Source organism: Salvia splendens, chromosome 16 (assembly GCF_004379255.2).
Source record: "Salvia splendens isolate huo1 chromosome 16, SspV2, whole genome shotgun sequence".
NCBI lineage: Eukaryota > Viridiplantae > Streptophyta > Magnoliopsida > Lamiales > Lamiaceae > Salvia > Salvia splendens.
In genome coordinates, this window is record NC_056047.1 from 10,568,648 (window position 1) to 10,640,546 (window position 71,899).

Sequence of the window (71,899 nt, forward strand, 5' to 3'; positions counted from 1 at the left end):
TATAACTAACTTTGGGAAATAGAGTTAGTTGGATTTTATTTCTTGATTGCATCTTGTATAAATAGCTCGATAGAGCTCAGTAGTGAAGTAGCAGAATTACACCATATACACACACACTCAGAGAGATTAATTCTCAAGATAGCGAGCGGTTGTGAGCGGTAGAGTGTGAGTGTGAGTTCGTTGTAATTGTAAAGAGTTCATCAATAAGATTCCGGTCATCTTCTCCGTGGACGTAGGTGGTTCATCACCGAACCACGTTATATCGTTTGCGTGCTTTATTTTCTCGATTACGTGTGTGAGATCAGCGACATCGCAACCCAACACAACAGGCCCAATTCTGCCACCTGCTTCTCTCTCCTTTCAGTGTTCTCATACCACCATATATGATGCAGTCACCTTTTTCCATGTAAACAGAAAGGGCTTTTATAGTTTGATCAACTGGCACACCTGCCTTGACAAGCATGATGATCACAAGGGGTTTTTGGATTGACTGCACGAAGGAGGCAGGATCATGAAAACCATAAACAAGGAGGTTTCCTTCCTGTTTAGCTCGTTCAACGGTTTCATCAACTTTTGAAGTCGTGCGATTATAAACAGAAATGGGGAATCCTTTATCTGCAATGTTGAGGTCAAGGTTTTGACCCATCACAGCCATACCAGCAAGGCCAATTCTTGTTGGTGTATGCATTTTCTCTCCTGTTTGAATACAAATAAAGATGCCACAGCTTATTTTTACTTGGGAAATCATACTAGGATTAGGTTAGCAGATCTTCTCAGAGCAAAGCAGAACACTAAGTAAGATCTTTATGGTGTAATTATTTAATCAAACTTTGAAACATTTAATCAGTTTACAGACCCTAAAAGACCTGAATTAGAGAATTCAACTAAGAAGCAGTTTACTATGTATAGCTGCATCATATCAGTTTACAATCTCTTGTGTATAGCAGCTTCAGAAATCAGGTAAAGAGAATAAATGTAACGAAAATGTTGAAACAACTGAATTCATTCCTCCAAACCAAAGCAATATGAATAAACATGATTTTTCTGAAAGAATAAAAAAAAGCATCCTTTTAAAAAATCCGATTTAAAAACAACGCTTTTTTTTCTAAACTGATCGGAAATGCTGCACTATGATTACTAGAAAAGGAGTAAGCACTATAGTGTAGGATAGTAACAGTTATATTTAAATTCAAACTGAAACCCCATATTCCAATTAAAGATAAATTCACAGCAGAATCAAACAAGATAAATATTGATAGCTTCGAAGTTAAAGAAAACAAATGTAAACTTTCCATTTCGAATATCAACTGACTTTACACAGTCGATAAGCTAAAAGAAGCATTAGCTGAGCAGAAAACAGTCGAGAAATGAAAGAATCAAATTATATGATCCAACTGTAAAAAACCAGTGTTGGCGAGATTTACCTCTCTTGAATCTGAAACTATATCCCAAAAACTCCAAAACTGGGAACTCAGAAAAAATTAATTTGCAGCCTCGTTTCTCTAAGTTATGATAGCCAAATTTCGAGATTAGAGGCAAAGAATCCAAAGATGGTGAAATTATGAGGCAGCAATAATAGGTGCACGTGCACCTAACTCAATCGGCCGAGACGAGTTGATAGTTTTGGGCTAAATTACAGACTGGGCTTTCCACTCTAGGTTTTTGGGATGGGCTAGTAATCTAGGCCTAGTCATAATATGATGGTAGGGGCCTTAAATTTATTTCTTCAATCAAAATATTTAGCATTTCACCTACCAATTGACAATTGAGACACTAAAATATTGTTCTTAATACTACTTAGGATTCAAGTTTAATGGGTTATGTCATATAATTGGATATTGCTCTAATTTATGTATTTATTATTATTCAAATTTCATTGTAATGTATTCAAGTCTTGATATATTAACTTTTTTGACTCAACAATTATGATAAAATCCTTGCAACAATTTACAACCACTGCAAAAACAAAAGGTGTTTTGCAAGCACCAAAATGCAAATAGCAATGCAAATATCATGCACATCAATAAACAATCTAACCCAAATTGTTTTTAACATTTTCATTTTTAGAATAATATAATAACCTTATCCAAATATAGTTTTAAATATATTTCCCTTGTTTGTTAGATAATCTATATACAATATGAATCATATAAATCGAATACTAATACTGAAAAGACAACACCTGCAATGAAGGCAATGCAAAATGCGAAAAAAAATAATAAAAAAAATGCATGTCGATGTCCGGACATTCATCCATCTTACCACTTTCTTGGCCAAATAATTTAATTATACACAATAATTTCATTTCATTCATTTACTTTATTATATGAAATCAATCAATCAATAAATTGTGATTTCATTAATTTTGTACTATTCCTTATTTCAACTAAGCATAAAATATCCAATATTTGTCATTATTTTTCAAGGTTAATTAATTTCTTACTTTGATTGCACTCCGCTCCCAGTATCTCCTAAATTGGCAGGTCTATTTATATGAAAAATTGCACCTTTTGAGTTTAATTTGTCGTTGCCAATGGAGTCCTTTTTATGTGCTTTTTTAGGCAGACCTGCCATCGTTTTTTATATAATTATTTCCCTCCATGTTTGATCAATTATCTTAATTAAAGCAAAGTTTGAAATGGACATGAATAATAAATCCGTGGTCCCTATACTTCTGAATGCACTATTCCAAAAGGGACCAATAATTAACACCGGCAGGTTTTGACAGTTTATGGCCTCATAATTCTCACTTCAAAATTTATTTTATTCAATTCTATATAAGGTTGTTCGGCTTAAAAAATTATATCTTGGAATTAATTTTAGATGGATAATCGTATTATAATTAGTCATATTCATCTCTCTTCAACTAAATTTATTCCATAACTTAATCATAGATGAATTATTATATATTAATAATTAGTAATGAAAACCGAACGTATCTATGTATACTAGCTAAATACTAATAAAGGCCAATTTGAGATTGTCATTATAGATAGTAAAAATTAAAAAGTACTCCCTCTGTCCCGCTTTAGAAGTCCCGGTTGATCAATTTCGGGCATTCCGCTTTAGGAGTCCCGGTTAGGATAAACTAATAAAAAATGTCTTCAAAGTAAGTAAAAAAGTGTTCAAGGTGGGTCCCAACATTCACTACAATATTTATTTATTACACACTCAAGCACTTTCTTAAAATATTTGTCCGACTCAACCGGAACTCCTAAAACTGGACGGGGGATGGAGTAAAAGACAGTCACTAACTTAATTTGTATGAATTGTATCCAGTATTTTTTTCAGAAATTCCGACAAAAGTGTTCAAAGTGGGTCCCAACATTCACTACAATATTTATTTATTACACACTAAAGCACTTTCTTAAAATATTTATCCGACTCAACCGGAACTCCTAAACTGGACGGGGGAGGGAGTAAAAGACAGTCACCAGCTTAATTTGTATGAATTGTATCCAGTATTTTTTTCAGAAATTCCGACAAAATTGTTCTTAGAACAAATACATTGAATCATGCTACGTGGTATCTATATGGGAGGGTGTACTAAATCAAAGTTGACCAAAATTTAAACGAAGTTAATTGGTGGATGATATTTGATTTCCAAAATATATACTCTCATTTCAAACAAACGTAAATTTATAAAGTAATGTGACGCAGTACGAAATTGAAAAGAAGCACTCAGAAACACCTGAACAGTACATTGTTTGTACGGTGACGTCTTATTGGTAAACACTCCTTGGCCTCAACATTCCAAAATAAAGAATAAAGTTATGAAAAGTTGATGCAATAATATATTTAGTGGTTTTTCTTTAAAAATAACACTTGCTTCTTATGGGCCACTATCTCCCCACCCCACCAACACTCCCATTTCCCTTGTTTTAATTCAATACTAATACTAATAATATTTTCCCTCTAATTACTAACAACTATGTGCGTAATTAGTAAACATCAATTGCTCGCAATAGCTATGTTGCATTATTTAAAAAAGTCAAGATTACATGAGTAGTAATACAAAAGTAATTAGTCAATGAAGCAAATTAGTGGAAGGAGTGAGGGAGTGGTTGGAAGAGTCGTCATTGTGTAGATGAGCACTGTTGCACGAGAGCTCATCAAGATCACTAAAAATGGAGTATGAATTGTCAACTTGAACATCCATGAGCTTTTTTTGAAGATCCTTGGTTTCCTCCTTGAGCCTGGCATTCTCTTCCACGACTCTATCGTGGCTCTCGGCCATGTCGTTGAGTTTCTGGATGAGGTTGTGGTTGTCGGTGCGGAGGCGGAGGACCTGCGACCACAGCTCGTCGAGGTGCCTCTGCTTGCGCATCCTCGACCTCCGGGCGGACTCCCGGTTGGATAGCATCCTCCTCTGCTTGCGCTCGTCGTGGAGGCTCAGCTCGGCCTCGTCGGAGGTGGAGTTGTTGCTGATGCATGGGGTGAGCTCTTGGAGCTGGTGGAGTATGGAGAGGTCCAGGGGTGGTGAGGTGAAGGTGGTTGGGAAGATGGAGGGGTGGGAAGAGGTGAATTGTTGGGGGATCATGGTTTTTGAGTTAGGTTTGAAGACAATTGCATGAGGAGTGAATGGATTCTTGTATGTGTATATATAGGGTGGTTTGGTTTGGTTTGGTTTGGTTTGGTTTGGTGTTGTGGATGGAATTTATTTTAGATTTGACATTACTTGTAGAATATTATATTCCAGTTACTTCCATGGAATTTATTTGTGTCTGCATGATTTTTGTGTTATTATAAATTGAAATGTAGTTTTAGATCTTTTCATAATTTAGATCACAATAGATGTCTTTCTAGACTTTTTGTTAGTTAAAGTCATTAAATTATTAGGAGTGTGTATTCAGTTGTTGATGCTCAAGTAGTGTCAACGGTGGTGTAAAAATTTAGTGGTTCAGACATATTGTCATGTGGTGTGTCTAGTCAATTATTATTGTAGAAAAAGAGAGAGAAAGGAAAAGAATATTTCTGAATTGTGATTGACCTGACACAACATATGACACAATATGTTCGAACCATTGAATTTTATTCTATGTGGATATATGTTCTGATTAGTTTCATAACGGTGGAAAATGTGTCCTTATATAATGGACTCGGACTGTGCTTAAGGTTAATATCATAATTAATGGAATGCTATCTCAATGTGTCACTACAAAAGAAAACACACCAAAATTTGTGTCACATCAATATGTTTAATTTCATCATGTGTCATATCACTTGTAATGTTACGTTGCTACCGTTTGAATCTGAATCTAAAACTCCCCCAAGAAAAAATAACCCCCTTTTCTTTAGAATCACACACATGCACACTCTAGCCTCTCTTAGTCAATTAAGTGGTCCGATTGAAAGAAAAATGTCTCACTAATTAATTGAGCAACATTTTGTTATTATATGGTTTTTGAATCATTTGGGGCTTATAATTGTAGAGTCTTTCCATTGAATTGTTTTATAAATGGTGATTAAAGTTTTTGTAATGGATGCAATTATTTAAGGTATACAATCTCACAAAAAATTATTGAACTCTCCGGTCATAGAGTTGATGCTGGTCAATCGTAAAGGAAAATCATTTTCTAAGTACATGAAAGTTAGATGTCAATTTTTATATAGTAATTTGATGACTCAAAGGGCACTAAACTTTATATGGATAAAAAGGACTAGCTAGAATTATAATTTGTGTATGGTCCGCTTCGCTTGCGTCTCATACCTAAATTAATGCTCCAATAATTTCGACTCATTAATGCATTCGAACTTTGGAAGTAAGGCGAAAAAGTGAAGACCTCAGAAAAAGAAGAAACAACCATAATCTACAATATACATTTTTCCAAATTTGAATGCGCATGTATATCCGGAATTTTGTTTCATTATGTAAAAGGTCGACTAATGTTACAAATTAGAAATTAAATTATTGTATCATGTGTTATGGGATTCTTGAAAAATCCAGTAAGGGCATTTCGGACTTTTGGGCATGTCAAAGGGCCTCAATCAAAGCTGTCTCTACTTTGTTCATGCTTCCACTTATTTATGTTTTTTTCTTGGCTGTCCCTTTGTGGGATATTAACGTTGGATGAATTATTTACTATTTACGCAAATGCATAGATTTTATCGATTATAGTTATAAGAATATTTGAAATATTTATCAATTAAAGGTGAATATGTAGCTGACTTCAATTATTCTAAGCAATTGAAAATCAAATGTGCAGTAGAAGCAGAAATCCCATCAATCAAGCTAGAATTATACTCTTTCATACTGTTTAGTCAGGCATGAAGAATATATTTGATGCTTCATAACACACGTTCAGATAAATAACTATACATAATATGCTTTCAAGATAACATGTGCAGTGAGTTGGTCCGAATCATATGTTAGTATTTATAATAAATTGTGTCACACACGATAGTAATATGTATAGTTATTTTTAGGAGGATGAAATATTGTAATGGTGTGGACAGAATATCCTAAACTGGGTAAAAAAGTCTTTGTTAATGTCTTTTCCTTGATGGAGGCGGTCGGAAGCAGAATATAGAGAGAAGGGTTATGTCTTGGGACTTTCTTCATCATTTTCAATCAGGATAAGCAACAAATTAGGAATGAAAAAGGAATCAGATCTACCTTGTTTTGTCACTTAAAATTACCCTTTTATATAGTTTTTATATAAGGGTTGTAAAATGTCGAGAATATTGAAGTACAATAAATAAATAAATAAATATATAAATGGACTTATGTTTCCAATTGTTACTTCACAATTCTTGGGATCGGAAAATGTAAAGCTGCTGCTATCCATTCGACGGCGGCCACTTTAGCTATGAATATTATTTTAAAAAAGCTATGAATATTATTTTTTTAAAAAGCTATGAATATGATAAATGAGATGAGATTGTAAGATAAAAAGAAAAATGCTGAAGCAGCTGTATCAAAAAAGACTGCCCAAATCCTAGAATAGTGTTGTAATATTCTATTACCACTGATTTCTATAAAAATAGTTATTTAATGAGTTTTCAGTTTTAGGTGATTCCCCACTATGAAACATTTTCTTAATATATGCATCTCCAAAAGATGAGATTAGAATTGGGATCGGACAAGTTCCATGATCATATCAATACCAATACTTATGTAACAAGAATGTTACTACTACTAATCTTTGACTATTCCCCCACCATATATGTTATCATTTTCGACAGTAACAAGATTTGTACTTTTTATATATATACAGAATACAAAAGCTAGCAGAATATTGATCAATATAGATAGATAAGTTTGATTGAAACTATACAAATTAATTTTACTCACTCATGTTCGGTTAGATGTGCCATGCATATCACTATTAGTCACCTTTCTTTAATACTCGTACTATAATTATCACTTGTTATAGTCGGAATAATTGTTAAAGTTTTCAACACATGAGTCTTAATGTTGCTTGATTCACTACTCTATACATTCGTGATAATCAAAAAATAAGACACTATTTTTTAATTCGCCTTTGGTCCTTTGCCATATGGTTAAACAATTAATCCCATGATGAAACTTAGAATTTTTTGTAGCATATCATATATGTGGTTTGTCTCCACTTTCTCCCCCACTATGATAGTCCCACCTTTTTTGAATATTTTAAAATAAAATCAATTCTCTGCTGAGGTAATCACTTTTTGATTGGTTCAAATTAGGATAAGCCTTCACTAATTCTGAAACTGAAACACAATTCATCGATAATCCGTATTAACCAAGTAATTATTCTCCAATGATTTGACATTTATTCTTTATTTCGTTGTCAAATTGCTATTTATTAATTTCCTTTAGTGTGTCTGATTTTGTAAAGGTGATCACACTGCTTTTTTTCCCCACAGGAATAATATAAAAGCAAATCTAAACCCCATTTCAGTCTTTCTTAAGTATGTTCTCCTCTTAATCCACTGTCATTGTGGATAATAAAATATACTACTAGTTAACTTAAACTAATAAAATAATAGACTTTAATCACTTGCTCATTCCTCAACGTTGATTTTATATCCTCCACCTAAACGCCACTTAAACACGATACTAATATTCCATGCGGGAAAAATAATGAGCCACAAGCTTAACTTGAGTTGATTATTATTAATTATTATAGTAATATTAATGGATACTGGCTAAATCTCTATACCAATTATGATTTGACACAATTTTGTAGAGTAAAATACGCGTCTAGCGTTAATTACCCTACGCATCAATATCACGGGTTAATTTTATTAAGTGCTAAGAGAGAAGAATTTATATTTTATAATCGGTTTATATATTAATTATACTCCTAATTAACGGAGATTGCTATAGTACTGTGCATGCAAATCAAATACAAGCATTTAGGTGACATGAGAAACAACATGCTTAATTACAGCCACAAATCTTCTACCTACCTTCACTTTCCTCCAATTTCTATTTTTTTTCTTTATCTAATCATAACTACTTTTGAAAAGAAGAGAATAACCACACTATACAATATACATTCATACTCAACATTTTTCATTATATATGTATTAGGCCATTAGCAATGGGGCGCCCTATGGCGTGCCACGTCATCAGTTTTATCCTCCTACCCCCCACCTGCAATGGGGCGCCCTAAGGCGCGCCCTATATGTTATTAATTTAAATGTTATATTATTGTTTTGTTAATTAATGTAAATATTTTAAAAAATGTAATGCAAACTAAATTAAAAAACACAACGATTAACTAAAAACCGGCGAAGATTGCATTCATTAAACAAAAGTTACACGTTTTGAGTTGGCTAAAATCTACGCAATTCCCAACTTCCAGCGCAGCTCATCGATCAACCCCCGGAGATATTCGGCTTCGGCAGGGTCCGTACACTTCTTGAGCATTTTGTGCGTCTGCAACAACGTCCTCGCCATCGAGGTTGTTGCCAACTTCTCGTACGTGGCAGTCGACGGGTGCGGGGTCGGGAACGGGACCTCGATCGGCGATGGGTCGGTGGCGGTCGAGGATGATGTCGCCACCGCCTTCCCCTTGGCCTTCGCAGCCTTGACGCCTATGGGACGCAGGGAGGACATCGGTGTGCCGGAACTCTCAATGTCCTCGTACGGCCGGTTGAGGTCCACCGGACGAGTTCCGCTTTCACCGCTCGTATAACCACCAGCTTCGGTGTTCTTCGTCCTCTTTGACGCCCCGGTGTGCAGAATCCCGTCTTGGAACTTCTGCTTGTCCCTCAAGAGCGCCCAGATGGCCTCGTGCCTGAACTCGCCGTACAGGGACTGGTACGACAACAGCGCTTTGGAGCGCACGTCGCTCAAGCTCTCGCCGCTACCCTGGGCCCTCGCGCACTTCTCGTACTCCGACGAGAACAGGTTGATTTGCTTCTTCAACTGGTCCCAGTGCTTGCGTAGCTGCTCCCGTTGCCGCTTGTATGCGCTCGGCGGCTTCGCCGCATTGTAGCGCTCAGCGATGCGCTCCCAGTACGCCTGCTGCCTCTGATTGTTCGCGAATATCGGGTCCTCCGATATGTCTACCCAACACCTCGCCAATATGAGGGATTCATCCGGCTGGTAGTTCGTACGGCCGGGGGCGTACTCTTCACAATTTCCCGGAGGTGGCAACTTCTGCGCGCGGTGTCGGGCACACTTCTTTTTGGCGGGGGCAGAAGGGGCGGCGGCGGTGGCGGCCTCGGTGGCGGCGCGGCGGGAGGGGGCGACGGGGCGGTTTGGAGACGGCTCCATGTCATCCAAACCGTACGATTCCGTGCTGAATTCGGGATCGTACTGCGTGTTGTCGTCGAACGGTCGATATTCATCCGGTTCTGTACCCGGCCAACGAGCCTCCCCAAACATCGGACTCTTGGGACTTGAATCCATTTCGTAGTAATAATAAAAATTCGAGTTTCGAGAGTGAAATCGTGAAGTGAAACGTTAGAAATGAAGGTGGGGTAGGGGTATTTATACAAAAAATCGAAAACGCGTGCCATTGTCCGCGACCATCGTCCGCCGATCCCGCAATGGGACGCCCGATGGCGCGGACGATGGCCTATCGTCCGCGTCATCGTCCGCCGATCCCACAATGGCGCGGACGATGGCGAGGACGATAGGCCATCGTCCGCGACATAGGGCGCGCCCTATGGATCGGCCGCGAACGAAGGGGACGGACGATGGCGGACACCCACAATAGGGGCATCGTCCGCGCCCGAGGAGGATGGACGCCATAGGGTGCCCCATTGCGGGTGCTCTTAATAGACATATTTGAACCTACAAATAAAAATGACAAAATTAAATTAAAGAATAAAACCAATTGGTCATGTTTGATTGTCAGGATTCTGTATGAGAAAGTAATCTAATTCATTAAATTTTAAATTCATGTGTTTGTTTCGATTTTTAATTGAACTGAGAAAGTAATCAAAATCCCGAGAACAAGGAAAGTTAGTACAAATTAAATTAAAGAATAAAACCAATTGGTCATGTTTGGTTGTCAGGATTCTGTATGAGAAAGTAATCCAATTCCTTAAATTTTAAATTCATGTGTTTGTTTTGATTTTTAATTGAACTATGAAAGTAATTAAAAATCCTGAGAACAAGGAAAGTTAGTACAACTTTTCAGAATTTTGAATTTTACCTTTTCTTAGGTATTCTTTTTCACAGTTTTAGGATTCTTATATATTTAATGCAGCATAAGTATAATTTTATTATTATTATTATCATTATTATTTTACACTGTATAAAAATTAATTTAAAATTATAATCAAACTTAACTTCGGTATAATAAATAATTATAATTAAAACTATCATAATTCTAACTATATTATAATATTTATATATATTTGTTATTATTATAAAAATAAGAGTGAACTACGCAAATGATCCCTAAAATATGCGTTTTGCATGCAAATGGTACTTAAACTTTAAAAATATCATGGGTAGTCCCTTAACTAAGGTGTAATCACATTTTTATACTTTTTCACTATTCATCATAATTTTGCACATGAAGGGCATTTTTGAATTTTCATATCTAGGTATTAGATTTGATATTTTCCATATTTATCTCTCTAATACTAAATATGCTATTTTCTTATAGTTTGAATACCTAAAATGATATCATTCACTTCACTTTTTTCAATCACTTAAAGTCACATTTTCTTTCTCTCTCTTTCTCTAAAATTTTAGGAAGTAAAAAATTAAAACAAAAAAATACACTATGAAATTCTTAAACATGGAATAAAATTTAAAATTATAAATTTAATTATCAAAATAAATATTAGCTAAATTTAATTTGTTTCTAGTTCAATGATTTTTAATATTAAATATTATGATTAATTGAAAATTAAGAATTTAGTTTTAATTTAACAAATTTAATTTTTTAATATTAAAAAATCAAATCACAATCAAAATGAATTTTTTGCTACAAATTATTTTTATAATTAAATTTATAATTTTGATTTTTATAATTAATATATTTAAAAATTTCATATTATTTTTTATTTAAATTTTTTACTTCCTAAAATTTTTAGAGAAAGAAGTTATGACATAAATTGATTGAAAAAAAGAAGTGAATAAGCCTATCATTTTAGATACTCAAATTATAAGAAAATATCATATTTAGAATTTAGTACTAGAGACAAAGATAAATAAAATATCAAATCTAGTACCTAGACATGAACGTTTAAAAATGTCCTTCAAGATAAATAAAATATCAAATCTAGTACCTAGATATCAAAAATGTGATTGTGCCTTAGGTTCAGGGACTACCCACGATATTTTTAAAATTCAGGGACCATTTGCGTAGTTCACTTTAAAAATAATTAATAATTTATTACATAATTAAAATATAATAATAAATAATTATTATATTATTTATAAATTAATAATTAATCAATAAAGTCGTAGTAAAGTAATTAGAAATCACATTCTTTAAAATCCTTTTGCTTGACAACTTTATTTTCCCATCAACTAAATATGGCCATTTAGTTTTTATTACGATAGAAGAACAACACAAATATTATTTGTATAAATATTAAATATACAATTACTTGAAGCTCCGATTTAACTAGAGATTTGAGCATATATTGTTAACTGTGAGTATCAATAAACAAAAAAGATTGATTCTGTTTATGACGAGTTGAAGAGTCTTTAATTTGTGATATTAAGCCCAAAGTATTAGCAGCTTTGGTAAGATAAAATCCTATGAAAATAGATATTAGTAGCATTAAATCAGGCTCTGCTACCTTGTTAGATTTACTACATTATTTTATTGAAATACTCCGTATTTATCAGTTACAAAAAAGGAAAATTTGGTAATAGATTTCAGTTATAAAAGGAAATTCCGTGATAGATTCTCAACCAGTGAAGGTTCTGGAGTTCACTTTTCAGCAACTAATTGAATCACTCTAGAAAATATCGGAAAACTAATTAAAAATTTCGTTAAAAAGAAAACGTATTGAAAATTAAAGAAAATGTAAAATAGATACTCCGTATATACACGCAAATCCTTCAAAATCTCAAAAATTATTAGCTTCCGTATTTAAATAAAATAATAAGGGTGGGCAAAGCAATCAGAGGACTTTGAAGATCAAGAAAAATCCACATGAGAATTCGGATTGATAACTTCATCAGTTTGCTAAGCCCGCCATAGCACAAACGTTTAAGAAATAAGAAGATTGTGTTTTGGTAAAACAAAACAGAATCTGAAAAGTCTAAAAACAAAATTCCAACAAATTGTTCTACCAAATCTGATTGTTACCTTCTCGGAGTTTCTTCGCAGATTTTTATCTTACATCTTCAAAGGGCCGATTGTGCTTATCAAAAACAAAAAAACTTTACGGCTAGGGTTATTGTGATAAGTGATAAGTGATAAGTGGGAACAATTCTCTTTTGGGTAATGCATGTTAATGGAATTCCATTTTAATGAAGAAGTTTAGTTGTATTCCGACTCAGGGAGTGACGCACAACAGTTATGCGTCGTTATTAATGAACGACGCACAACCCTTATGCGTCTTTGGTTAATGACGCACAAGGGTTATGCGTCGTTCAAAGACGCATAAGAATTATGCGTCTTACCCTAGTGACGCATAACCCTTATACGTCACACTGGTAAGCATTTCCGCCTGTCACCCGGGTGACCCAGGTTCGATCCCCGGCAACGGCGAAATTTTTTAAGTTATTAGTATTTGATAAAAATGAGTTATTCTAAACATTTATTTTTGGCAAATAGATATTACTCTTATAAAAAAATTATGCGCCTTTGCCGGGGATCGAACCCGGGTCACCCGGGTGACAAGCGGAAATGCTTACCAGTGTGACGCATAAGGGTTATGCGTCACTAGGGTAAGACGCATAATTCTTATGCGTCTTTGAACGACGCATAACCCTTGTGCGTCATTAACCAAAGACGCATAAGGGTTGTGCGTCGTTCATTACTAACGACGCATAATTGTTGTGCGTCACTCCCTGAGTCGGAATACATCTAAACCTCTTCATTAAAATGGAATTCCATTACTAGACTACAACAAAAGTAGAAAGAGCTCGTAATAAGTGAGAGCTGCCTGTGTGTCTTATAGAGATGAAAGCAAGCAGGTGTAGCCTAGGGTTCTACGTTGTTGGTATAATGGGCTTAATTTTGTGGCCTAAGCCCACTAAAAAGCATATGGTTTGTTTGCAAGCGATTCAAAGTTCCATTTGGGAAAAAAGCTTAATAACTTGGCAGGCCGGAATAACAAATTCTATAACTAGCTTCTTACCCAACATATGAATTTATTTAGTTGTAGGTAAACTGAAAATCCAATCATTAATTCATCATAACTAACTTAAGTACCTCTTAGCCAACAAATTTCTATTTTCAGAGGATATTATATTTTGCTATTTATTTTTTTAAACAAAACAAATTAAAATTAAATATAAAATGTGTGTTAAAAGTGATAAGGGGACTATAATCCACCAATCGTGGAGGCTCTAAATGCTCTACGATCTTATGCTCAAATATAAGATATTTGACCTTATTGTGCCATGCATCACCACTCTATAAATAGGCCAAATATCATACACCCTATAATTTACTCTTTGTGAAAATATATGTATACTCTCTCTATCCGTCGTTAGGAATTCCATTTTTTGGTGGCACAGATTTGAAGAAATGTTAAGAAAAGTGAGTGGAAAATAAGTTAGTGAAATATGAGTCTCACTTGTATATATTAGTTTTAAATGAAATGTGAGTGGAATGAGCGAGCTAGTGGAATGCGAGACCCTATTACTATTTATGGTAAAAGTAAACTGAGACTCCTATTTATGAACGAACTAAAATAGAAAGATGAGATTCTTATTCGCGGACGGAAAAAGTATTATTGTGCATTTGTGCTCCATATAGTAGACTATTACCATATATATATATATATATATATCTTAGGGAATTGGAGTACTTGATAATATTATTCCATATAAGCGGAGTGCCCCACTGCTGACGTTTTTTGAGTAGTAGTATATCGTTCTTCGGATTTTTAGAACGTATAATAATTCTAATTGGAAACCACATACTATGACGAATCTAATAAACAATTTTCATTTCTTGGTTAAAATAATCAACTTTCCAATTTTAAAATTGACTACTAATTTCTTCTTTTACTCATTAGTTTTCCCCTATGGCTTTAATTTGTCCATGCTTTCTTCCTTATGTGACTAATATGCATATTTATCCTATATATGAGTATGAAATAAAGAGAGATCCTATACGGTGTCGTATGGACAGTTGTTACCTCAATTTTGAAGAACTAATTAAATTGCGGAATTATATCGTATTCTTGTTTACTGCTAAATGCTCAAAATATTCTTCGAATGGGCCCCATTTTGGTGAGCCTATTATAATTAAGAATAAATCTATATTAACAAAGATTGTGTATACAATATACCCCTATAATTTTTGACCGCTTTTTATTTAAACTGGTTTTTTTATTAATTATTACATCTTTACTAAACTACCCTTTTGTTATATTTGTAAATTCAAATTACTATCAAATTACATGGAGTATTTATAGAAACATGGATGATCACTACAAAATAAATGTACTTCAATTTATTTTGGTAAATATCATAAATTGAGGTAATCCAAAAGTTGATAGCCGATTTTGATAGTGTTGCATTATATAGTTAGCATAGTCATTTTATTCCATCTGCTTTGTGTTCTTTGCACTCAAACAACAATAAAATAGATCGCAAATATAATTATTTTATAATCTTAAATTAATTTCTTATAGAAATTTAAAGTTAATTTCTTATAGAAATTTATGATTAATACAAAAATTATAAATTGATTCGAATAATTATTATTATTAATTTTTTTAAAAAATAATTTGGTTTAGAATTTAGAAATTTATAATAAAATAATTAGATGCAAATGATTACGATTATTTAAAATTTTAAAAATTATTTAACAATAAAATAATAGGATGTGAATGAATATGGTTATTTCGTTTGATGATAACACTAATAAATTAAGTATACATGCATACAATTGTTTTTATAACTTAAAAAAATTTAAAATATAATTGGATGTGAAATACTATTATTATTTCGTTGGAAAAAATCACTAAAAAATTAAGTATATACGCACAAAGTAGTTTTTATAACTTAGAATTTTAAGAATTACTTATTTATTAACAAAATAATTAGATGTGAAGCACTAACATTATTTCGTTTGATGATAACAGTATACATGCTTGTAGTCGTTTTTATAACTTTGTATTTTAAAAATTATCTAATACTAATAAATAATTCTGTGTGAATGACTATGATTATTTCGTTTGATGGTAACAGTAAGAAAATAAGTATATATGCATATAGTTATTTTTATAAAAATATAAAAATAATTTAATAATAAAATAATTAGATTCAAATCACTATGATTATTTCATTTGAAGATCGTAACACTAAGAAATTAAGTAGTTGTTTTTATAACTTGTAATTTTAAAAATAGTTTAATAATAGTATAATTGGATATGAATCACTATTATTATTTCGTTTAATGATCATAACACTATAAAAAACCTAAAATATCCAAATTGCATGAATTACATAAGGTATGAAATTATATACCATCAATGCAGTTAAAAACGCTTCCATTTGTTTAGTCAAGTTTCAAATATAAATGACCCTTTATGTTTTAAATTATACTATATAAATGAAATTATATATAATCACTGCAATAATACACTTTCATTTGTTTAAGAAAATATGAAAAATTGAATTTCTTGACTACTAAAAATTTTATTTAACTTGTACTATTATCGAAATGATATCATCAAATTTGAATTCCCATTTGATGACTATTATTATTTCATTTGATGATAGCACTAACAAATTAAGTATATAAGCATGTTGTGTTTCTTTAACTTATAATTTTAAGAATTATTTAATAATAAAATAATTGGATGTGAATGACTATAATTATTTCGTTTGAAGATAGCACTAACAAATTAGGAATATATGCACTAAGAAATTAGAAATATATGATATAGTCATTTTTGTATAATTACATATTTAAAAATTATTCAATAATAAAATCATTGGATTTGAAATACTAATATGATTTCATTGGATAATATATGATATAGTCATTTTATACAATTTAAAAACTTTAATAAAATATTAATAATAAAATAATTGGATGTGAATGACTATGATTATTTCATTGGAAACGAAATACTAATACAATTTCTTTGGATGATAACACGAGGAAATCAAGTATATATGCATGTAGTCGTTTTTAAAACTTAGAATTTCATAATTATTCGATAAAATAAAATAATTGGATGTGAAGGACTATGATTATTTTATTTGATGATGATAACATTAAGAAATTAGAAATATATTTAATTTAAAATTTTAAAAGTTATTTAATAATAAAATAAGTATATGTGAAATACTAATACGATTTCTTTGGATGATATCACGTAAAAATAAGTATATTTGCATAAGTTGAAACTTTAAAAACTATAATAATAAAATAATTAGATGTGAATGATTGGGTGTAATGCCACTTATAAATTCAGTATGTATACATGTAGTGATTTTTTAATTTAAAAAATTAAAGGTTATTTATTAATAAAATAATTAGGTGTGAATGACTATGATTATTTCATTTGATGATAACATGAATAAGTTAAGTATATATGCATATAGTCAAATATAAAAATTTATAATAAAATATATGCATGGAGTATTTGACAATAAAGTAATTAGATGTGAAATACTATTATTATTTATTTGCAAGATAACAACAAGAAGTCAAGTATACATGCATGTAGTCGTTTTCATAAATTTAAATTTTATAAAGTAATAATAATTAAATAATTAGATGTGAATGACTTTGATTATTTCATTTCATGATAACACTATGAAATTAAGTATATATGCATGTAGTCGTTTTTAAAATTTGAAAATTTAAAATTATTCAATAATAAGATTGTTGGATGCCTATAATTATACTTTTTTTATATGATAACACTAAAACATTAAGTATATATGCACGTAGCCATTGTTATAACATAAAAATTTTGAAATTTTGAAATATAAAATAATTGGACACTGATGACTTTAAAAAGTTCACTATTTTGTCAATTCGAATGCTTTTATTAAATTTTTAAAAAGTTATTCTATGATATCTTACTAAAATATTGTAATGAAGAAATATACTCTTATGAATCAAACTTCATGTGCCCTATCCTTCTCTCATACATTTTACTGCAATTGCTCATTGAAACATTCAATGATAATTTATTTTGTAGAAGAAATAGTCATTCTTGTTAATGGAAGAAGAAATAATGCATTGATTAAGAAGTGTAATAAATCATTTCCTAAAACGTATAGTAGTTGATTATGGAATGCTTAATTTTCCTAAATGATCATAAAAGGGTAATAATGTGATATCCTAAATGAATTAATCATTATAAGTTTGTTGTAAATGTAAAATACCTAAAATATCCTTGATTGTATATACCAATCTTTGTTAATTTATCATCACTCATTAAGGGCTCGTTTTGTAGCGTGGATTGGATATAGCATGATAATTAACTTGGGATTAAATTTTCAGGATGAAAGATGGATAACATCTTGATAAGGTTTTTGTGAATTTTTTTTGTAGAATAGATATTGCTTAGGATTATTTCATAGATAAAACATGAAATGACAAATATACCCTCATTGCATATATAAATAAACAATTAGATGTGCAATTCACCTTACCGGTTCAATTATTTGCAACTCTACTTGCAAGTTTTAATTCTAATAATTATTCATCCATCTCTAATTAGAAGTTTAATTATAATAATTATTCATCCATCTCTAATTACAAGTTTAATTATAATAACTTTTTATTATCAGTTCTACTGGAATTCAAAGTAGCGACCATATTCCGTCTTAGTTAGTAATGGAAAAAAATCGAAAAAAATTCAGAATAATCAAGCATTAATTCAGAAAGAAATAAAAAGTTGGGTGAACATATTGTGGTGTTCTTTGCTTTTACAGTTTAACAAATTACAAATTAGAGAAGGCAAAGTGATGCATCACAAATTTGGAAACGAGAACCACTTTTACAGCTCTCGGATCAGCGAACAAATCTACAGAAAATTTAGGGAGGCTCAAGATCTTAGAAGAGCTCATCACTGCCTCCAATTTGTGTAAAATTGTGCGGCAACAATGAATTTATAGAACACAAAGCTCAAGTCCAAAACAAATCATCTATCAATATCAGTGGAGTAAATGATGATTGAACAAATCTATTGAAACAATTTATAGAAAATCAAGGCTCGGATTTGGATTACCAACATCATCACCTCCTCAGATTTGCAAAAATTGAAGGAGATGACAGATGTAAGTGTGTCGGCGGCCGTGGAGAAAGGCGGCCACGCGCCAGCAACCACTACCACCGGAAACCTGCACTACAGTCGCCGGCCATTTTCGGCACAAAGGAGAGAGACGCATCGAATCTATTGACAGAGAGAGAGAGGGAGGTAAGTGTATAGGCGGCGTGGAGAGGGCGGTCGTGCGCCGGCGACCACTACCACTGAACACTTGCACAACCATCGCGGGCCAAAGTACCGTGTTGAGAGAGTGGACTTCGTTGAGGGGGTAACAGAAAAGGAGAGAGAGAGGAGGTAAAAGAAAGGGCCTGGAGGGGAAATGTTGTTGAAACAGTGCATAAACCCACAAATTTTTTGGGATTAATTAACCAAGCCCAATAGTGAAAAATAGAACTATTCATGAGGGCCTGGCGGGCCGCCGCCTTTTTTTTCGGGCCTTGAGTTGTATTTATCCAAGCTACAAAACAGACGATTAACAATGATAATAAACCTTTTCCATGTTTATCCCATCTATAAAACAGGCCCTAATTAAATACGTGATTAAATAAGCAACTTAACAAGATTCACTGTTTTAGATTGCTTTTCTAAATTAAATAAGAAATTGAATTGCAATTATTAACACTCCAAAATCAAGAAAAGCTGAGCTGCTCTGTCCCTTTCTGGGCAGCTGCAATGTAACAACCTTCCATTAAATCAATTTAACATTAAAAAAAGAAGAAGAAGAAGAAATACACCAACGTTATTGACTAAAAAAACGAGTCCCATTTGCCAATTTGCCATGATAATATAATGTACTAATGTCTAATGATTTTGTCGTCCATTCAACTAAGTTTGCTTTCTTGGTAAAAACATAAGTGACAATGCCGACTAAATCTATCTATTTGATTTAATGTAAATCATTACAATTCCCGAATATAATCTTAAAAAAATGTCCAATATAAGCATGTTTTTCATGTTCATTTTCAGCTTGTCATTCTAGACAAGACCAAATTTAAGGATCCCTTATGTAGATATTAAAATTCAAGAAATATCTAAAAGTATTATCAAATCCACAAAAGCAAAATAAAAGTGTTGATAAATATTGATAACTGCATAGAACTCTGCTTCTGTTTTATCTCTCACTCAGAGTCATACAGCCAATCCCAATTCGAACATTCTTCCATTGCGGCACCAAAATCGAAACGATGACGATCAAAACCCAGAAAAAGCCCAGAACCCAATCGAAGAAATCCAAGACAGAATCTGTCTCCGTCACCATCGCCGATGAGAAAACGCCTCTATTGATCAGCAACAAGGCGGAGAGCAGCAGCTTCTCCCACCAAGAAGCAAACGGAGCCTCCTTCACCGGAGCAGTTTTCAACTTGTCCACCACCATAATCGGCGCCGGAATCATGGCTTTGCCGGCCACCATGAAGGTCCTCGGCCTCGCCCTCGGGATCGCAGCTATCGCGTTTGTCGCTGTCCTCACGGAGATCTCCATATCCATGCTTCTCCGCTTCAGCAAAGCCGGCGCCGTCGCCTCCTACGGCGGCGTCATGGGGAACGCGTTCGGCGCCGCCGGCCGGAAATCGCTGCAGGTCTGCGTCGTCATCTGCAACATCGGTGTGCTAATCGTCTACATGATTATAATCGGTATGTTGTTTTGATTTTAAAATTTTTCTTTGTTGAGAAATTAAAAATTGAATGGTGAAGGGGATGTGATATCCGGTTCGTCGCCGAGCGGAATTCATCACCCCGGTCTGATGGAGAGCTGGTTCGGCCAGCAGTGGTGGACCGGCCGGCTCTTCGTGCTTGTTGTGACCACGCTTGGGGTTTTCACTCCATTAGCATTTCTCAAGCGCATTGGTGAGTTGTTCAATTTGGCATTTGATGATATTGTCCGTATTAGACAAAGTTGGGCTCATCTACGGAATTATTCAAGTCCTTTTTTGGAAATTTGTTGCAGATTCTCTGCGGCACACCTCAGCGGTTGCTGTTTTTCTAGCAGTGTTGTTCCTGGTAATAACAGCAGGCATCGTGGTGGTGAAATGGATGCAAGGAGGCGTGGAGTGGCCGCGCCTCCTCCCTGATATCTCCAGCTTCAATTCCAATTCCATCTGGAGTCTCTTCACCGTCGTCCCTGTCCTCGTCACAGCCTACGTCTGCCATTTCAACGGTACAATTCTTCCAAGAATGGATGAATTTAGTTAGATTGGTGTGTGAATTAATCAAGTATTAGGTTCTTGCAGTACACAGCATTGAAAACGAGCTAGATGATCCTTCCTTGATCAAACCAGTGGTTCGAACATCACTGTTGCTCTGCTCAGTCATTTACATGATGACCAGCTTCTTCGGCTTCCTCTTGTTCGGTGATGCCACGCTGGATGACGTGCTCTAACTTTGACACGGATCTCGGCATCCCTTTCAGCTCCCAGCTCAATGATGGTGTTCGTCTCAGCTACGCTCTCCATCTCATGCTAGTTTTCCCGGTCATTTTCTACCCTCTCCGCCTCAACTTAGACGGCCTTATCTTCTCCTCCATCCCTCTCACGGCCGACAACCTGCGCTTCACCTCTCTCACGATCGCCCTCATGTCCGTCATCTTTTTGGGGGCCAATTTCATTCCCAGCATTTGGGACGCCTTTCAGTTCACTGGTGCAACCACTGCTGTGTGCATCGGCTTTATCTTTCCTGCTGCTGTCGTTTTAAGGTAGCATCTCTGGCCTCTGCTGCAGTTGGTTTTCTATTGTTCTGTTTCGTGCTGACCTTTTTTTTGGTACTGTGGTGTTGGTTTTCAGGGACGTACATGGCATCACGACGTGGAAACAGAAGACTTTGGCTGTGTTCATGGTTGCTTTGGCGGTGTTTGCTAGTCTTGTGGCGATTTACAGCGATGCCTACGCTATCTTTAAGAGAAACTCAACGCCTTCAAACGAATAGTCTCACAGAGGGAGGGAGCTTCTGGAGGAGATGGCGCGCTCGTCCCTTTTGATGATGGGTGAGTAAATGTGTGATATTTGGGTTTGGCACCATGGATATTAGGATTGATTCAAGTATTCAGGCATCAATTCTGCGTGGTAATATGTTAAAATTGGAAACAAGGTAGATTTATTATCTAGATATATCTGCAGCAGGTGTTTTTATCCAACACTGTGTAGCATTCTTCAACTGTAATATATCATTATAAGAGAAGAAAGGTTTGTATGTACATTACTTTCCATCCACTGTAACACTCTTTGAGTAAATGTTTCCATCAAATTTTCAAACCAGACAGTTTTCTTTCTCTCTTTCTTTCATTTTGAAGCTCTTTCTATACTAGAAAAACTCGACCAGATTGTGCAGTTGTTGCAAGATAGTACGATGTTAGTAACTGGTGTCTGAGTACCGAGTCCTGGGTAGACTTGCCCACGGTTCGAAAACCGGCGGTTCCGGTTCGGAACCGCCGGTTCCGGTTTTGGCGGAAGCGGAACCGGAACCGGACCGTGAGGCTATTTCACGGTTCCGGTTCCGGTTCGAAAACCGGGCGGTTCCGGTTCCGGTTCGGAACCGCCGGTTTTCCGGCGGTTTTGGCGGTTCCGGTTTTTGAACCGGCAGTTTCGCCGGTTCAATTATTATTATTATTATTTTTTTTAAATTTGAAATTTGGCTTTATACAACAAATCGGAACAAGACAATGCATAATTCAAGCACAAATAAGACGAATAAGGAGAAAATGAAATAAATTTTATTGATTTTGAGTTGTAACGGACAACGATACATTACAATTTACAATACATAAGTATACAATACAACAACATACAACAATGTAATATAATTTACAAGTGTCGTCGGCTCGTCGCCTCGTCGGACTCGGAAGGTAAATTAAAAAAAAATGAAATGGGGGGGAAAAAGGAAAAATTGAAAAGGGCTTGAGATCAACTTAAACTTTCAAAGTTAAACTTTTCAAATTTAAGTTGAGTTGCCTACGTATCCACAATTTTATTGAGGAATCAAAGCCCACGTAGTTCTCTTACCTTGGGATCAACCCTTTTTTCTTGCAAAATGTTGCCCATTTTCTAAGCAAACACATATCAGCACGCTATATACACATTGCTGCATTTCTAATAGGGGCAATTTGATCTTCCAAAGCAATCAATGCATCTCGAACACACATAGTCAGAATATTATTCAAGCATCTAGCATGGAAATAGGGGGGAAAAAAATTTGAAAAGGGCTTGAGCTCAACTTAAACTTTCGAAGTTAAACTTTTCAAATTTAAGTTGAGGTGCCTACGTATCCACAATTTTATTGAGGAATCAAAGCCCACGTAGTTCTCTTACCTTGCTTACCTTTTTGGTCGGCAGTGCTCGCCGTTCACCGCCCCCGTCGACTCATTGCTAATGTTGAGTGCTATCGCTTCTGACCTCGTCATCGCCATCGGAAGAAAATTCTTCACCATCACTCTCTACACGGAAGTCGAAATCCGGCTCTTGTGCTCTCATGTCCGCCTTTGCCCAATCGTCAAGTAACATAGTGGCTTCCATGTTCTTGGCGGAGAGATTGCTCCTTTTGTCGTCTAGGACACAACCGCCGACACTAAAAGCTTGTTCAACGGCGACGGTGGAAGCGGGAACGACGAATATCTCCTTAGCCATGATGGAGAGTATCGGAAACTCTTTGTCATGTGTTCCCCACCAATTAAGGACGTCAATTTGTTGAGTAGGAGGACCTGCATCTTGAAAAATAGAGCGCGATTCCAAATATATATCTAATTCACTAGTCGCTCTAGTCCTATTGGTTGTAGTACCGTATAGATCTTGCAATTGTGATACTACGTCGGGATCGATCATGACATTGGAAAAATCCCCTCCACCAAAATCAAATGTAGAAGGACTAGGAGGAGCACGTACCTGGTGAGCGGTGTTATACCGCATTTCATATTCCGCGTAGAGAGAACGAAGTGCACTATCTAACCTATGTTTGATTTCATCAACATCCGGAATACTTAGTTCGAAGCATTCTCCTCTTGTCAAGCCCATTTCGCGGAGTTGAGAAAAATCCAAAGCGTGCAAACAACCATAGTACATGTCTAAAATTTTATAAACACCATGCAACTTCCACTTTGGATCCAAGCATTTTGCAATCAAAAACACATTTGGAATACGTGAAAAATATTTTAACCATTTTTCAACCATGTAAAACAAAATAGCCTTCAACTCAACGAATTGAGTATTTTTCACACAAGTTTTAAAACCAATTGCCACATACATGCAATGCTCCAAAACGCGCACAGAAGTAGGATAATAAACACCGGATAACTCAACAGTGGCATTTTTGAAAGCGCGGAATAATCGAAATAAATCCATGCTGTGGTCCCAACAAGCGGGTATCAAAATCAAATCAGAAGGAACATGAGGACAACTTCTAAAAAAATCACATAAATACTCAATGTGGTTCAAAGTCGACTCCAACATATCATATGTCGAGTTCCACCGAGTTGAAACATCCAAACGAAAGTTGGTGTACCTGCATTGCTTACCATGACAATATCTCTTCCAAGCTCTACCAATAGGAGCTTTGTTATGAATCAACTTCACAGCAGTTCTAATAGGATCAACATACTTTTGCCACAAATCGATGGCATCTTGAACACACAAATTCAAAATATGGGCAATACATCGCACATGGAAATATTTACCATCAATAACAGGAGAACATGCACTGATTAAATCATCTATGCTAGCAGTGTTAGCGCTAGCATTGTCAAAACCAATAGAAAAAATTTTATTGATCAATTGAAATTCATTCAAAACTTGAATGATCAATTGAGCAATTGCTTGTGCAGTGTGTGGTGCGGGAAATTCCCGAAATGCAATCAAACGTTTGTTTAAAGTCCAACTGTGATCAACGAAATGCACCGTGATGCCCATATACGAATTTTTACAAAAACAATCAGTCCACACATCAGAACAAATAGAAACTTTATGCCCTAAGTTAATAATAAACGTACCTAATTGCGCATTCTTTTCCATGCATTGTCGAACAACGGCTCGCGTCATTGAAGTTCGACTCAATTTTCTTGCAGCGGCATTATATACTTGCCGCATACTCGACTCAAAAGCATCGTTATCAAAAGCATTGAATGGAAAATGTTTCATAACGGCAAATCTAGACATCACATTAAGAGCATTTTTGTGATCATATTTCAAAAGAGTATTGCTACACATACCTGATGTTTGGGATGAACCCGTCGTCCCACTTCCGACTCCATGTTGAAAGTTGAGTTGAGTTTGGGTTGGAGCGATACCAAACTCGACCGGATGCGCTTTCTCCAGGTGACGGGTAAATGTACCGTACCCTCCACCCTTTCGGAATGTGTATACGTTTTCGCAATAGTTGCAATACACATTATAAGTGTTTGGATCGTTACTATCTTGTACCCTCTTGAAATGTTTCACGAAGATGTTTGAGGTTAAAGACCTTTCAGCTGGTCTAGGAGGTTGAGGAGGTTGTCCACGTCCACGACCACGACCACGCCGACTCCTTGGTGGTGGTGGGGGTGGCATTTCTTGAACCTCTTCTACCTCCTCCCCCTCCTCCTCGTCGTCATCATCATCATCGTCTTCATCAACATTCACAGGGGTTGGACTTTGTTGGGAATAGGCACCGCGACCGGGAGCACCACTACCGGTACCAACATAAGCATCGCCTTGGTATTGAGAGCGAGAGAGAGCAATAGCATGTGCCACATCTTGCTCTTCTCGAGCCTACAAAATAATATTTGTATTGTAAATACAAAATAAAATTATGAACAATAATGAAATGTAATTCAAAATTAATGAAATTAGTAGATAATAAATATTAACCTGCCACTCATCCATGTTCATTTGAGAAATTTCATCAATAACGGATCTCCGAGATGGCCTCTTGGCCTTTCACTTTCCCTTATCAACACGACCTTCTCGGGATGAAGACATATTGGAATGGTATGTAGAAATGTAGAAATATGGAATAATATATTTTTTTTTGTTTTAGTAATTGAGAAAGAAAGACAACTTATAGAACTACGGGAACAAGTATAACTGTATAACAATGCGTAATAAGAGTAGCACTTGCGTAATTAAATGGAAGCACAATAGCACAAATGAGAAATTGGAGACAAAGAGAGAGAATTGGGAGATTGAAGAGAGAAACTCTTATTAACACAAGAGTGGGGTGAATGTAAATGAGGATAGAGGGGGGTATTTATAGAAAAAAATGAGGGGGAAAATGGAAGAATTCGAATTTGAAATTTAAAAAAAAAAAAAATTTGAAATTTCACAAAACCGGCGGTTTTGGCGGAAAACCGCCGGAACCGCCGGTTTCCGGGCCAAAACCGCCGGTTTCCGAAATAAAACCGCCGGTTCGGTCAACGAACCGTCTGCAAAAGCTGCTCCATTGTCGCCTCGTGCTCCGCGCCGCCTCGAAAGCCACTAAACCGGCGGTTAACCGCCGGTTAACCGCCGAAAAACCGGCGGTTCCGACCGGTTTGGAAGATCAGCACCGGCCCCCATCCCTCTGCCTCGATTTAAGCGCCGGAACCGGCGGTTCCACGGTTAACCGCCGGTTCCGAACCGTCCCGAACCGTCGGTTCGGTGACGGTTCCGGTTCGAAATATCTTGAACTTGAACCGGACCGCGAACCGAATTGCGACGGTTCCGGTTCGGGAATATTGCGCCGGTTCCGGTTCCGGAACCGGAACCGGTGGGCATGTCTAGTCCTGGGAGAGAGAAAAATACTAGTACATACGAATAAATGAAAATGATACTACTAGGAAGTAGAAGTGTAGAACACACCACAAAAATCGACACTAGTAATCAGGAAATAGAAACTCTCGCCCGCAGGGGCGTAGCGCAGTTGGCAACGGAGGGGCAGATCTTGCTGCAATGAGCCTGGGTTCGAATCCCACTGCTGTCGTGTAGTTGCTTCCATCTCTCAGGCACAAGTGTGAGGCCTTGGGAGATGGGCTTCTGGCAGCCAGTGGGTTAGTGCTTCCCCCTTAACGGGCTACTGCGTACCCAGATTGAACCCCCTCACATGATATCGGACCGGAGTGTGGGGGCCGCCAATGCGGCGGAATCGCCTCTTTGCTGCAAGGAAATAGAAACTCTGATCGCATGCGTTAGATTAAAAATACAGCTAGATTGGAGTGGAGTATTACCGGGCTTTGCCCGCTTCATTTAACGAAAAAAAGATTCACTCATTTAAGAGTAGTGACCAGAATCTCAAACCTGATGGCCATTCATTCACTATGGTGATTGCACGTAGCACTGCAACCTCAACAACTTCATTCACAATTTAAATCTACAATCGTGTGTTTCCCGTTTGGTACTCTGAAATTCTTGATTTGAATTTGAAATTTCTAACCCTCCGACTAAATTCAGATTTCAAATCCTCTCAGTTCTACTATTTATATTATCTAATTACAGAACATATATGCCATTCTAAACAGTACTAAAACTAGGTAATTTCCAAACACACGCAACACATGCACACATAACTCAAAATATATAGAATGCACAAAATTACATAATGTAGGAGTATAAATATAACTAAAAATCGGTGTTAATTTTTTATTAACCAAAAAATTTGAAATCATGATACAATTATTTAATTTTATTTTGAAATTGAATAAAGTATGATAACAACTAATCAATTCCATAAAATCACAATGACAACAATTCCATCTCAATTATACCATACACAAGCCTAATCAATTTAACTTTCTAATGGACATCTTTATTGTAATTCTATTTTTCAACGTATCTATACATAGGGGTATGATTCGTTGTTAACTTTTCTTAAGTTGCTAACTCATCAATGTACTGTATTAAAAATGTCAGCGCGATGATAATGAAATGTCAACATAAATTTAAGTTGATATTTTAATATATTGGGTTGACATTAATATTTGAATACCAACATAGTTTATTAAAATGTCAACACAAATATGTGTTGACATTTTTAATATACTACATTGATGAGTTAACAATTTAGCAATTTAAGAAAAGTTAGCAATTGATCAAGCCTCTATCTTCACATTTGTATATATTTGTTATTTCAAAAAAATATAATTACATGAATATATTATTTCTAAAAATTATTGTATATAATAAAAATTAATATAATCATCACAAAAATAAAAAAAAAACGAAATTGAAATATTTTAATATACTAATTTAAATTGCTACAACACAAATTTTAATTTTAATTAATAAAATACACAAAGCATGTTAAATTAAATACGAAATGAAAATACGCATAAAACTTAATTTAACTGAATCAGACTTGTCATTTAAAATAAAGTAGAAAAAGGGTAAAAAAAAGGAAAAAGAAAATGAATGCGATAGAGATGGATGGAAAAGAAGATTAAGGGGGCGTTTGTTTGGTATGATAGCCCTAGATATGGGCTGCTATCTAGGTTCTATCTAGTATTTGATTGGTATGATATAACTACACGAGGACCCGGTATAAACTCCATGACCCGGAAAAATTTAAGATAGCTAACTGCCATTTTCATATACGCCTAACCAGGCTAAAGGCTGTGATTGAAGTTATGTTGTCGATCCAGATTGTGTTCTACACATCTGTTGTCTAAAACACCCCTCCCCTTCCTCCCTCTCCTTCTGTTTCATACTGATTTGTGACGAAAAATTGCACCGGCGTCAAAGTTCACATCCGCCGCCGAATTGAAATCCTGTAATTCGACACAGCTTGTTTGACAATCTGGGAAGCTCGATTAACTACACGGTTCTCCATGGCTAGAGAAGAGGGCGTTCCTAAGGTACACAAATTTCAGCCCTCAGCCACAATCAAGTCTTTATAATTTCGTCTAATTGTACCTAAATAGGAAAATTGAAATTGGGTACACAATTAGACATCATTTGAAATTGGGTACAAATTTTCCAAATTGCGATGGGTGGCTGAATTTGTGAATTGCTGGAGTCACAGTCTGTGTTTAAGTTTGTTATTTCGTCAAGCGAAGCCCCAGTCTGAGTTTAAGTTTGTTATTTTTTACGGAATTTGAATACAGTTTTTTTAAAATATGATGGGTGGATGAATTTGTGAATTCCTGGAGTCAATTGCATTATACGTGGTGAGTGAATGAGTTCATTGATGGAATCTGATTTTAGGACCTACTTCCCAATTTGGCTGAATCAGTCAAGGGTTTTAGTTCATTGATTACCTTGTAGTTGATTGGCTGTTGTTTTTGGTTTTGTGCTGAATTTCATTGAGTTTACACTGACTTGGGTATTGACACTTTATTATCAATTTGCTTCTTTCAAATTCTGTAAAAGTCCATGAGATTACTAATATTTATGTTCAAGTGGTTGTTGTGTGTCTGTGTGCTTGAATTACCATCCTGGACTTTGTCGAGCATCTTCACTTTCAGTGACTTGCAAATGTATGTATTGCTTCAACAGGGTGATGGTAGGCATCATGAAATGACAACTTTGTTGATTTTGCATCTTCACTCCTCCGTCTGTTATGTATATATATGAGTGGGGATTAATTTTTATCAATGCAGAGTTGTCTTGGAGTTCGCAGGTGACAACCACACAAAATATAATCCGAACTATAACAACACTCCGAAGTTTGGGCGGCAGTAATGATAATACAAGAGATCTTACCGGTGTAGTTGAACTCGACACGATGATCGGCCTTTGATTTGCGGTAATCAAATCGCGACCAAGCTGCGACCTTGGGTGAGCTGAAAATATGTGAGGGGCGCGCGCCAGTTTAATTTTTGGTGAGGATGACATAGGGTTTCCAAGGATGAATTCATCAATAGAAAATGTTAATGAGGGCATATTTGTCCATTACTGCTGCTATCAGTAGTTTCTGTAAGCCAAATCAAAGTCTGTATAAGTTATCTGAGATGGACTAGCAGGCCAACCAAACATCGAACTGGGATATGTATGTCATAGCACTATCATGCAAAACTGATTTAGAACAACCCTATCATACTCGGCACTCTCAGGGCAATCAAACGAGGCTAGGAAGATGGTCGCCACTCGCCAGCTCCTTTTCACATATTCAGTGCTCCTCTCTCTAAGATGCAAAGCATGTAAAGCAGCAATGGAGCGAGCAGTCCACATCTTGGTCTTCCCATTCCCTGCGCAAGGCCACATGCTTCCCCTCCTCGATCTCTCTCACAAACTCTCTCTCAGAGGTTAAGCCATTACCATCATAATCACCCCCAAAAATCTCCCAATCCTAACCCCACTCCTCTCCTCCTCCCCCTTCATCCAAACATTAATCCTCCCTTTCCCGCCCCATCCATCCCTCCCTCCCTCCCGGCGTCGAACACGTCCAACACATCGGCAACCATGGAAACATCCCAATCATGTCCGCCCTCAGCAAACTCCGCGATCCTATCATCCAATGGTGCTCCTCCCATCCTAACCCCCCCTCCTCTCCGATTTCTTCCTCGGCTGGACGCACGCCCTTGCCGATCACCTCCGAATCCCTAGGATCGTTTTTTACTCGTCCTGAGCATTCGCCGTTGCGGTGTTCGATCACATCTGGGCGAATTACGATTCCCTCAAACCTGAATCTGATTTGAAATTGGACGATCTACCTCGATCGCCGAGCTTCCCGTGGGATCAGCTGCCGTCGCTGCTCCGGCGGTGTAAGGATTTGGAATGTCGTGACAAGACGGCTGCTGACTTCAAGAGGACTCCAATAGCGGCCAATGCTCTCAGCTGGGCTTCCGTTTACAACTCGTTTTGGGCCTTGGAAGGACAATTCTTGTCTTCAAAAGCGGCCCATCAACGGGTTTATAGTGTTGGGCCTTTGAATCTGGTAGACGGGTCGGAGAAATTAAGGTCGGGTGATGCCCAACCCGGTTCGGATGATGGTGTGGTGTCTTGGCTCGATGGGTGCGGCGATGGGTCTGTTTTGTATGTATGTTTTGGGAGCCAAAAGCTGCTCAAGGCGGCTCAAGTGGAAGCTTTGGCCGCTGGGCACGAAAGGAGTGGGGTCCGGTTCGTTTGGGTTGTGAAAAATCTGACGGCCCAGCAAGTGGCAGATGGGTATGGGCCGGTACCTGATGGGTTTGAGGATCGGGTATCGGGCCGTGGCTTGGTTGTAAAGGGATGGGCCCCGCAGACGGCGATACTGAGCCACCGAGCTGTGGGTGGGTTCCTGAGTCACTGTGGTTGGAACTCAACGCTGGAAGCGGTCGCAATTGGGGTGATGATACTGGGTTGGCCCATGGAAGCGGACCAGTTTGTGAATGCTAAGCTATTGGTGGAGTACATGGACACTGCCGTCATGATCTGTGAGGGTTCGGATACAGTGCCCGACCCAGCTGAATTGGCTCGTAAACTTAGCCAGTCAATGAGAGGGTGCGCGACTCAGAGGGATAGAGCCAAGGATTTGAGGAAACAAGCACTGGAAGCAGTTCAAATTGGTGGTAGTTCCATCACAGATTTGGATAAGCTTGCTCAACAATTATCTCAACTTTAAATTTGTGAATTGGCCAAGATTATTCCAACCGAAATATCGGTTTAAGTTTTCTCACCTTATTAGCATCATTGTATTCCCAAACCAAAGCTAAAATAAGCTAAATTTACAACTATTTCTATTGTACTGAGAGAATTGATGAAGCTGGAAGAATCTCTTGCAATCCTAGAGCATCTGCCACATTAGTATATTACCAACTTTAGCATATTAGTATTAAACAGTACGATATCATGTATCAATTCAAGCCACTTTTTGTCAATGTAGTACTCCCCCTTCACGAAAAATATAGCACATTTGCCATTTTTTGTTGTCCACAAAAATAGAGCATATTTAAAAAAATGAAAGTTTTCTTTCTTACTTTTTTCCCTTTCTTACTAATAATATGTACCTCACATCCCACTAACACTACTTCTCTCCTACTTTTTCCCACTCTTTTACCTTTTTCCCTTCACTTTTACTAATAATATGGACACCACATTCCACTAACACTATTTCTCTCTTACTTTTTCCTCTTATCTCTTAATTTACGAATTCCACATTAAAACACTCTCATTCACAATGTGTCCTATTTTTCATGGACGGATGGAGTATTAAAGTAACATCTTGCCTCACTTCGCACACAATCCAATTATAATGGATCTGTAAGAGCATCCATAACGCTGCGGGCTGGACCGCACCTGGGTCCCGCCCCGCAGCCCAACGCGTTGGAGGGGGCAATTTTCCGGCCCGACACGCGCTCGGTGACGCAGTCGGGTCCCGGTGCCGCGCCCAGGTCCGTCCCGGCCCGGCGTTGGAGCCTCTTGGGCCGTGCCCCAACGCGTCCCTGCCCGGCATTGGAGGGCCTTCGGCCGGACCCGAACCCCATTCCTTTTTGTTTTTTTTTTCTGTTTTTTTTTCATTTGGAATTTAGATCCTTGAAGAAGAATGGAAGTAGAAATGAAGAGGAAGAAGAGGAAGAGGAAGAGGGAGAGTGAGAGAGGCGTGCACAGATGTTGGGAAGTGGAGACTATTTTGATTTTCTCATTTTCATTTTTTTTAGTTTATATAATTTATAATTATATGTTGGAAATTTTGAAGTGGAGCTCTCATTTTGATTTTCTTATTTTGTTCAATTTTTTTTTATTTTTAGTTTACAATTTATTATTTTTGAATTAAAAATAAATTTCTCATGTTATAATTGTTCAACGTTTTCAATTTTTACAAGTAAAATAGGTTGGAATTATGAATAGTGCAATTTAATAGTTGAAGCCTGGATAGGAACTGCAAGATTAGAGGAGTTGTAGCCTGGGACTGAAATTTAAGGGAATAATGACGTGGAGAGGACTTGGGGCCTAAATTCGGGTCAGGGTTGTGGATGCCCTAAGGGAGAGAATACTGGTATTGGTAGATTCCCTTTAAAACCATCTCCCTATACAGTTGATGAAAAATATTTCAGTGGAGACGTAACAATCGACTGATCAAGATCGATATTATTGAAATTATTAATCTTTTTTAGTAGTAAGGCCATCCACAATAGGAATAGCCAAGCAATAGCCCCGCCATAGCCTAGCCACAAACTTCTCCTGCCACATCATCAACACTAAAAATCCTCCCGCCACATCATAAATAGCCCAACCACATCAATAGCCACATCACTCAAAATTATATAAAACAAATAATTAACAATCACACAAAATAGCAATTTAATTTACGATACATATACGAGAAAATTCAATAATATTATTAAAATTTAAAAAGTACATTAATTAAAAAAAATTACATAATTAACAAAAATGGTGCGAATGAAAATGGTGCGAATGAAAATGACGGGCAAGTCGCGTATATATAGTGTTTCAGAAACAAAAAAAAATTAAAAATTCGCGCTAGGCGGTGCGCTAGGCGATCCGGACGCTGTAATAGCGCCTAGCGGATCGCCTAGCGCACCGCCGAGCGCTATGCGGTTTTTTTTCCCGAAAATCGCTGGGCGGCTGCAATAGACCGCCTAGCACCGGCGCTCGGCTAGGCGGTGCACTAGGCTCTATTGTGGATGCTCTGAATAGATATCTCATGTGAGTGTTGCATTTTTTGATGTAGGCACATGTTAAGTATTAAATTATGTTTGTTTGCATTTATTGGACTAGCTGGTCAACTTCTGCATCTTATCACATAATGGGTGCTTGAAAGATTTCACCAGATTTTTACATCTCTCTCTCTCTCTCTCTCTCACATATGCAAAGCAAAGCATGTCCAGTAGCAGCAATGGAGTGCACATCTTGGTATTCCCATACCCTGCACAAGGCCACATGCTTACCCTCCTCGATCTCTCTCACCAACTCTCTCTCAGAGGTTTAGCCATCACCATCATAATCACCCCCAAAAACCTCCCTATCCTAACCCCACTCCTCTCCTCCTCCCCCTCCATCCAAACCCTAATCCTCCCTTTCCCGCCCCATCCATCCCTCCCTCCCGGAGTCGAACACGTCCAACACATCGGCAACCATGGAAACATCCCAATCATGTCCGCCCTCAGCAAACTCCGCGATCCTATCATCCAATGGTGCGCCTCCCACCCTAATCCCCCCTCCGCCCTCCTCTCTGATTTCTTCCTCGGTTGGACGCACTCCCTAGCCGATCACCTCAGAATCCCTAGGATCGTTTACAACTCCTGCGGAGCATTACTCACTGCTGTGTTTGATCACATCTGGGAGAATTACGATTCTCTCAAACCTGATATTGATTTAAAATTTGATCATCTACCTCGGTCGCCAAGCTTCCCGTGGGATCACCTGCCGTCGCTGCTCCGTCGCTGTAAGGATTTAGAATATCAGGACAAGCCGGCAGCAGACTTCATCAGGACTTCACTGGCGGCCAACGTTCTCAGCTGGGCTTCCGTTTACAGCTCGTTTTGGGCCTTGGAAGGTCCGTTCCTGGCTTTGAAAGCGGGCCATCAACGGGTTTATAGTGTTGGGCCGTTGAATCTGCTAGATGGGTCGAGTAAATTAAGGCTGGGCGATGTCAAACCGGGTTCGGATGATGGTGTGGTACCTTGGCTTGATGGGTGTGGCGATGGGTCTGTTTTGTATGTATGTTTTGGGAGCCAAAAGCTGCTCAAGGCGGCTCAAGCGGAAGCCTTGGCTGCTGGGCTCGAAAGGAGTGGGATCCGGTTCATTTGGGTTGTGAAAGATCTGACCGCCCAGCAAGTGGCAGACGGTTATGGGTCAGTACCAGATGGGTTTGAGCCTCGTGTTTCAGACCGTGGCTTGGTTGTAAAGGGATGGGCCCCGCAGACGGCAATACTGAGCCACCGAGCTGTGGGTGGGTTCCTGAGTCACTGCGGTTGGAACTCAACTCTGGAAGCGGTCGCAGCTGGGGTGATGATACTGGGTTGGCCCATGGAAGCGGACCAGTTTGTGAATGCTAAGCTCTTGGTGGAGTACATGGACACTGCAGTCCTGATCTGTGAGGGTTCGGATACAGTGCCCGACCCAGCTGAATTGGCTTGTAAACTTAGCGAGTCAATGAGAGGGTGCGCGACTCAGAGGGATAGAGCCAAGGATTTGAGGAAACAAGCCCTGGAAGCAGTTCAAATTGGTGGTAGTTCCATCACAGATTTGGATAAGCTTGCTCAACAATTATCTCAACTTTAAATTGTAGCCATGATTATTCGAACCGAAATATCGGTAGTGTTAAATTGTACAACTATTTCTAATTTTCTATTGTGTTGAGAGAAGTGATGCGCTCTTAGGGAATGTTCGATTTGCAAGATTGTATCATAGACTAAATATAAGTAATGTGTTTGGTTCATGAGATAACTCAATTCTAGATAGATAATTATGGGATAATTAGTCATAACTAACCCCATATGACTAAAATAATCTTACAACTCAATGTAAACATGTACAGACATCTAAAATGTACAGTCATGTTCTTTGCATTTTTCTCCATCCCCAGACAAGGCAATAATAGAGCAGGGGAACAAACCTCTGTACTGCAGAGATCATCGATGATCAGAGGTTCTGTCCGTAGGGTTTGTTGATTGAGCTCTCTGCAGCGGCAATACTCTGAACACAGAAATCCTGAACACAAGTTCAAAAAAATGAGTAAAACAGGTTGCGAGGATTTCTCTTTGGTGGTTAGCAAAGAAATAGTATGCCCAAATCTCGATGAATTTCTTATAATATGAATTATTTGAGAGGTATCATCATGTCACAAAAGCTCATAACCGTCACCTTTCACGCGCGACTGAAGCTGCGGCTATGGATGTCGAAGCTCTGCAGATGAGATTGCAGCATTGGAATCCAGAGGACATTTGCAGCATAGTATAATTTCATCCTACTTGGAGCAAAACGAGTAGAGAAAATTATAACATAAAGTTGACAGCATGCATTGATGCTTATTATCTCTTCATTTCCATTTCTACATCATACCTTAAATCTCCGCAAGAAGTACGATCAAATATTCTCAAGAGATTACTTTCTTCAAATATGTTCAACAACAAGACAGATGCACTGATGCAGCAAGGATCTCCAACTCCTCAACGGTAGAAGTAAAAATCAGAACCTGCAAGACTGACATTGATCAAATTATGAAGCAATAGCCGAAACACAAAAGAGCATTAATATCAATACCACTCCAAAATAGTGACTGAGAAATTGAGTGCGAAAAGTTTCAGTACGATATAAAGTAAAAGAAATTTTCAGCAATGCAGAAGGATTGTTGACAGGCATAGTTTGATGATTAAAAAAAAAGGAAACAATCCATTTCAAAACCTTGGACTTGGTAAGGAAAACCTAAACCATGGATGTCAGGTAGTTTTCCAAAAAAATTTGACATTAGGTATAACAGACCTTCACCCCTAAACAATCATGAAACCCTTCTTTTTAGTTTCCATGTACGACAATTAAAAAAACACTATTTTCATAAATAGAAGCAGGAATAACAGCCATTCCACATACTTTGCATTTGTAGATACACTAAAAGGTGCCAGTTTACACATGACAACCATAAGTATGTTTCCCAGAAGAGAAAAAAAAATCAGCATATACCTTTAAAATTGTGTATCCTTTTGGCAGTACTCCATCTTACACCAATATTACAATCTTTGTACATCCCGGTGATGATCTCTTCAGCAGAAAATCTTAGGGGCAATAAGGTCCTCCTTGAAATCAGGAAATGAATACTAGCAAAAATAGTAAATTACGTTGTCCCCCCTAAAAGAAAAAATTAAACAAATAAATTCCAAGAGTGACTGAAAATTAAAAAAATGCACAAGATTTATCACCATCTATCTCTATTTCTTCGCAAAGGAAAAATTTATGGGTGGTAGTCAAATTCCATTAGAAGCATTCATTTTCTCAAAAAAAAGTTAACATAAAGTGAAGGTCTTTTACAAGTTAACATAGTTTTCCTTTCTCTTCTCTTTTCTTTCAGTGAGTGGTCTTGAGTTGCGTAACATTAAAGAGCTTCATACCTTATCGAAGTATTTGATCACTAGAGGATGCATGGTGATGAACAAAACCAAACACATTCCATACAGTTCAACCAGGAGCAAAGCCAAATTTGATCATTAAAACATAAACTTGAAACTCGGCAATGACAAAACCAGCTTGGTGTAATGAGTAGTGTATAACTGAACATATTTGCTGGTCAGGAGCTATACCGTCAACTAGCATCATTCGAAAAAAATCCATGGCATCATTCAGCAAAGATCTTTTGCAGAGTCTATTAATTACTGCACTATAATCTTTTAGTGAAATCTCAAAGCCAGTTTCTGCCATTTGACGAAAGAGTACCATAGCCTTTTCAACATCTCCCTTTGCACAATTTGCTTTTATAAGAGTAGTGAACGCAACTTTCGGCAATTTGAAGTTTTGACATTGGAGATCATAAAATAGCTTTTCAGCAACAATTAGATCTCCATATACACATAAACCATTGATAAGAATATTGTAAGTCACAATATTTGGCTTAATATTAAGCTGTACCATCTCGGCATGTAATTGAAATGCTCTTTTAAAGTCTCGAGCTTTACAAAAGCATTGGATCAAAGCATTATATAAATTTTGATCTGGAGAGATACCCTTAGCTAACATATCCCGGAGAATTGCAACAGATTCTTCCAGCTTCCCTCGCTTACACAGCCCTTTCATAAGCACTGTATAAGTTACTTGATTTGGCTCAATACCATTTTTTTTCATTTCCTCAAATAGCTCAAAGGTATCTTCTAATTTCCCCACTTCACAAAAGGCATTCATAATTGTAGTATACGAAACGGTAGTTGGTTCTACATTGTGCATCTTCATGCCATCCAGCCACTTTCTGGCCTGAGCTAGTTTTCTGGCTTTGCACAATCCATTTATCAGGGTGTTGAAAGTAACTACAGTTGGAGGAATCCCTTTCTCCAATAAACTTTCGTACAATCCTAGAGCATCTGCCACATTACCAACTTTAACATATCCATCAATCATAATATTATACAGTACAATATCATGTATAAAGCCACCTTTTGCCAATGCATTAAAGTAACTTCTTGCCTTAAACATTGTTCTCTTCTCACACAATCCAATCAAAATGGACCTGTGAGGGAAAGAATTCTGGTAGACTCCATTTAAAAACATATCCCTGTACAGTTGGATGGCTACCTCGCCCTGCTTGCAGAGACCATGGATGACCATAGAGAACATAAAAAGATCTGGCTTTAAGCCGTCATTACTCAACTCAGAAAGCAAACTCAGAGACTCATTTATCTGTCCGTTTCTACACAAGCCACTTAGTAACGCACGATATGAGATATCATTTAACTTTAGACCTTTAGAAATCATCTCCTCTCGCAGTCTACAACCCTCTTCAATGTTACCTGTTTGGCAATTCCCACAAATAAGTATTGTGTAGGTAAGCAGGCCAGGGTCTGCTTCAGTCTGTAGCATTTTCTCAGAAACCTTCCAAACTCCATTCATTGTACCAAGTAAACGAAATCCTTTGGAGAGAATGTTATAAGTCACCTGATCAGGATGTAATCCATGCTTTTCCATGTCAACTGCAAAAGCTAAGGCTTCTTCCAATGAACCACTTACACATAACCCATGAATGAGTATATTGTAACTGTATCTATCAGGAATTAATCCATACTTGAACATCATACAAAATAATGATTTAGCAATACCTATTAAACCCTTCCTACAGAATCCTGACATCAAAGTGTTGAAGCAAACAACACAAGGCTCAGCCACTTCCTTGTTTATCTCCCTAAGGAAATTAATAGCTTCGAGAACCAAGGACTGCCTGCAAAGACCATCAAGGAAAATTGAGTATGTATAATCAGTTGGTTGTAGTCCATTGTCTTCAAGTTCACTATAAAAATCCCACACTCTATCAGTTTCCCTCAAGTTGTGCAACAAACTATTGTATGTCATAATTGACGGCCGGATGTTTAAGTCTTTCATCTTTGTCAGCACAACCAGAGCATCGTGAACCATATCAGTTCTGGAGTAAACAAATGCGAGCATATCCCACACCACATGGTTTGAGTCCCAGCCCCTAAAGCTTTTCAAAAGCAGCTCACAAAGCAAGGGTGCAGATCCAGAGCCTGATAGAAATAACAAAAAAGTCTATAAAATGAAAAAAATAGCAATCTCCAGAAATAATTCTTCCTTACAATTAGATGAGATTCCATGCATTCCATTCTCTCAAATAACCTTTTGATTCATAAAATGAGACTAAATTATGCATACTATGGTGGCCATAATTTTGCAACCAAGTGCCAACTTCATCTTGTTCAAATTCACTTGCATAAAAAAGTCAATCATTTAAACAGAATTAATCGCTGCAAAACTTCCATAAGTGCCACATACAAACACCGCATTTAATCTTATCATGGTTCACCTAAAATATCCATCGCGAGATACCCCAAGCTGAATTAAAGAAGTGAACAGTTATAATCAGTACGAATACACATTGCAATGAAAATGCGGGCTACCTTGATCCTCAATAACCACCCGCATATGACAGAACAGCGCACGGTACCGCCTCTTCTCCGCCAATAAATGCGCAATGAAGAACTGCGAGTTCTGTGAGTGCTTGAACCCAAACTCATTTTGCAACAAGAAGAAGAACTCTATGGCACTTTGCGAGCTAATTTTCCCAATGATAGAGTCAATTTCCGAAGGTTCCAACTCGGGAACTTCCTTCCTGAACCAATTGCTGTTTCTGAGGGAATTCAATAAGAGCCTTTGACTGTAACGAGGCGGAGAAGAGATGAAATGGCAGATAATTTGTGAGACAACATCGTTTTGAGGGAAATCCGTGACGGCGGCGGCGGCGGCGGAGCTAATCGAGCAGAACGCCGGAGATGAGGTGAAGAACCGAAGGGGTAGAAGACGGCGTTGTCTTGTGGTTAACCGGAACATTGAGCATCGTGACTGCCAAGAGTGGTGAAATAAATGGAAATTTACGAAAAATTGAAATTTGGGTATTAGGGTTTAGGGTTTAAGACGAAGATGCGGTTGCCAACATCAACCGATGTAACATTAATATTATTAATAAATTATAGTATAAACTTACAAGTTAATTAAATTAGAATAAATACTATAGACAGTGAGAAAATCTTGGTCTTGAGCAAGTAATACTATATAATCTTAATTGAGGTTTATAATTGCAAAAATGTTGTTATCTTTCTTGCCAGACTAAATGAATATAAAGCTTCTTTTGCAAAATTATAAAACAAGTCTTCACTAACTTCAAACGGCATTTTCCCCACATTTTTATGATTCCTTCAATCAAATCTATTATTTCTAAAATGGTGATTTAGCGTTGAGATTTGATTCTTCCATTCCGTGCTAAACTATTTAAACTTATCTTATCAATAAAAACTCCAATACATTTGTTGAAAATTATAAATACATTTGAGTTTATTATTCTATTCCTGCATGATGAGCTGTGGTCATCTATATATGGGGACAGGTCGAACTTATATTTTATGCATAATTATTACATTAATCCATGGTTGAAAGTATAGATTAGTATATACTAATCCATGATTGATTAGCAAAGTATCTAGTCAAATGAAGAGATATAGATTAGAAAAAGATGTTATATCTTTGTCTTTGCAGGCAATGTGTTTGCTTCATTTCCCAATCCTAAAATATATGAGTGGGACTTAAGTTTAGCATTGGACCTATTCCAGTTCAATTGAGAGTTGAGACCAACACCTCAACTGAAGAGTTATCATCATCAAAAATATGCACATAAGTATAGTACACATACACCTCTTCATCTAATTTAAAGCTTAATTAAGGGTCTAATGATGTGGATAAAGTATGCTAATCCACAGTCTTCACATAATTGCTTGGTTTAAATGATTTTGATTGGTATAATAATGTTTCACTTGAGCTGATTTTGATTTTGGTTTAATTATCTGACCAGTTCATATGCTTTAACATATCATATTACTTGTAATGATCACACCTAAACACAAACTAAGTTCTATTTTGACATTTCTTGTCAACCAATGCAACAGGTGTTTAGTTTAAACTTAATTTGAGTTTTTTATTTCATTTCCAACCTGAGGCAGATTTTCATAATAGTTTCCAGAACAAGAATCTTTGCTGGTAATGGCTGATAATCAGGTGTCATTTTCAGCTACTAATTAACAAGCTTTTATTTAGTCTCTTGCTTAAAAATAAAGTAGCAATTTAAGATAAATCTGAGTTAAGAAATCCACATTGCTCCTACCAAACTCTCTGACATCTCAATTTATAGCTTAAATTTATCTTGATTAGACACATCAAAGTCCAAGCACTTTGTAGTATGTCTAAGCAGTATGTGAAGAAACATGCCATGGAGAGGAGCAGGAACATTTGCTCCCCGAGGGAGAAGCCAGAGAAGCCGATCACTAACTTATTTTCGAGGAAAATATACCCCATCGCCCTGCAAAGGACTTGCTCCGCGCTTTCATTATCTTCTCTATCCCTGTCTCTGTCTCAGAACTCAACTGATTCCACCTTGACAGACTCTTCCACCCCTATTGATCACAAGATATCGTTAGCCCTTCGCCTCATCGCCCCTTCTAAACGGAGAGAGACAACCCCCCTGCCAAAAATAGTGCTGCAGCCTACCTCAGATGCTCTTCCTAATCAAGAAGGTCCAAGGAGATGCAACTGGATTACTACAAACAGTGGTAAGGTTTTGATAATACTGTCATAAGTCATATGCATTTTATGCTTTTCTTTCTTGTTTATGACTTGCATGTAAAATTTGTAGAGTATAATGAAAAGGTCATGTATAAACAGAGTAGTTAGTAACTTATTAATTTGTGTACATATTTAAATTTACCATTGGAATCTATTCCATGCATCACTGGCAGAAAAGCTAAATCTTGAGGAGGTGGCAATCATAGGCAAAAATACATTTTAATTTGATTATGTACTAATCTAAGTATATGGTGGTTGTGATTCCAAAAAGGCATGATTATCCCAACTCCAAATATTTTTTTAATTTTTTGGACCGGCGCTCTAATAAGTAAGTAGTAGGTAGAACAACATTGTTTATTCCTCAGCATCAATGATTATATTCTTGGTTTTGGATAAGCTGCTTAGATATTTTTTACTAACACAAACCTAATGTTTATTCACAGACAAAGTGTATGTACAGTTCCATGACGAATGTTGGGGAGTTCCAGTTTATGATGACAAGTAATTAATCTATATATATCTTAGCAAATTTATAGTATTAATGTGTACATATGAATTCTAGCATGATGTCAAAACAGTGAGTTGTTTGAGCTTCTTGCGATGTGTGGAATGCTCATGGATTTCAACTGGACCGAAATCCTTAAAAGGAGAGAACTTCTCAGGTTAACTATAATTAACATATGTTGTAACAACTCATTAAACTTTAAAGTGTTGTTATGCAATTAAATGTTGATAGATGATGATTATGCAGAGAAGCTTTTGGTGGCTTTGATCCCAACATTGTATGCAAAATGGGAGAAAAGGAGATCACAGAGATAGCTTCCAACAAAGAGCTAACCTTAGCAGAATGCAGAGTGAGGTGCATTGTTGACAATGCAAAATGCATAACCCAGGCAAGTTTTATTTAACAAGGCTTAATTAGACACAATTAATATATGTGATATAAATTGAGAAATAGTACTATATGTTTTTGTGATGTAGGTTGTAAGAGAATGTGGATCTTTGAGTAGCTACATGTGGGAATATGTGAGCTACAAACCAATGATCAACAGATTCAAGTATCCAAAGAGTGTCCCACTGAGGAGCCCCAAGGCAGAGATCATCAGCAAGGACTTGGTGAGGCGAGGGTTCCGCCTTGTGGGACCCGTAATCGTCTACTCGTTCATGCAGGCGACCGGGATGTCCATCGATCATCTCGTTGATTGCTTCAGGCATGGTGAGTGTGTGAGCCTTGCAGAGAGGCCATGGAGGCATGTCTGATTAATTATTTAGAGGACTAATTAATTATTTATGTGTTTATCTGATTATGTTACTTGTGTTATTGTTTGTAAGTTTATTACGTAAGTACCATGTAGTAAACTTATTCTCATGAGGATGGGATGGTACCTATCAATTATTAAGGAATATAATTATTATACAATGGGGATTTATTAAAGAGGAAAGTCCAGTCTTAAATATATGGTCTTTTTACATTTTTTGTCTAAAACATTTATTTTTTTTATTTTTTAATACCGAACATTATAAATACCTAGTCATTCTTCATGCCAACGTTGTCTTGTCTACACTATTCTGTTTTTTACTTTACTTACTCTCCATTTTAATTATTTATCAATTTTTTTAAAATAAGTGTAAAAAAGAATCAAAGTACGAGCTACTGTTACCCCTTTATTTAAAAAAAATCTCTTTTGATGGTCACAACGGATTTGTAATATAAGTAGAATGAGAAAGCAAAAACAATTGGGTCGTGATGGGCCGGGTCCAGGATGCCCAGCTACGATGGGGAGACCCATCACATACATACATACATACATACATACATACATGATGCAACACGCGTGACAAAACACTGGAGCTTCTAAGCTTCTACAAGAAATCTCCAAACCAAAGCTAATCACCAAAAAACAAGTTGTGCAGAAAAAAACAAGGGCCACCGCTCTGATTAGACCGCCACAACCCAACCACGTCTGCAAATAGCAACCATCCAAACAACATTATCGTTTCAATTTTTATCTGCTCCCATTTTAGGTCAATTTTTTCAGCTCAGGTCTCTTGTTCAAGCACAGCTGTCGATGGAGACTTACACCAAACCAAACCTAAATCTATATTCCCTTTCTCCACCCCCAATAATTGACCAAAAACACTTTTCCTAGATCTCCCATCAAAGAAGACTGTGAAACAAAACCATTCCAAGATCTACCACAAGCATGATTTAATATTTACAATACATGGCATGACGTTCAACATTTTATTTATCGAACAATATATATTCCATGCCCCACTGAAGCTAAGGAAGATTAAAAGCTGACAAAGAAAGAAAAAATGCCGCCAAATCTACTTTGGCCTTTGATTCAAAGAATATTTACACATCACTGTCTATCGCCGCTGCTCCGACCTAAGGTTGACTCAAACGGAGAAAGCATAAAGATATCTAAAGCTACAGCAGTAGCTCAACAAGCCTGCAAATTTATCACTCTCATACCTCAAAACTTGCAAGAAGTCCCGAGCCTCTGTCTCTGCCTCTGGCTAAGACTGATGGATTTCCGGTTGGCAAAAGCAGCGCTCAGAAGCTCCTGGAACTTTTCCAGAAACACTCCCCATTCTTCCTCGTTCATATCTGCCAGCTTCACGAAACTTGCGCTTGGAGGGAGCTGCTCATTTGCACTTCGGTGGTGTCCGGATGAGGAGCTAGCATGATAACCATTATCAGGCTTCATCCCAGAGAATTTTGGGAACTTTGGGTTTTTCTCGCTTAAGCTGGTGTTTTTCAGAGACATGGACAGCTTCGGGATAGTTTTGCTCTTTGTCAAGGGTGGAACGCTAACAAACCCATTCTCCTCTTCTCCTTCACTTTCCACTTCATCAATGCTCTCCTCTAGTTTGGAAAGAGGCATACGGCCATTAACACTTCCAAGCCCAAAATGCAAGGGCATTGCTCCCATGAAGTCTTCCGTGGAGAATTTAGGGGTGAAGTCATGGCCACCTTCTTCAAAATCTATGTCAAACTGGAAATCATCAACAAATTCTGCTCCAGATTTTGGAGACGACAGCTCTTCAGCCATAAGCCTTCTCGCCTCAATGCATATAACCTCGAGCTCACTTGGTTCCTCCTCACCACTGCGGAACTCCCTACTCATCATCTCACCAATCTCAGCAAGACAGAGACCTTGTGCAGCAGCTTCCTTCAGGAAAGTTGTACAAAGGTACAAGACACGCAAGCATGCATCTCGAATCATAGGGAGCTCGCTTCGTAGCATCTCAGCATCACGAGCAGGGCCAAGATTTTCTATGTACTCAAGTTCATCATCCGAGAAAGGAATGGAAGCTTGAGGCCAGTGAATCCACTCAAAATATGGGTCTTCTATACTCTCAGGTAAGCAAAGGCCATGATCGATGGGGATCAATTCAACTTCACCAAACTGCCCAATGCCATCAAGTTTTCTAACTAAAAGGTTACCACCGTGCCTGTCTGTGTTAAGAATCCTAATGTCTAAAATACCAATGCGATGCACAGCTGAAACAGGGAAACTTGAAGTTCCATAGTCACTGGCATCAAAATCATGAGGAATGAACTGTTGAAAGGATGCAATCTTGCTAACAATTTTCTTGTTCTGGGGCTTGTTTCCCCCTACACCATCATTGACATTGAAGATTGAGTGAGTAATCTTCACTAATGCCGTAGGCGGAACATTTGCAAAATTATCATAGTCAAGGAGATAAGCAGCAACCTCTCTGAACCCAGTCTCCCCAACCCTGACAGAACGCTTTAAGCCAGGTTGTCCAAGAGCTTTGCCAACAAAGCCCTTTGGGTTATTTGGTGCAAATGGTTCCTCATCCGTGGGCTTAACAATAGCAACACACTCACTTCTGACATTCCTGAAGTAATACGCTCCCCCAAGACCACTATGAACAGGTAGAGGATCAACACCGTTCTTCATTCCCTTCACAATTTCCTTGACTAGATTTTTTGTCTTAGCATAACAAGAAGAGTGTCCCAATATCTCAATTGGCCCACTCTGATCTCTCTGTTGGATGTCCTTACCAGTGGGCGACAAACAGGGAGTTGATGAGCTTCTGTGGAGGAAATTCCTTGTCAACAGGAGAGGGGAATCCTTCCGAATGGCACTCAAATCATTTTTAAGAACCATATCACCAAATGTCAATGAACTCTCCTCAATGGGAAAATTCAAAGCAAGCTGCAACCTCCTCTTCACAGTATGTGCACTGTCACTCCTGTCCAACTCCATACCTAAGACACAACCCGACTCAGTTTGTACAAAAACACGTCTCCTACCCGTTGGTTTGCTTTCCATCATGTTGGTTTGAACATGCTCCCCACCACCAAGAGGACTCTTGAAAAATGACACAGCCATCTCTGTTCGAACAGGGCTATCAAGGTTAGGAGACATGAAAGGTAGAAATAGACCAAGGGTGGTTCTCCTCACAGCAGGCGACCAAGAGGGCGATAGGTGTGAGATTCCCCCCCAACTCTAAGTTTTAACGTCAAGCTCAGAAGTTGTTTGTGAGTAAATGGCAAATAGTATAAAATCCAGTAAGGATCATCAACCACGCAAACCAAGACCTAAATCCCCACCCTCCAAAAGAACCAAACCGTGAATTTAGAAGAAACACTGGTATTTCAGTGAAAGGAGAGAGAATTACAACGTCATAACTTCAAGGGAGCCATACACGACACCAGCAAGCCTCAGATAACAATCTGCAGAGGTAAAACACCAACTAAGGTCATAAAAAGCTATTCAAACAATCCCCTAAGCTGGAAAGGCAAATAATGAAAGAAGTTGTCTAGCATAAACCCCAAAAGCAGTAAGCAACTAGATCTCAAAAATCAAACATTTAACCAGCTGACTTACTCAACACAAATCATGCTGAGTCTCCCAAATTAAAAAACCACTATGATGTGATATGATATGATATGATATCAATTAAGCATGATAAATTAGACACTATAAATCATTCCACAGCAAACGAAATCCGGATTAAACACACAGCGGCTACCACTAACTCAGCACCAACCGCAATAAATGTCGATAGCCATTAAAATCAATCGGGTAAAAATAATAAATTAGCTGTCAGCACAGCACCCGAGAAATTAATCGGATCTGATTTAACAAAAGAATAAACTCCCAATCGGGCCCGATTAATTTCTCGGGCCGGCCCGATTCGGGTTGTGGGTCAATCGGGTGCGGGGCTAATCGGATTATTAATTCTTTCGGGTTTTAAACGTTCAACCCTAACCCTAAAAGCTCGGGTCCCGGGCTAGCCCAGTGGGTTATCGGGTTGCTACTGATAAGATTAATATGCGATCAATCCAATAAATAATGATGAAAATTAATTATATTCATAAAATGTAAAATATTTAATTATGATAAATTTGAGATATATGGTCAAACTCAATCATAAACATGATAAAAAACTAATATTTGAGATATTTCGTGAAATTTTAAGTCCACAGGGTGCGAGCTAAATTGACATCCCTAGCTGGAAGAATAATCATTCATCTATCTAAGAAAATAATCATCTTTAATACAAAATCGTTCAGAAAATTGGATGAAAGCTCATAAAATTCAACTCACCAAATAGGCAGATCTGAAGAAATCTTCCTTTTCTTCCTCAGCTTCAGTACACAGCTAGAAGAGAGTTGAAAGAAACAAAACTGGAAACATGGACGATTTAACGGTGGAAGAAATAGACAAGCAGACGGACAAAGGGCTAGAGTTTATATGCGAAGAGGAGTCTTCGCCTTCGCGCCCAAGCCACCAAAACCCTTCTGCTCTGCTTTCTTGCTTGCTGGCGTGCTCACACGTTCTCTCTCAATATAGCCCTTTCTCGCTCTACTTCTATTTATGGATATGTCTCTTCCAATAGTATATTTTTAAATAAAATAATCCATATATGTTGTGTAGTAATCCTATTAATATTTTATTATCTTTTGTTCTCTTTCCTTTTTTCCATATACATTAATATTACCCTAGGAAAATTGATAGTATAGCACAGTACATTATGTGAGCTAATTAATGAGTACTTAATATACATTTTATTTATTTAATTCGTTTAACTTTTAATATATTAAAAATACTATTTATTTGGTTTTTCATAAGTAAAAACAAATGAAAAAATTAACAAACTGAGATTTGATTTTTTTATGATATATAAAATTAAAAATAACAATAAGGAAATAGTTTTATATTATTTGATATACTACTATTATTTAATTAATTTTTTTATTTATAAAATCTTTCATAACACATTATCAAATATCAAGAGTATCAATTTATTTATCATTTTTACCATATTCTCCTATATAAACTCTCTTCTTTTCGTTCTAAAAATAGAACTAGGGATTCTATATTCTTTCGATTTTCTTCCAGTCTACCAAAATTAGTTATATAGAGTAATAAAAATGAAAAGTTTTTCTAAATTTCTACTTTTATCTTCATCTCTTGTAGCTTCTTTGTTAATATTTTTTTTCTTTTCATCTTATTTTATCAACTTTATTTAGTATTTTTTTTATTTTATCAATTTCATATGTGTTGGTTACTAATAATATTTTTTTGTTGGACAAGAAATACTTGATACTGTATTAATTAGATTTTTATTTATAAAATCATTCATACACATAATCAAAATATCAATTTATTTATTCTTTTTAGTATGTAATGGAACAAATTTTCATTTCCTCATTTACTAGTTTTAATCATTACTAATTTTTTATTCATCAGATTTTTGTCCACTAACAAGCATTTTTACGAATACTGTGTCACACGTTTATATAATAGCTTCAATGGCAATTGGGAGGTTTCTAAAAAATAGTTATGAACAAATTAATCAAGAGGTAACGGAGCGATCGCAGCCGTTGATGGGATTACCGACGTGGAAACAACTCTTTGGCAAATGCCATTGTGACGTGTACTGTTCAGCAAATTATAGGGCTTCTCTTTTACAATTTCCTTCCACATAGACATACAAATTAAAATTGACTGAATATCGTTTTTTTTAAAAAAATTGAGAAAAAAAGAGAGATTAATTATCTTAAATATCACCCCATAAGAAATTATAGTAGAAAACACTAAAATCATATTCTCTCCGTCCCAAAAAATTTTAGGAGGATTTATTTTGTGTGTTCAGTGTAAAGTGCAAAGAGAAAATATAATTTTTATATTAATGTGAGAAAGACTTTTTATAAAAAATGTAAATATGATATGAAACAAACTAAAATGTAAAGTAAGACATCTTTTGTCGAACGGATGAAGTACTATTTAAAAAAAATTCAGTTACAGCTATGCGTGTCTAAACCAACGCCAATTTAGTAATAAAACAATCAGCGATCACTAAGCTAAAATTTTCAAAATATAGACAGATAGAATTATACTTTTGTATTTATAAGAAAAGTTTGATTGATGAAATCATATTACAATGGGTAAAAAACATAAATAATTTATAAAAAAAATCAATTGCCCAAAAGGTTGTCCGAGCATGGCTCCCCCCCTGAAGCATAGTTTTATCACTTAAAACAGTTAGATGGTAGTATAGTGTTTTTAGAACTAATTTATGATATTATTTAACAAATTGTATTAATTCAATTCGCATTTGAAAATAGTGTAGTTATGTTATTATAGTACTAAATAATTAATGAATGTGATTGATTGCTAATAGACATCGTGCATATATATAATGTAAGTAAGGTTATAATTTTTCGAGATATTATGTGAATGATGATGTAATGGTTATATATATAGAGAATTCCTTGTAATACCAGCAAGTTGTTACATAACAAACAAACAAATTATGACACCAAAGACAAGTTTAATTAATTTGTTTTCGCGATGAGAAACTGTTATCATAAAACCCTACATTATTAGTAGACAAGTCATGTGCTGCATACTTTATTTAAATTCCATCCTTAACTATCTATAGAATTATTTTATTTGTTGGATTTCATATATAGTCTAGGGTTTACGAAGTTAGGATATACTACTATATTAACCATTTTACGTGAGAAATCATATTATATAATTTAGAGTAAAAGTCAAAATTGGTCCTGAACATATAGCCATTTTACGTTTTTTGTCCTAAACATTATCTTTTGGATTTTTTGGTCCTGCACATATGGAAATTTGATCTTTTTGGTCCTCCGTCAACATTTCCGTTAAAAACTAACGGTCAACGGCCGATTTTGACCAAATTAAACTTTTAATTCTGATTTTTACTCCCTAATTATTTTTACACTTCAATTTTATCTTCTTCCGATGGAGGCCCGATTCGTGGAGACGTGGCCGTAGCGGAATTTGCCGATGAGGACGGCGTAGTCAGAGAGGAGGGTGTCGAGGAAGGGGGCGGAGTTCGCCCTTCTCGTAGTTCACTTTTTTTAGTTCCAAATTTGGATCTTTCCTTTAAAAAACCCATCTTTGATTTTTGGATGATGATAAGTGGAAGGAAAGAAGATGAAATTGAAGTGTAAAAATAATTAGAGAGTAAAAAACAGAATTAAAAGTTTAATTTGGTCAAAATCGGCCGTTGACCGTTAGTTTTTAACGGAAATGTTGACGGAGGACCAAAAAGATCAAATTTCCATATGTGCAGGACCAAAAAATCCAAAAGATAATGTTTAGGACCAAAAACGTAAAATGACTATATGTTCAGGACCAATTTTAGCCTTTACTCTATAATTTAAATCAAATTTTTATAATTTAATGTTTATAATATGTAATGATTTATAGGGTTTAGATAATTAAGTCTAGTTAGGCTATATAATAAAACAAATCTAGAATCAAGTGATTTGACCCTATCACTAATAACAATTCTTGCAATAATAGTATTAGAATTACCTCAGTACAGTATTACTATTTTGTTGTATCATATGGTGGGAGGTTTTGAAGGGACACTTTGATTTTTGTCAATAAAGTGAAGAGAATTACTAGGACACTGGTCAAGTCATCCTTGTTGTAATTACAGTAACTGTCAATTATAAAGTGATTAAGAAGCTTTAAAATATCTTTTCTATGTGCACCAATATGATACTCCTAATAATTGATGTATGAAAACTTCTACTCCTATATTATTTTCTTAGCGGCCTTTTGTATGTATGTATGTTAATTTTTATTTTTATAGAGATAATTGTAGTATATATTTTGACATAATATTTTCACAAATTGTACATATTTGAACTTTACATTTTAATTGTGTTCAATCTCATATGATCCATTTTGTACACAAAAACGTTTAATCTAAAAGAAGATTATCTACATTATTTCATTGTACTTGAGTTTGGAGTATATACAAAAATTTACATTATTTAGTCAAAACATTTACTTGTATAGTCACTTATATAGTCAAAACATTTACTTGAAATTGCAATCTAGTTTGTGATTTTAAGATATTATAGTACAAATTTTATTAGTCATACATTGTTCCAAAAAAATTTCGTAATGGTAATTTAATTTGGTAACCCATAAGTATATTTTTATAACCCGAAAACCGTCTAAACTCGTTGCATTCATGCTTAGATTTCTTAGTAACAATTTCTAGATCACGACAAATAATATTTCCAACATAGAATTATAATGTTATGTGACATTTACTCATTTATCTTCTATCCATTCACCAATATATTTGATGGCTTATTAATCAAGTATGACGTGTAACTGAGTCTAACGGTTGGTGGGAGACTTATCTTCTTTTATAAATTCAAACTTTAAAAGCCAGTAATGTATTTTAAATGCTAATGTAATCAATTACTAGAGCATTTATTTGCTATGCAGTATGCACCAAATTTTGTTCTCAACTTTAGTTAGGCGTGGTGTTACTTATTAATCATTGTTGTAAATGAGATGTACAATTCTATCTATAACCCTGCAAAAATCTATGAGGATATAGGTGATTTAGTCATTTAACGTCTCTGGTCAAAGACTATGATTCGATATACTTACTTAACTACAATAAAAAACTAGTTTCCATACTTCAGTTTTCCATTTAATTTACTGTCACTAATTAAGTAGCCGAACTAAAACAATAAAAAGTGTATCATGTGTACTGGCAGAAGTGGGAGTTTCATAATATGTGAGATACTTTAGGGAACATGATCTGATGCAATTGAATGAAAAAGTAAAATATGTGTCTCCAAAAAAATAGTGTATCCAATAATTTTACACCACTGGTATGTAGCACAGTGATAAAAATAGATTTAAGAATCAAAATCATTTTCAACCATTTGACCACAATAATCTATGCCATGAATGCATCAGTTTTGGATTTGGCGAAAATATTAGTAGTACATTTATTCATTCACTTATGGTTCATTGATTTTCATATGTGTGTTCGTTGATTTTCATAACGTGAATCTTTAATCATCCTCATTTCTCACAAAAATTCAACTAGTGAAAGTAGTTCATGTACTCGCAATAGCAATCAATCGTAGTACTCCTACTACAATGAAATAGGAGTACTACATTTTCTTGAATTTGGTATTTGCCATTGTTTAGGCTAGGAATTGAGTAAAGAAGATGATTTGTGGAATTTTGTGTTGTATTAATCGTTCTGACTACTTCTCTTTAAATAGAGGTTTACATACTTTGTACAAGGTAAGATTTCATAGGAAATTAATTACTCCATCAATGTGAATTGATTTGATGCTGATTTGGTGCTGATTTTATTCTTGTTTCCTTCCTTTGAATGATTCTTGATTTTCTTCCTTTCTCAACACTCCCCCTCAAGTTGAGTCGTGGGGTCTCCAAAGCTCAACTTGCCCAAAACGTTGGAGAGACTCTTGGAGTTGATAGCTTTGGTGAGAATGTCTGCCAGTTGATCTTCGGATCGTACAAATGGCAGTTCCACAGCTCCATTCTCGATATTCTCCTTGATAAAGTGTCTGTCGACTTCTACGTGTTTCGTTCTGTCATGTTGCACTGGGTTCTCGGATATACTGATGGCTGCTTTGTTGTCGCAGAACAACTGACTTTTTTCTTGCGGCAACCCAATTTCTTTCATTAGTCTTCTCAACCACAATATCTCCATTAGTCCACTTTTGATACCCCTAAACTCAGCTTCTGCACTTGATAAGGCGACTACTTTTTGTTTCTTACTTCTCCAAGTAACTAGATTCCCTTCAACAAAGGTGAAGTAGCCTCCTGTTGATTTTCGGTCAATCGGATTGCTTGCCCAGTCTGCGTCTGTGTATCCATAGATCCCCTGTGTTTTACTTCTTTTGAACAATACACCGTGCCCAGCTGTTCCTTTTAGATATCTTACGATTCTTAGCGCAGCTTCATAGTGATCTCTCTGTGGTTGGTGCATGAATTGACTTACTACACCTACCGCATAAGCAATATCAGGTCTTGTATGAGACAGATATATGAGTTTTCCCACTAATCGTTTGTATTTGCTTTGGTTTGCTGGTTCCGCTCCTTCCACAATCTGTAATCCATGGTTCACTAAAATCAGTGTGTCTGCTGGTTTGCAATCCAGTAATCCTGTTTCTGCAAGGATATTTAGAATGTACTTCTTCTATCTTAGGAAAATACCTCCTTCTGATCTTAGTACTTCTATCCCCAAGAAGTACTTAAGATTTCCCAAGTTTTTCATCTCGAACTCTTGTGATAGGCCTTCCTTGAGTCTCTCGATTTCTTCAGTATCATCACCAGTGATAAGCATATCATCTACATAGATGATTAGGCAGGTTATTCGACCATCCCTTTTCTTCAAGAACAATGTATGATCTGAGTTGCTTTGTTTAAACCCATACTTTCCCATAGCTTCAGTGAATCTCCCAAACCAGACTCTAGGAGATTGCTTGAGTCCGTATAAAGTTTTCCGTAATCGACATCCTTCTCCTTTGCTGTAGCCTTCTGAAAATCCTGGGGGAGCCTCCATGTAGACTTCTCTCTTTAATTCTCCGTGTAGGAATGCATTTGTTACATCGAACTGATGTAAGGGCCAATCTCGGTTTGCAGCTACTGAAAGTAGAACTCGGATGGTGTTCATTTTTGCCACTGGGGAGAATGTTTCATCATAGTCTATTCCGTAGGTTTGCGTGTATCCCTTTGCTACTAGCCGTGCCTTATACCTTTCGATATAGCCATCAGGTCGGTGTTTAATCGTAAACACCCACTTACATCTGACTGCCTTCTTTCCATCTGGAATTATGCATTTCTCCCACGTACCATTTCTCTCTAGTGCTCCCATTTCCTTTTTCATTGCCTCCCTCCAATGCTTGTGTCTCCAGGCCTCCTCCACAGTACACGGGATTTCCTCTTCTTCATATAATGCTGCCTCAAATGCATGGGCCATCTCTGAAAGGTGTTGTTTGGCCAGAAAAACTCTTGAGTATCTAGCCTTTGTGTGGACATCGGGGCTGTATCTCTTTGGTGGAACTCCTCTGTTCTCCCTTGGGGGTAATTTATACCCCTCAATTCCCTCACTAATCTGCTCTTCCAATATATCACAGATTTCCGGTTCATCCGGATTCCCATCATCTAGCTCTGCACCTGTCTCTTGAGTCTCTTCAGTAACAACATCAGTATTATGAAGATCAAGTGTGGTATTTTCCGGTGGTGTGTTTGGTTCAACAGGAGGACTTACAGTGGATATCAGGTCGGGAGTATTCTGGATAGTGGTATTGAGCGTTGGTGGCTGTATATGTGAGATCAAGCTTGCCTCCTCTGCTGCTCCTGTCTGTATTGGTGCTGATGGCCAACTTAGTGGGTCGACCCTGTTGTCACTCTCCCCCTGACCGCTAAGGTGGCCAAAGTAGTAGTCCGTTTCTAGGAAATCACAGTTCATGGTGGTGAACATGCGATTAGACTTAGGATCAAAACATCTATATCCTTTCTGGTTTACTCCGTACCCCACAAACACACACTTTACTGCACAAGGGGATAGCTTGGTTCTTTCGTGTTTCGGGATGTGGACAAACACAGAGCATCCAAATACTCTAGGCTCTCTCCGCAATCCTCCTGTAGTCTTCCTCTGTTTGGCCACTGGTCTGCATGCGGAGGGCGTTGGCGTACAAACCCGAAAATCGAGAGACGCCAGACCTGAATCGGTCCCAGCACTTCCGGACCTCCTCCCCGGTGCACGGTCTCCCTTCAGGGCAAAATGCCCTGTAGGCTGCGGCTATCTTGGCCCACAAGTTGACGATCCTCTGGTTGTTCGATACGAGAGGATCGTCGCAGACACTCACCCACGCCTTGGCAACCGCAACGTTCTCCGCGTCCGTCCACTTCCTCCGGCCCCGGATTTCGGCCTCCGGCTGCGACGACTCGCCGACCTTCTTGGCCTTGCCCTTCTTCTTACCCCGCCCTACTCCCCGGCTTTGAATGAGAGTTTCCGGAACCTCGTTCATATCAAAACCCAAGTCCGCTAAGGAGAAGGTCTCCGTATACTGTGCATCCGTTGGGGTCGATGTGTGTGAAGAACCGGTGGAAAAATCAAAAGTCGGCCGATAGGCGTTGTCCCCCCCGTGCGTCCCCTGCACCGGGGGAATCATCTGCTGCGCCGGTGGTTGCATCCCGGGTGCCCACCCCGGCATCATCTGCTGCCACGGGTACATGTTGTAGTACCCGGTCATCGGAGGCCAACCACCTCCCCCAGGAGCCGGGGAAGTATGGGACCCTACCCCGGGAGTCGGGGGCGTCTGAGACCCTACACCGGGAGGCGGGGGAGTCTGAGACCATCCCCCGGGAGTCACTGGAGTACCTTCGTAGTTGTTCTCCATTACTCGTTATTGATCTTGAACAGAAAGTAAGGTAGAGAGAGTACTCGTTAAAACAAGTGGTGCGAATGAAAATGACGTTCAAAGCGCGCATATATAGTGTTTTCAAAAGAAAAAAAAATAAAATAAAATCTGACGCCGGTTTGACACCGATCCGGGACCCACAATGGCGCCGTGAGGATCGGCGTCGGAACCGGCGTCATCGCGCGAATCGGCATGGCCACGCCGATTTTGACGCCGATTTTGCCGACGCCGGTTCCAATGGTTCGGCGTCAGAACCGGCGTCGGCGAAAAATCGGCGTCGCGATTTTGACGCCGGCATTGGAGATGCTCTAAAATCTTTGGTGATGGAATAAACTGGATATACGTTTCCGTGGGCGGCCAAGCACGTGGTTTGGTGTGTTTCAACTATCCCTTCCGGTGTTTTCATTAGTTTTTTGTTACTTAATAAACAAATATTTAATGACAATAATATTGGATTCGAATTTAAAATATTTGATCTCAGATAATTAAATGTCCTGTTTTACTCCATACTACTTTGTGGAAAAATATTCTATTAGAATACATACTTTCATCCAAAAACATAATCTTAATTATGGAGTATACTTCCACCTTTAATGAAATAATGTTCATATTTGTCATTTTGGGTCGTCCACAAAATAATGTCTACATTTATTTTTTTTTCTTTTTCTTCTTTCAATTTTTGGTGAATAACTAACTCATTACACTCACATTTTATTATAAATCAAAATACGAAGTGAGACTCACATTTCATTGATTTTTCAACCCACTTTCCTTCACATTTCTTAAAACCCACACCGAGTCAAAGTGAGACTTTATTAAATAGTGTACGGGGGAGTACGAGTTTTAATGCAAAATTTGTGAGATAAAGAAAAATAAGGTATTAATTTATTGTTGTTGAAAATGTAACTCTAACTCATTATAAATAAATTTATCACAAATATATATATACTACTTTTGATGGATGATCAAGAAAACATAACTATTTTTCGTGGACGTTAATATTATGTAGTATCTTCCAATTCCATATTTACATAAGTGCAAATTACTGAAATCATGAAGTATGGTAAAATTATGGTTTGTGCCTGTAGGGATCAGATCATTCAGGATTCACTAATTATCGGGACCACTTTTCGGTTACACCACTACTGAGATGGCTAATCTCAAAGTTATAAACCGAAATACAAAAGATGTTTACAAGTATTACTAAATCCTAGATACAAACTACCAATCTACCAGGGAAACAATTCCAATTGAAAACCCTAGCTACTGTCAGATCCTTAACCAGATCAGAACTCCAAGCTAACACCAATTGGAAAGCATGCACATTTAACACACCAGTTAGTAACACCAAGAACAGATCCTAAACGGATCTGGTGAGAAACAAGTAACAGAAGACAAGCTAGAAGATTAAGATATTGCTCAGGTCGCAAGCACGATTGCACCGGGCCAAGGACCTCCTCAATCTTCACCAACAAGTCACAAGGGAGCACCAGGAGACAACCGGACCCCCAAATCATAGGGATACTCCGATTACTACAACACACCAGCCACCTCAACACAAGTTCACAAACCCCTTCGCACACGCTACCAAAAGCCTCAAGAACTCAAGGATCTCACAGATCTAAGAAATCAACCGGCGATCTTCCACCGAAAGAACAGAATCGAACACAACCGTTCGATTCACACGAAATCTCCAAATCAACACAGAAGTTGAGAGACTACACTCAGATCTCACTAAAGCAGAGATGAGAGTCACCGGAGAAGAAGGTCGGAGCTATTTCAGAAGAGAGAGAGAGACGGAGGTTCTAGAGAGAAGGCAGAGAGAAAAGATCGAAGAGAGAGAGAGAGAGAGTGAATCGAAAACTGAAAAGGCGGAAGAGAGAAGGGGTCGGTTAATCTCACACAGAAAATACAACCCTGAATCCAACGGCCCACATCAAGGATCCTCGTGGAGTGTTACATGGCAGCCATCAGAGTATCCCCCGTACGTAACTGGCCAAGTTCCTTCTTGGCCACTGATAATGATTTGAGCCATACAAATTAATTCAGCCCAGACTGGATAAATTAGGTCCATAATTAATTGGGTCCATAATATCCCACAATCTCAATTTTGAAAATTAACTAGAAATATCATAGTAGTAGTTAATTAGTATTTGTTCTTAATTATTACGAGTATTATTTTTAAAAATTATATCTGATATAACAACATATAAAATCATGGAGTATATGAATATGTCATATTTGATGACAAATAGTTTAAATAAAAAGGATTTGAATTAACAATTATGGATATTATGTAGATACAATTGATGTAGGTTATTCATTATTTGTATTAAATATTTCCGATTAGGTAGGTGGAATATTAAATACCGATAATATCGATTAATAGAGGTGTCAAAATGCCACACATACTATAAATAATTACGTTACATAATAAAAATTGTACTATAGAGGTGTCACCCTCACTGTTACATTGTAGGCTGTACCTAAACAATAATATCGTCACAATAATAAACGACATGCAGTTTTTAACCTTTTTTGCTGTTCACGCTCGCGTAGTTGAGTCCTATCTAAGTAATGCATAATTTTGATTTTGTATGTCGTACATCATATTTATTCTCGATTACTGTCTCATTAAAACTCGATAACTCTACTGGAAATCGACAAATATTGAATTTTGGGCGGTTGGCAAAGATTTTTTTTTGGAGGCCGAATTTAATTCAACTTTTTTGCAATTCTTTTAATTCATCATCCTTTTGGGATTGTTAAAGTTTAATAAAGCCAAAATTATTCTGTATTCAGGCTTTTCATGGAGGAGGATTGGAATGAAGCCAAGAATACAGGCATGTGATAACCGCCATGGGCTGACACGTGTTGTGTTGTTCATAACTTTTCCTTACTAATAGCACTTTTTTTAGTTGTATTGACGTATTTTAAAACGAAAACAAAAAAAAATCCCATTAATAATTTACGAGTGACATGTCTCGTGATTGCCGTGAATTAGACAATCCATTTTTAATTTATTACTAGTATTTTAGTATGTTTATATTCGAACATGGATTTTCGTATTACTCTTGGACATGTGAGATGATTTTTTATAACTCGTTATCTATTTTTTTATGCTTAATAGGAATCCTTGGAATTTATAGGAAATTTGTATTTTTAATCTAGTGCTACGCAATTGCAAGTTTTATATATATATATATATATATATATATATATATATATAGGGACGTATTCATTTCCTTTTCCTATATTTCCTCCTTTTTCCTTCTTAATATCCACCATTAGATTAGATAAATGGACGATCAAGATCAACATTGGGTAATTAATCCCGTGTTGCATTATTTGTCCTATGTTGTGCATTATGAGGGTACAATAGTAATCTAATAATGGCTGGAAACCGCTACGAATAATGCACCACATGGTCACGAGTAATGCATATAATTGCCTATATAATGCACAATATGTGAACTGCAATGCATACGAACAAGATGTGATGTGTTATGATGTTTGACACATGTTTCTTGTTTCCCCTAAGGGTTTAATAAGCTTAGGGGCTAGGGTATAGTACGTAGACATGTATGTAATCTTCACATGGTAACGAGTAATGGATATAATTGACTATATAATGCACAATTTGTGAACTGCAATGCATACGAACAAGATGTGCTGTGTTATGATGTTTGACACACGTTTCTTGTTTCCCCTAAGGGTTTAATAAGCTTAGGGGCTAGGGTATAGTACGTACGCATTAATAACAAATTATAAAACGATACGAATAATTCACCAAATTGTCACGAGTAATGGATGTTATTAACTATACAATGCACAATATGTGAACTGCAATGCATACGAATAAGATGTACCATGTTATGATGTTTGACACACGTTTCTTGTTTCCTCTAAGGGTTTAATAAGCTTATGGGCTAGGGTATAGTATGTAGACATTACTAAATGCACGTATGTAATCTTCAATCCGTTGATTAACCCATATACACAATACCTCTAATAATGCATAATATACTGAGATAATGACAATTAACAGCTACATAATGCACTACCTAAACCAAATAATGCACATACGTATATTCCAATAACAACAATTTGTTAGTAATGTCTACGTACTATACCCTAGCCCCTAAGCTTATTAAACCCTTAGGGGAAACAAGAAACGTGTGTCAAACATCATAACATGGTACATCTTATTCGTATGCATTGCAGTTCACATATTGTGCATTATATAGTTAATAACATCCATTACTCGTGACAATTTGGTGAATTATTCGTATCGTTTTATAATTTGTTATTAATGCGTACGTACTATACCCTCGCCCCTAAGCTTATTAAACCCTTAGGGGAAACAAGAAACGTGTGTCAAACATCATAACACAGCACATCTTGTTCGTATGCATTGCAGTTCACAAATTGTGCATTATATAGTCAATTATATCCATTACTCGTTACCATGTGAATATTACATACGTGTCTACGTACTATACCCTAGCCCCTAAGCTTATTAAACCCTTAGGGGAAACAAGAAACGTGTGTCCAAACATCATAACATGGTACATCTTATTCGTATGCATTGCAGTTCACATATTGTGCATTATATAGTCAATTATATGCATTACTCGTGACCATGTGGTGCATTATTCGCAGATACCAAAATGTGGCAGTTACTTTTCCGTCAAATGTCAATAATAACCCTGTAATGCATACAACCACCTTCTATAATGCAACACGGAACCAGTTTTATAGAATCAATCTGATCCGTTGATGCCTTAGATCTAACGCGTAATATTAAGAAGGAAAAAGGATCTAAGATGTGAAAAGGAGAATAACGTTCCTATATATATATATATATATATATATATATATATATATATATATATATGTTGGTTTCTTCATTTGTGACTTGAGAGAGAGCTACAAAGGTAAAAATGTAAAAAATAAATAAATTGAGTTTATATTACTGTTTTGCTGGCAATTAATTGTAAAAAAAAAACAACTCTTGAATGAATTGCAAGCCTGCAACTGACAGCAATGAAATGGCCCAATGGCTTCTCCTGTCACAACATGAATCTATTTATGCCCCACTGGCTGGGGATTTTCCATACACAGGTTTATCACAATAACACTTGTAATATTGATTATTTGAGGGTTAATTCAAATTTTATTCAGTAATAGTAATTTAATACTGCATGTGATTCTAAATATAGCCCCTCCATACAAAACACATTACAATTGCTTTTATTTTGTAGAGATGGGTTTAGTACTTTGGTTGTTGGGCCTATTCGTTTTTTTGCATCTCTTCGTTACTTGCACGGGCCTAATACTTCTACTAGGCCCAATCCCAATTTTCAATCCTCTCTCTGAACTCCCTTGAGGTAATCTAAATAGTATGCAATATTTAAATATGCAATACTAGTCCACTAAAAGTAACTTTCATACTATATCTCACCGTAATATTGAATTTTATTGATAACATTAATTTACCTTGACTCCGCATCCATGTTCATTACTCCTAATATATTTATGCCCAAGAGAAAAAACCAAAGTTTATACATGGAACTAAGTAAAAATTTGCCAAAAAACAAATTGGCTACAAAAGTAAGGGTCCTTTGCAAATCTATCCAGACAAGGCACATTCCTCATTTCCTTCCCTAACTAATTAAACATAAACTACTATTCAAAACTTAGCATATTTTTCTAGTACTAACTTGATCGATGCTTAAAAATCAATACTAGTACTAACAAGGTAGCAAACTCCATGTTTTATGGGATGAGCGGAATTTGCTTGTTGTGTATTGGACGTCGTCTTCTAACCCAAGAATAATCCATTGTGAAATATTCTGACTTGTTAGGGTTCTCTACCCATTCTCTCCATGTCCCTCTTTTTGTCGTCATCACTTCTTCTTGCTTCTCAATCCTTTTCTCACCTGTAAATGGTCGCGTCGTAAAATATAGTATCAGAAATAAATATACGATACATACAAGTGGAGTGATGATCATACATACATATTATGTCATGAAACAGTTTTATGTTAGAATCAAAAGATACTAGTTTGCATGTGCCAGTTTGAGTTCTAAAGTACTTTACATCCTCTTGCCTTTTCAAAAGTAGTAATAACTGAAAATACTCTACCTGCTGAATCTTCCAACAACCTTTTCTTCATCATATTTTCTTTGTAAGCTGAACTCTTCACCTTTGATCAAACCAAGATATTGTCACTAGATAGTACATTCACACACACACACAAAGAGAGAGAGAGAGAGAGAGAGAGAGAGAGAGAGAGAGAAATGAACATACATCTGCCACTACTAGGAGTTTGAGTTTTCTTGTTAGTGATAGCTGAGGTTGCTGCTGTCCTACAACAAAGGAAGATATGAAGTCATGAGATCATGCTTGACTAATAATGTAAGAGAGAAAAGATTCACATAATAGGAAGACTATTACCATACTGCTGCAAAGATTCTTGCACATTCACATTATCAGAAGATGCCACCAAAAATGTGACAGCTAGGCAGAATGCAGAAACAAGTTTCTTTGACAGTTCCATGGCAAGATTATCAAACTAGATTTTTAACTCTCTCTTTAAATTTGCCTTGTGAAATTTGAGATTTATACACTGGAAAAGAAGACACGGAGTATAAAAAGGAGATCGATGCCACAACAAGAGAAGGACATACACAAAGCACAAAATCAGAATTCCAAAACAAGTTGAGAGATACACCTATATTTTATAGATACTCCACTTTTTAGGGAACTTCACACAATTTGGGATGAATTTTCTTTTATGTTTTGATACCTACTATGTTAGGACCACAAGGCTACCACATTCCGACAAATCAGCCACTCTAATATGTGAAGCAACTTCAAATGCTTAAGTTAGTTTTTGTATTGTCTAAAGAATACTACTTCTTTAATGTCTCTTTTAAAATCTAAATTTTGTTCAGATTCTGTTGCTGACAAGAAAGAATATACTAGTATTAGATTTAATCAGTTTGATCAAGCTTCTTATTTTTGTCAGTAATTATATAGTTCTTTCTGATTCTCCTAAAGCCTATATATGTCGTTGGCTAGGATGGCCTTCTGTAAATTGGTTAAAAGAATAGTGTTTATTCAAGATGGGAGATCCTGAAAATCGAAAATAAAACATGTAGTCCGCATGACCATCTATAAATGAGACATATGCAATAGGCAACATTCTAATAAGGTTTCGAATTAACTTGAGAGCTGGAAACTATACCTGTGGGAGCAGTTTCAGCTTCAAGAATCCTCAGCAGTTGTGTAGCAAGACAAGCAAAAGAACGTCGAAATCCAGAGTGAAGGAAGGTGAAAATCCAGCATATATCCCCAAAGATCGGCATATAGCAAAGGTGAAAAGTAGAAAGTCCACAAAATTATGTATCAAACGCTAGAATAATCTGTAAGCATTAACAACACACATGTAGTACTAGTACGTATACAACATTTGTTTTTGCATAGAGTGTCAAATGAAGAAAACAATGGACAAGAAAATAAATACTGAAGGTCGATTACCTTGCATTTTTCTCTTATTATGCTTATACCCTTCACACACATTTCACATCTAAAACTTTTCAACCAATATCTTTTGCTCGATTGCAAAATGAATAGAAATATTGTGTTTTGGTGAGTATTGTGTTTGACCTTTATTGCTGCTTTTATTGGTGACAGACTCATCAGCTTTTGAGTTCGGACGAGCATGCCACATTTTTTACGAAGAATAAGCTGAATCCTGCTGACTATCGCCCCGATATTGCTTTTCAGGTGTTAGTGTTGGATCAGAACATGCTTAGGGCTATTCTCAGAAGCATACGAATTCACAACTTGCTTTAGTTTTGCTTATGTTTTGTTGATACTCGTATTGATTTGTGTATTCAACTCAATTTGATTGCATATCCAAGTTGAACTCATTCGATGCTACCCTTCTATTTGATATTTGATTTATTATTATTTTTTTCTGTATAGAATACATGCTCACTTTTTCTTGAACATCAACATGTGAGCTCAATGTATTGGCAATTTTAGGCAATCCAAACAATTTTAGATAGTCGCGTGAACAAAAGTGGGAGGCTGAAAGCTCTCTACGTAAAAACACAAGAAGGTCAACTTTTGGAGATCAAACATATAAGAGGTTCTCCGGTCTCATGGGTCAGTACAACAGCTTAAAGTAGCACATTTTGCATATATCCATTTGACAAACGTAATTACACTCATAATCTTTGTTATGAACTGTTACAGTTCAATTGCTGCAAGATCTGCGTATTACTGCAACTGGCAATGGTGAGAAACTTTTACGCCTTGTACAGAACCCGGTGACCCAGTATTTATCCACCTACAGTCGTAAAATAGGTGAAGTGGATATTCTTTGCTGATTTGTGTTTCTAGTGTTTGTGTTTGCTGCCATATTAAATCCCAACTGGTTTTATTGGACTACAGGCTTCTCTCATAGTTCAGAAAAGTTGATTGACATGCACAACTATGTTGGTAAAATCAACGTAGATTTGGATTTAGTTTTTGTGGTACATTACCAGTCTTTCTCGCAATTTTCTTCCCTTGTTTAATTTATTGTTCTTTATCAATGCTATTCATTTAGCTTAAATTCGTTAACATTCTTCTCTGGTGCATCGATGGTTAGGAGCAATGTCCCATGGAAAAATTGATGAAGATTATGTTGAGGATTATATCTCAAGTAAGTGCTCTAGAATCCATGACATGTGCAACCTTAAGTCAACATCTTTTGCAGGACTTTTCTTATATTCGCTGCTCCTTATATTTTTAAATTGTGAGGAATGAGGTATAAGTTTCCCCTTATCTCATACCCGAGGAGCACTTAAGCCTTCAAATTAGATTAGGTCCATTCAGAATAGTGATTTATTTCAGTCTGGGCCCACAAAATCACCATTGCCAGAATGCCTCCTTTGCTTTATTTTTTACAATTTGATTGATGAATTTAGTTTTCTGAAAAAATACTACTAAGGAAGAGAAGCATAGAAATGAGATGGATAAATCATATGATTAATACTCACCTTTCTAAGTGGAACTGTGGAAGGCATATCACAAAATTAGTCACTAAAAGCCAACATAATCATGAGCCTCTAGTGATGGACTCATTTGAAATGAAGAAAAGTAAATATTAAAGTTTAGACACATCATAATGATTTCAAGTGATTCAGCCGTTGTTTGTGCTGTTACTTCTCTTTTTCAAATCACTTCTTTGAATAATAACTTTTGGTACAGTAAGGTGACATATGTTGTTGATTATATCCTAAGTCAGATAATCTAGTTTACAAAGTTATTAAGCCATATTACCTAATTGGTCAGGGTATTTTTTGCAAGATTTTCACAGTTTGCTTCTAGTTTTTGTTTTTGGAATGTGTGTATTCTGACTATCTTGATGTCACTTTGCAGTCTCCGAATATCCATTAAGTGCTGCTGCATATGCCATTTCGATAATTACAAATGCTGTAGGGCGAAAATTCAAGATCTTGTAAGTCGTAGCCAGAGCCCTAGGCTGTAAGTTTGGTTTCATATACAAGCCGCAAGCGCAAGCAGCGATTTTAGCAGATTTTCAGTTTTCCTTTAACTGAACGTAGTTTTTTTTTTTGCAGTTGTTATTTAATTATATATATAAGTATGATCATCGAGAGCGATATGTTTTTGTAAATGTTCGTTCTTATGTTATGAATTTTGAGATAATAGTAGAATATATGCACATAACCTAGTAATAAAATATCCTAAAAGTACTAATAAGTTTTAATTGCAAGAAAAACATGAAATTAGGCACCATATAAATGAATTAATTTGCATAAAAATGATTGACATCCAAAAAACTTGGTCATTGTAAAAGCTACTAATAACATCATAATGACCGAATCTGATATTACATTATTTAAGTCCAATATTGGTTTTTAAACATGATTTATGTGATAAAACCTGATTTAAACATTTTAAATCTAATTTACATGAACATAGCCACTTTAATATCTCTTATGTCTGGAAACATCAAATGCTACAGTTAGTTTTTGTACTCCTGTCTAAATGTCTCTATCAGAATCTAAATTTTGTTCTGATTCTGGTGCTGGCAAGAAGGAAAATTAGATTTAATCAGTTTGATCAAGCTTATTATTTTTGCCAGTTTTATAGAAAGTTGTTTCTGATTCTCCCTAAAGCCTAGAATGAGCTTTTGTAAATTAAATAAAGAATACTGTTTATTCAAGAGGGAGGTCCTGAAAAGGAACTTGTGTTCTTTTACATAAAAATAGTTTAGATAAATAATGCATGTGGCATTTTACACAACAAGGCTAGAGAAATTTTAATTAAAACAAAAATAATTTAATTTAGATTTAGCCTTCTGCACCTAACAACCTAACATGTAGTTAAAAGCCTTTAGAATCTACAACAGAGAAGGCCAGATCTCCAACACTTGTGTTTCCGAAAACGTCTCCTCTCGGCTTCTGTCATTCTCACTGGACTGGAATTCCATTCAGATTGTAATCTGCCCAAAAAACAGACAGAATCATCAGTTGGTAAGGATAAGAATCTCCACGAGGGAACCACAAGAGTAATAGAAACAAAGGTTTACACTGGGAAGGCAAAAGATCTGCCACTGGTTGCACTGCCATCTGAGCGAAGGGAAACGTTTCCAGAAAATGTTATTGGCACTGAGTGTGTTATGTAACTGTCTGCAGAAAAGCTCGACTCCCCCGGATCATATCTCCGTAGACTAACAACTGGTCCATTGTCAGCAGCCCTATCATCCTTGCAGTCAAGGGACTGATCCAGAGCATTATTATTGTTGTTCATGTCATTTCTGCCAGAATCCTGAGGTTGTCCTCTTTGCCTAGGATCTGAAGGAATTTCAGATTCGATCACCTCTCTCGAGTCAACAGGCTGTTCCTTTATGAGTTCTGTTTCCCCACTTGTAGCACCCAAGGAGTTGAAATTGAACGTTATGCTTTTTGTTTCCACGTGACTGTTGTATTTTAAGCTACTTTTCTGCGCATCCTCCTTCGGCCTTGCTTCTGTTGATGTCGCAGCAGGACCTTCAGAAAACTGCTGCCAACAAAATGTCATTCTAGATTAGCTACATTTACAGCTTGCTGTTGACCAAATCATGCTCCTAATAAATTTTCTAAAAACTTGACCACAAATTCTTGATACTGTCTTATAAGTACTATATGTAAAGGAAACTCAGAGAATATAACTGACAGTTAACATGATACTTTTAGCAAGAACAAACCTGATCTGGCAGCTCATTTCCATCAGCATCAAAAGCACTGAGAAAAGATCTGAGGAAACTACGAGTGCCAAATTCTTGAATTGGAAGAGTCTCATCTACAAAAGACTCCACATCAGGAGCATGCGTTGCTGCTTCTCCAGTAGCTCCAAAATCCATTCCATCCTTCTGTATCGACTCCTCCAGATTACAACCTGTGGTGGTATCCTTGAATGAAGATCTTTCTGACGGAGAATTTGGCTGGCCTTGGACAAGGAATATCTCATTGCTCCCCTGCTGATTGGCAACAGCAAACTCTGAATCCTCCAGTGAAGTAGCAGCTTCTACTACATTTGATATGAGAAATTTGTCATCAACACCTCCAGTAGCCTCATGGTTGCTATGATCATTCTGAGGATGTGGAAAACAATTCCCAGACTGACTATCCTCAATATTATCAATCAATATTCTTCTGTTTGCAGGCATTCCCTCATCAACGCATATATCCTTCACAACATGATAATTGAGTTCCTTATAGCAAACTACCAACTCAGGTCGCTGATATTCCAACACATTTTTATCCATATACAAATGTTTATCTCTACCAAACAAGTCTGAAGCAGTAGCTACATATGGAGACATACAATCACTTGATCCATTTTCATTATCATGCTCTGGTGTGGTTTGCACTTCATCTTTAGCATTTGTGTCAGACGATACTGAATCTATATCATCCTCCAGACTTTCCTGACGACAAAGAGGTCCATTTTGAAACACGTCCCTTTTAAGGTGTCCATTTCTGTTTGTGGAAAGATCATCTTTAAGTTTAGGGTTCCAATACACCTCTGTGCCTTTTACATCAAAAGGTGAAGGATGGTGCGTTTCTTTACTTCGAACAGGCGCGGGATCAGAGCCCCTCCCCAAATATTTAGAGTCGTAATGAGTTCCGTCCTGATTCTCCTTCATTATCATCATGTCTTGTGCAGCTGAGTCACAGACACTGTCACAATGTATGCAGATTGATTAGATCCTACTGGCAGGCAAGTGAAAAATCGAAAGTAAAATATGAAGTCTGCATGTGCATCTATAAATTATACATATGCAGTAGGAAATATTCTAATAGCGTTTTGAATCAAATGGAAACTATACCAGTTTTCACCCTTCACATCTGTGGGAGAAGTTTCAACTTCAAGAATCCTCAGCAGTTGTGTAGCAAACATTCACTAGATAAGCAAAAGAACGTCAAAATCCAGAAAATATTCCCAAAGATCAGCATATAGCTAAGGCGAAACGTAGAAATTCCACAAAATTATGTACTATCAAACGCTAGAACAATCTGTAAGCATTAACCACACAAATGTATGCATAGAGAAATTACATAAATCACATACCTGGTCATACAAGTTACAAGAATGTATCCATCATTTATTCAGTAACATAACATACATTCACATAAATCGCCTGAGAACAACAGAAGCAGTGAAAAGAATACTCTGTATTTGAAACTTCTTCGGGGTAAAAAAATAGTAAGCTTAAATGACTTAAAATTTAAATATTGCCTTGGAGATAGTAACTGTGAGAGCCTAAATGACTAAAAAATAAGCTTAGGATTCTAGGAACCTTCCATTTGTCTAATACAGGAAGGAAAGAGACAAAAATAGGTGGCCACTTTTCAAAGGTAAATTGAATATTGCCTTGGAGCTAGTAACTGTGCGCAAAAACAGGTAAACATTGACGTAGGCAAACATAAAGCCACATAGAAAAAGATGTTTGCGTACACCCGTTTTGTCCATAACCAATTAAACCAGATCAGTTTATTCACAATTTCAAAACAAGATCACACTCCAAGGCAGTGTCTATTATGCTTATACCTACACACATTTCACACCTAAAACTTTTCAACCAATATCTGTTGCTCGACTGCCAAATTCCCCAAAATCTAGCAGATGCTAGATACTCCACACAGAATTATACAGAAAACTTTGCGCACAGAATTTTCGATATAATTTTGCAAAATAATATAGAAAATTAAGATAAAACTGCACAATAAGAATTACCGTTTTAATCAACAAGCGTACACGATCTCAGTAATATGAAGATTTCAAATCACCTTTTTTTCCTGCAACCTCCTTCTACGAATTCGCTAGACGTCCTTCCTTTCCGTTGCAACGTTTCATTGGACTGATCAACCTCAAAAATACAGGATTTGAAAGCAAGGAAAAGTTTCCATATATAAACAGAGAAATGGAGGAACAGCTGCGTAAATCCAACAGCCAACAGAGCAACTAATTCGTACAGATCCGAAATGAAAAGACGAAATACGAAAATGCGCTTAGTTGACAGCTAAACACATAGATAGGCGTAGGGATGTAGGTAACGTGTGTACGTGCGTAGGAATGAAGGAGAGAGAGAGATGGATTTGGATCCCCTGCTGTGGCTGATAGCACAGCAGGGGATGCTGTTACACACAGCACAATAATTTAATTTAAAATAATAATAATAAAATATTAATATATTTTTTATAAAATAATGTATTGTGTGTGTAAATATTGGCACAGCCCCTGCTGTGCACAGCAGGGGATCCTTGCCCAGAGAGAGATAGCCTCCTCACCTCACGCCGTTTGAATAAACATAAAACAAATATATCTATACAACAACTGTATTTACAGATAGATGAGGCCGAGTGAAAGGCAGGCAGAGAGTGGCAGCGATCATCAATCCCTCGCCACTAAGAAATAAACATATCCAACTGCTCTTATTTATGAGGTTTCTCTTAGACGGAACAACTTTTTCCGTTTCCGATACTTAACGGAACCTATAACGAAAAATGGAAAATGGAGTATTCATTTTATTATCCGTCAAATTTATTTCATGAAAATGTAAAATTACATACTAGATATTATTCAAATTTCTATGTATACTATGATTAATAATAGTTGTTTCAATCCTTTAACCATCGTAACCACATACTTATATATACCACATTATCGTATAGTTATGAAAAAGGAGGAAAAGGCTGCACTGCACATCATATGTTGCCATGGTGCTTTAAATTGGATTTAATCACTAAATGTGGAATATTTTGTAGCGGATATTATGGTGAACATTCTAATTAATTTTCAGTCCACCGGTGGAAGATCATAAATAAGGTGAAAATTTAATGCCAATCTATCCAAAGTTGGTGGAAATTATATATCCGATATGATAACGAAACTACTAATATTTGGTGAGTAATTACATTCCATAATCTTTCAATTTGAGTTATGTAGGCTAAACAATTAATGCGGCAATAAGTAATTCAACCAATAAAGTTTGAGTTTAATAATGTCTTATATACGTAATTTACTTGAATCCATAATCCCTATTTTTCTACTCAGCCAGCTAAAGCTAAACAGTAGTAGTATTTACCAATTGCTAGCACACCATTGCAATTGGCAACTTGTGCTCACAACTTATACATGCAATTTGATTTCTCTATAATATTGATTACAAATATAGGCCATGTTGAGAATTTTAATCGGTGTCACACCATATTATTCGTTTGACATTTCAATCCACCTGCTCGCAACATTGTCTACTCAATGAAATTAATTAGATGACTACATTGATGAGATTTGTGCAATATATACACATCAATATAATATACTCCTTATTAGACTTTCAAAGAACATACAGTATGATGCAATTTTGGACATAGAATAATTAATTTGTGGTCATTAGGTGTACATGGGAGGGAATGCTCGTAGTGGAAATGATGACCACGTTAGGAAAAATTATTGAAAGGTCCTGCAGCCAGCTTAATTCTACAATACTATCACATACAATTAATAATCGATCGAAATTATACTGTACTAGTAATGATTACTTTCAGTACACAATTCGATTTAATTTCAGACGGATTGCTTATTGTTAAAATAAAATTCATAATTCTTATCTCACGTCGACTTGGTAACGATCCTAGCTCACCTATATAAGTGTGGATAACCCTCCCCCTTATGAGACCTTTTAAGGGGTGAGTGGCTCATTTCTAATATGGTATCAGAGCGGGCCCAAGTCGATGATGGATTATATCTCTTTATCTCTTCTCTTGCCTACCCACGTGATGGAAGTCCGATGTGTCATTCCGGCCCACACGTGAGGGGGTGTGTTAAAATAAAATTCATAATTCTTGTCCCACATCGACTTGGGAAGTGTTAAAATAAAATTCATAATTCTTGTCCCACATCGACTTGGTAACGATCCTAGCTCACATCCCCTAACCCCTTTTAAGGGGTGAGTGGCCCATTTTTAATACTTATTGTTAAAACTATATAGGAGTACATCAAATTTAAAAAACCATTGATCTTATTTAATTAAAAAAAAACTGAATTGGAACAAATTGCAAAAGTAAAAGGACAGGTACAAAGGCCAACCCTAGACTCCACACATGAGGGTGAAGGATAATTCTTCATTAATTCTTTGCAGTCCCAGTAAAATGGTTATGTAATGATCATATCTACAAACATGTCTGACCTGAAACAAAACAATAGAACTGTAAATTCATTCAACTATTTAAAAACTTTAGAAAATTAGTAAAACCGAATATGACTTTGACTATTTAACTAAATAAAATGTCCATATATCCATATAACACATGAGTTCCAAATATAACGAATTTCTAGTGAGCGACATCGAGAGAACTAGGATATCAGAGTAAGCTATGAAATCCACATAGTACATGTAGATTTGATACAATAACAATTGTTAGAAGATCACACGAACATCACACGAGATCACAGTAAATCAAGAGAATTATATGGGAGAATATTGTATCATAAATATAACATAGTAATTATTATAATTTAGGTTTACCTTATTTATAGAATATCTTAGCTTATATAACATTGTAGCCTCTATGTTCATAATGTAATGAATAAGAATATTTTTCCCTATCAAGCTCTAACATGGTATCAGAGCAGAACGATCATGACTCAGAAAAATATCATCACAACCGATAATACCTATTTCTCGACCTTTTTTGACCAAAATCGATCCAACGAATCCAGAACCTACACCAAAACATGTCAGACACAGAAGATACGAAGGAGGTGGAACAGACAATAAGCCTCAGGAACAGCAAGAGCATTACAGTACCATTCAAATTGAATGGTAGGAATTACCCATTGTGGGCACGGTTGATCAAGGTGAAGATCGGAGGAAGGGGGGCCTACTCCCATATAAAAAACGATCCCTCAGAACCAAGGAGCAAGAGATACGATGAATGGGAAGAGAACGACCTTGTAGGGTTCTCGTGGATCGTCGACAATATTGAAAATGACATCATCGGATTTTGCCCATCACCAGACCTCGAAGGCCTTATGGGAGAAGCCCGCGGTAACGTTCGAAAGCAAGGCAGACCGGTACCTGATTTACGACCTGGAAGAGAAGGCAATCAACATCAAACAAGGCAACAT

General features: G+C 36.7%; 6 protein-coding genes, 1 long non-coding RNA gene, 1 other non-coding gene and 4 pseudogenes across 14 annotated transcripts; 5 read left to right on the forward strand and 7 right to left on the reverse strand.

The window, feature by feature from the left end:
- LOC121771735 overlaps window positions 1-1,388 on the reverse strand; it is a 6,583-nt pseudogene extending 5,195 nt beyond the window's left edge.
- Window positions 1,389-3,955: 2,567 nt separating this feature from the next.
- LOC121771075 (basic leucine zipper 43-like) lies at window positions 3,956-4,554 on the reverse strand. Its single transcript, XM_042167862.1, has one exon. It carries the CDS (start codon window positions 4,538-4,540, stop codon window positions 4,028-4,030), a length of 513 nt encoding a protein of 170 aa, XP_042023796.1. The 5' UTR covers window positions 4,541-4,554; the 3' UTR covers window positions 3,956-4,027.
- A 7,969-nt stretch (window positions 4,555-12,523) lies between these two features.
- LOC121773117 lies at window positions 12,524-12,595 on the reverse strand. The gene has a single exon (XR_006044689.1). It is a non-coding gene; the product is annotated as a small nucleolar RNA R160 (small nucleolar RNA).
- Window positions 12,596-19,808: 7,213 nt separating this feature from the next.
- LOC121772768 lies at window positions 19,809-22,084 on the forward strand (annotated as a pseudogene).
- A 7,210-nt stretch (window positions 22,085-29,294) lies between these two features.
- LOC121770946 lies at window positions 29,295-31,546 on the forward strand (annotated as a pseudogene).
- Window positions 31,547-33,398: 1,852 nt separating this feature from the next.
- LOC121771696 (UDP-glycosyltransferase 89A2-like) lies at window positions 33,399-35,015 on the forward strand. The gene has a single exon (XM_042168546.1). The coding sequence runs from the start codon at window positions 33,510-33,512 to the stop codon at window positions 34,911-34,913; it is 1,404 nt and encodes a 467-aa protein (XP_042024480.1). The 5' UTR covers window positions 33,399-33,509; the 3' UTR covers window positions 34,914-35,015.
- Window positions 35,016-35,075: 60 nt separating this feature from the next.
- Window positions 35,076-39,760, reverse strand: LOC121771694 (putative pentatricopeptide repeat-containing protein At1g13630). 3 transcript variants are annotated; one of them, XM_042168541.1, is made up of 6 exons: window positions 39,242-39,760; window positions 36,737-38,851; window positions 36,312-36,476; window positions 35,694-35,826; window positions 35,496-35,598; window positions 35,076-35,342 (listed from the first exon to the last, which is right to left on the reverse strand). In XM_042168541.1, exons 1-2 carry the CDS (start codon window positions 39,669-39,671, stop codon window positions 36,804-36,806), a joined length of 2,478 nt encoding a protein of 825 aa, XP_042024475.1. In that variant the 5' UTR covers window positions 39,672-39,760; the 3' UTR covers window positions 35,076-35,342; window positions 35,496-35,598; window positions 35,694-35,826; window positions 36,312-36,476; window positions 36,737-36,803. The 3 variants fall into 3 exon arrangements, with proteins under 3 accessions (XP_042024475.1, XP_042024477.1, XP_042024476.1); XM_042168543.1 differs by having other exon boundaries at window positions 35,496-35,601; XM_042168542.1 differs by having other exon boundaries at window positions 35,694-35,834.
- Window positions 39,761-40,988: 1,228 nt separating this feature from the next.
- Window positions 40,989-42,908, forward strand: LOC121771697 (DNA-3-methyladenine glycosylase-like). The gene is made up of 5 exons (XM_042168547.1): window positions 40,989-41,440; window positions 41,897-41,954; window positions 42,032-42,115; window positions 42,205-42,346; window positions 42,435-42,908. Exons 1-5 carry the CDS (start codon window positions 41,071-41,073, stop codon window positions 42,711-42,713), a joined length of 933 nt encoding a protein of 310 aa, XP_042024481.1. The 5' UTR covers window positions 40,989-41,070; the 3' UTR covers window positions 42,714-42,908.
- Window positions 42,909-43,647: 739 nt separating this feature from the next.
- LOC121771695 (phosphatidylinositol 4-kinase gamma 7-like) lies at window positions 43,648-47,310 on the reverse strand. Its single transcript, XM_042168545.1, has 2 exons — window positions 47,045-47,310; window positions 43,648-46,167 (listed from the first exon to the last, which is right to left on the reverse strand). The coding sequence occupies exon 2, from the start codon at window positions 45,857-45,859 to the stop codon at window positions 43,934-43,936; it is 1,926 nt and encodes a 641-aa protein (XP_042024479.1). The 5' UTR covers window positions 45,860-46,167; window positions 47,045-47,310; the 3' UTR covers window positions 43,648-43,933.
- Window positions 47,311-60,950: 13,640 nt separating this feature from the next.
- Window positions 60,951-61,573, reverse strand: LOC121771534. The gene is made up of 3 exons (XR_006044062.1): window positions 61,514-61,573; window positions 61,349-61,409; window positions 60,951-61,142 (listed from the first exon to the last, which is right to left on the reverse strand). It is a non-coding gene; the product is annotated as an uncharacterized LOC121771534 (long non-coding RNA).
- A 715-nt stretch (window positions 61,574-62,288) lies between these two features.
- LOC121770168 lies at window positions 62,289-64,954 on the forward strand (annotated as a pseudogene).
- A 467-nt stretch (window positions 64,955-65,421) lies between these two features.
- LOC121770860 lies at window positions 65,422-69,155 on the reverse strand. Of its 5 annotated transcripts, none has more exons than XM_042167647.1 (6): window positions 68,557-69,155; window positions 67,838-67,907; window positions 67,596-67,669; window positions 66,471-67,446; window positions 65,814-66,286; window positions 65,422-65,726 (listed from the first exon to the last, which is right to left on the reverse strand). In XM_042167647.1, the coding sequence occupies exons 3-6, from the start codon at window positions 67,664-67,666 to the stop codon at window positions 65,618-65,620; spliced, it is 1,629 nt and encodes a 542-aa protein (XP_042023581.1). In that variant the 5' UTR covers window positions 67,667-67,669; window positions 67,838-67,907; window positions 68,557-69,155; the 3' UTR covers window positions 65,422-65,617. The 5 variants fall into 5 exon arrangements, with proteins under 5 accessions (XP_042023581.1, XP_042023580.1, XP_042023582.1 ...); XM_042167646.1 differs by having other exon boundaries at window positions 68,504-69,155; XM_042167648.1 differs by lacking the exon at window positions 67,838-67,907 and having other exon boundaries at window positions 65,814-66,283.
- Window positions 69,156-71,899: the final 2,744 nt, after the last annotated feature.

Coding starts and splice junctions, on each gene's coding strand:
- LOC121771075 (XM_042167862.1), bottom strand. CDS start 4,540: ATGATCCCCCAACAATTCACCTCTTCCCACCCCTCCATCTTCCCAACC.
- LOC121771696 (XM_042168546.1), top strand. CDS start 33,510: ATGTCCAGTAGCAGCAATGGAGTGCACATCTTGGTATTCCCATACCCT.
- LOC121771694 (XM_042168541.1), bottom strand. CDS start 39,671: ATGTTCCGGTTAACCACAAGACAACGCCGTCTTCTACCCCTTCGGTTC. Junction 38,852..39,241: donor GGTGGTTATTGAGGATCAAG/GTAGCCCGCATT, acceptor TATTTCTATCAG/GCTCTGGATCTGCACCCTTG.
- LOC121771697 (XM_042168547.1), top strand. CDS start 41,071: ATGTCTAAGCAGTATGTGAAGAAACATGCCATGGAGAGGAGCAGGAAC. Junction 41,441..41,896: donor CTGGATTACTACAAACAGTG/GTAAGGTTTTGA, acceptor GTTTATTCACAG/ACAAAGTGTATGTACAGTTC. Junction 42,116..42,204: donor AAAAGGAGAGAACTTCTCAG/GTTAACTATAAT, acceptor ATGATTATGCAG/AGAAGCTTTTGGTGGCTTTG.
- LOC121771695 (XM_042168545.1), bottom strand. CDS start 45,859: ATGTCTCCTAACCTTGATAGCCCTGTTCGAACAGAGATGGCTGTGTCA.
- LOC121770860 (XM_042167644.1), bottom strand. CDS start 67,666: ATGTTTGCTACACAACTGCTGAGGATTCTTGAAGTTGAAACTTCTCCC. Junction 67,447..67,595: donor GATGTGAAGGGTGAAAACTG/GTATAGTTTCCA, acceptor ACATTGTGACAG/TGTCTGTGACTCAGCTGCAC. Junction 66,287..66,470: donor GAAATGAGCTGCCAGATCAG/GTTTGTTCTTGC, acceptor TTTTGTTGGCAG/CAGTTTTCTGAAGGTCCTGC.